Genomic DNA, 53,771 nt, shown 5'->3' on the forward strand with positions numbered 1-53,771 from the left:
AAGGAGCCCCAGCCCTGGACAGGGGTCTGCAGGCCTTGGCGCCAGGCTGCATGACCCTGAGGAAGGCCTCAGTTTCCCCACTTATGAAATGACATTTACATGCATACCTATCTCTTAGGGGCCTTACCTGGGGTGGGCCAGCAGAGCTCCAAGAGCTCAGTTGGCTAAACACTTAGTGAGCATTTGCCCCAGGGGAGGTCTGTGCCCCAATGTCAGAGAGCCCGGGGGTGGGGATGTGGGCAGCGACTGTGGCCTCTCCAGGGAGTCCTGACATATGGCCCGGGGCAGCCAGGAGCTAGGGCCAAGGCAGGCTGGTCACCACTGAGGCTGGACACCCAAGCATGCAGTGTACTATCTGCTGAAACCCCATGTCCTACTTAATGACAAGACTTGAAGACCAGGCAGTGGGTGTAAGGAAAGAGCATCCTTAACAGAGTCAGGCTGGGGCCTTCTCAGGTTCTAGCTGACCCTTTCCTACCGCAGACCCTGCTCCTTGATGTACAGTGGACACCAGCAGGGAAGAAATGAAGAGCCCAGGTATGTTCACATTCAGGTGTGAGTGGCTGCTTCCTGGCCCAGTGGTGCCAGCAGCCCGGCCTCCTAAAACAAGAGCAGGGGCAGGTAGGTCCCACTGGCGTCCCATGTGCCAGAGCCAGGCCATGCATCCACACCTGGGGCTTGTGTGTAAGTCGGGACGGCCCTGCCAGGAGGCATCCGTCCACCCTGCAGATGGGGACACCCTGAGAGGTTAGGACATGCCAAAGCCCCGCAGCTGGCCATTACAGTCTTAACACCAGAACCTAGGCCTGGCTCTGCAGCACGCATGTAAGTCAGGGCCTTTGTCACTTCAGGTGTGTCAAATTGAGCACAACCCAAGGATGTGTGGAAAGCAAAGTAGTCTTTATTACTTATTACAGGTATGGAGCCAGGGAGGTGGCTCTAAGCTCCATCTCCTGTGGGGTCAGTGCAGGAAGCTTCTATTGGGGAATTAGGGGCGGGGGCGGGGAGCGTGGGGTCAGTGCAGGCAGATTCTATTCTGGGTGTTGTAGGGGGCTGGGAGTTGCCCAAGCGCTTGGGTTCAGTCATCTACGTGCCTGTGCACACACACTGTGGGTTTGAATGAACAATGGTACAAAGCTCTACCCGAAGCAGGAGCTCGCAGTATGATAATGTGCTAAAGGTAACTCCAAGACAACGCAGGGGGTTTGCAGGGTCCGTAGCTCCAATGAGGCTCAGACCCAGTCACGTGAGGGGCTGTCAGGAGACACCTAGTTGGGCTTCTCCTTGGCTGGAGCTGTGGGTTCTGCAAAAGCAAACACATTCCTTCCCTGTGTCGGTCCCTTCCCATCCTCTCTTCTGTAGATGGTTTTCAGCCTTCTGACGGGAGTAACTTCCAGACGCACCCCAACTATCAGGGAGGGATTGCCAAGCTGTGGGTAGGAGCTCAAAGGAGGCTGCCCTTCCCCATGGGGCAAGTGTTGGCTTGGGCTGGGAGGCCCAGTGACAGAGCTCAGTGCAGGGTATAGTCGCAGCTAAATGGATTGTTGCTCTTTCCTGTAATGCTGCCCAATTCTTCTTCCAAATGAGAATCTGATGCCTTGACCTGGTAGGACTTCGGGAGATCCATTCTTTATGGACATCTCCCTGGGGCAGAATGCAGTCAGACCTGGAGCCCCCAACCCCTGAGAAGACTGGGTGAAGCCCCAGGGGGGGACCGGGGCCTCTGGGGTCAGCTTCCATCAGCCCTTTGTGAGGACCTGGGTCACAGAGGAGCCAAGTCAGCCTCAGGAGCCTTCTCAACATCATAACTGTTTCCCCTTGGGCTTTGCCACCATTTGGAAGGAGGAGCATTCACACCCAGGGCCATGGGAGGCTGAAGAGGTGATGGAAAGGTGCAGAAAGTGGGGAAGGCTGCCTCCCACAGTCACCTCCTCTGGGAAGCCTTCCCAGATATCTCTGTATTCTCCAACCTTTTCAGGTACATTCCTTGGAGACTTCCTCCCTGCCACCAACAGCTACCCTGTCACCTCTGCTCCATCTGGGGCTTGGAGCCAGGTTTCCTGGTGGCCCTGAGGTCAGACCACAAAGGCACAGAGCTGAGGGCACTGTTTGCTACACAGAGTTTCAGCCCGGCTAGGAAGGGGGTAACGATGGAAACAGGACCATTGTTTTTTTTTTTTTTTTTTTTTTAATTTATTTATGATAGTCATACAGAGAGAGAGAGAGAGAGGCAGAAACACAGGCAGAGGGAGAAGCTGGCTCCATGCACCGGGAGCCTGACGTGGGATTCGATCCCGGGTCTCCAGGATCGCGCCCTGGGCCAAAGGCAGGCGCCAAACCACTGCGCCACCCAGGGATCCCAGGACCATTGTTTGAATCAAGCTGTTGTTTACTGGGCTCCATCCTAAAGCATTTTATGTACATTCTCTTATTTAATCCTCATACCTTATAAAACTGCCATTACCATTATTATTTTATAGAAAAGGACAGGACAGCAAGACACATAGCATGTGACAGAGCCAGACTGAGCCCTAGCGTGCCACCTGCCAGAGCCTTCTTCCAGGTGTGCAGCTCAGGGCTGGCAGCCTTGGGAGGCGGCTTCCAGGGGATCAGAGCGCTGAGTTTTGGGGGTGAGGGTTCTGGGAGCCAAGCTGTGTGAGTAGAGAAGTGGAGGTCGTGGAGGAATGAGGGCCTTGTGCCGGTGTGGGTGTGGCCAAGCAGGCAGCTCCTGGGTTTCTGGCCCTGACTGTGGGCTGAGGGTGTGGGGCTGAGTCACGGCCTCCGAGGATGCCTACATCCTCACACAACCTGCGAATACGTCAATGTCCATGTCAGAAGGGACTTGGACTTCAAGATGGGAGCCTACCCTGGATTATCCAGGTGGTCCCAATGTAGTCCCAAGGCTGCTTGTAAGAGAGAGGTGGCACCTGGGTGGTTCAGTGGTTGAGCATTTGCCTTTGGCTCAGGTCGTGATCCCTGGGGTCCTGGGATCAAGTCCCACATCAGTGCCTCTCCCTCTGCCTATGTCTCTGCCTCTCTCTGTGTGTCTCTCATGAATAAGTAAATAAAAAAAATTTTTTTTCAAGAGGGAGGTGGGAGGACTGGGTGAGGGGGATGCAGCCAATAACACAGTAGGAGGAGAATGGAAGCTGCTGGCTTAGATGATGAGGTGGGGGCCCGGGGGGTGAGCCCAGGCCTGGGAACTCAAGGCCACGGGTCCTTTTCCAGAGCCTCAGGAGAAACCAGCCCTGCTCACACCTTGATTTTGGTGCAGTTGGAGTTGGTGTGGATTTCCGTCCTCCAGAAGAGAAGCAACATGTGCTTCATGAGTCCCTCGGTTTGTGGCTGCATGTTATAGGAACCACGGGCACACATGGGGGCTCAGGCCACAGTCTGCACGGTGCTTCTAGCAGTGTTGCCCTGCCTGCAGTTTAGAAAGCTAAATTCAACCCCACGAGCACTTCCCAGGCACAATCCAGACACCAGGCAGTGCACTGCCCCCCGCCCCCCACACACACTGTGGCCAGGGAGCCGCCCCAGCCCTGTGAGAGGAGGCAGGAGGCAGGTTATCTCTGACCCTCAGGCTGATCAGAACCAGTCGGACTTGCCCCTGTGGGGCCTTTGTTTATCCCAATGAGGTTACCTGAACCTGAATGGTTCTGAGGCCAGCGCTTCCCGCTGAAGCTGGCACGCAGTGCCAGCGATGTGTGTCCGCGGCTGCCCACCTGCCCGTTCTCACCCGCCCCACAGGTGCTTTCTCCAGGCACTGAGCTGGGGGCTCCACTTGGGGGGGGATGCACGAGCACCCGATCCATGCAGCGGCTCCTGGGCTGTGCGCTCTTGACGTGTGAACACACGTGGGCCGGGAAACAGGTGCTGGCATGTCCTCGTTACATGAACCCCGACCTGGAACGACCCAAATGCCCCTCAGTGGCAGAATGGCCCACTTGTGACATATGCATGCCATGGGGCAGCAAGCAGCACTGGGTGACTCCTGGGTCATCGCCAGACCCAGGAACTGATAATTCTCGAGTCACTCTGAGCAAGGGCCGCAGGACCCACGAGATCAGCTACTACAGGACCCCATGGAGAGGGAACGAGGCTCCACGTGTTAGAAGTCAGGACGGGGGCGGGGGGCAGCCTGAGTGGCTCAGTGGTTTAAGCGCCTGCCTTCCGCCCAGGGTGTGATCTTGGAGACCCAGGATCCAGTCCCATGTCAGACTCCCTGCATGGAGCCTGCTCCTCCCTCTGCCTGTGTCTCTGCCTCTCTGTGTCTATCATGAATAAATAAATAAAAATCTTAAAAAAAAAAAAAAAGAAAGCTCTATTTAAAAAAAATAGAAGTCAGGACAGGGTGGGGGGCTCCCCAGGCAGGGCTGGGGGGGTTGTAGGAGGAGGGTACAGGACGGTGCTGCACTGCGGGGAGGGCTGGGGGCTTCTGGAGGGGGCTGGTTGCTCCAAGTCTGGGCAGGGGTTAAACAGGACAGTTCACTCGAGCTGTATACTTATGACTACTGTATTTTTAGTGAGTATGTTTTATCTCAATAAGAAGTTATTTTTGAGATCATTGAGTAGGCAATCGTCTTGAACCCTGGATAATGGTGTATGTTAACTGTACTGAAATTTAAAATAAAATAAAATTGGGGATCCCTGGGTGGCTCAGCGGTTTAGCACCTGCCTTCGGCCCAGGGTGTGATCCTGGAGACCCGGGATCGAGTCCCACGCCGGGCTCCCTGCATGGAGTCTGCTTCTCCCTCTGCCTATGTCTCTGCCCCTCTCTCTGTGTGTCTCTCATGAATAAATAAATAAAACCTTTAAAAAATAAAAAATAAAATAAAATAAAATAAAATAAAATAAAATTACTGAGCATGCAGCAAAGATTGCCGGTGATACGGTGGAGAGGTCATTGTCTGGGCTCGAGGAGGTTCAGATTTTAACGCTAAACTGTCTGGCCTGAGGGGCTGCATGGCCCTGGGCACACCGGGGCCCATCTTGGGATCTTGGATTCCTCATCCAAAAACTGGAAGGGTGTGTTATGTGGATTATATGACTTTTGCAGAAATTGAGCAAGATGTTTGCACTGTAGCTAACCTGCCTCCTCATGTAAAAGAAGAAAGAAGCCAAAGTGTTGGAGCCGGACAGGTTTTCCTGTATCCTTGTCGTGCTGGCCACATGGGGATTTGCCTGCATTGCTCACGGCCCAGCTCTCTGACCTTGGCTACAGAGGCAGGCATGTGGTGGACGGGAGAGAGCGTGGTGGGCGTTGGGAACATGACGACAGGGCTGTGGGTCTGGCAGGGTCCCCATTTTTGCAGCGTGTGACCTGGGGGAAGCCCTGAGTCTATGTCCTCACCGGTGAAATGAAGCTGATGGTGCCCACTGTGCTGGGCAGCTGTGACACTCAGTGACAAGGGCCCAGCCACAGATAGATGCGGTGCTTTCCCAACACCTGGTGAGGTTCCTAAATTAGGTGGGTCTCTTGCTGGGACCGGTTCAAAGATGACATCTGATCATCCTGACAATTTGTGGATCCAAACTAAGCCAAGACATAGAGGTAGCCAGGGAGCCCTTGTCACACAGAGACCAGGGCATGAGGGCCTCCCTTGCCAGCCTACGAGCCCTGGGAGGGTCAGACACCATGCTGGTGTCCCATTTCCCATGGGTCCTTCCCATGGCCTCGGGGACATGCTGACCCCAGGACCAGAGACACCTCACCGGATGCTGGTCCAGCCTCTCATTCTGAGCTCAGCTCCAGACCCGGCTTGTGAAGCAAACAGGATTCCAGGGAGGGGTTATGATGCAGGAGGGATAGCCACAGCGGCTGCTGGGCTGGGTGCTGCAGCTCAGAGAGGATTCCAGGGGCCTCGGGTCACCACTTCTGCAAGTCCAGGCCTTCTGGGTGGAGACTGGTGCTCCAGCCCCATCTCAGAGAATCCAAACCTGCTTATTTTTAATGACTTTTTCCTCATTATATTTTATATAAATGCTTATGCAAAAAAGGGGGGGCACAGAAAAGCAGAATAAGAAAAAAAAATCACCCATAACTTCAACATCTGGAGATAGCAGTTGATGGCATTTTGTGTACTTCCTTCAGATTTGGATGCCTAGTGACCAAATAGATTTCGTGGGTCAGAGTTCTTGGTTCCAGGCAACAGAAACTGTTCTGGCTAGCTCTATGAATTAAGGTGTACTTAGGTGATGCATTAGGAAAATCCCTATGATAGCTCTACGAAGCACAGATTTATTTTTTGCCCTTGTAAAGCTCCAGACAGCTGTTCCTGACAGGTGTAGGGTGTGGGGGCTGCTCTGCTTCATGCAGCCACCCAGATACTCAGGCCGCAGGTGGCTCTGCCGCTCAACACATGGACGCCGTTCCGGCTCCTCGGGCCTCCCCCGCCAGCCTGGAGGCCAATAAGGAAAGTCAGAGCCAATCTGGTCCATGAAATTGCCTGGAAACCTCATGGAAAGTAGCCATGTGGGGCCCAAGGTGGCCTAATGCAGGCCACATCTCACCATGGTTTCCATGTTAAGCCCCCAAATACATGGGAACGACTTCCTCAGTCCTCTCGTCGCCAAAACCACTGCCAGCCCACAGGCAACAGCGAGAGGGTGAGGGAAAGGACAGCAGATATACCCCCTATTTGGACGTGAGCTGTCTTTGGGGGACCTCCCTGCATGATTCCCTACGCCTTCGACACACCCCATTGGCATCCGAAACAATAAGCACATAAACAGATGATCAACAAGGTGGGTCCTGAGGGCTGAGCCCATGAGAGCCTTCTGACCACATTCACAGACACGGCTGCGGCGGACAAGGTCGAGGAGATCCGCTGTGGACGAGGCCGCAGGGCCGCGGGGACTCGCACGCGCGGCTGGAGGGTGCACACAGTGGCACCTGGTGACTCCACGAGCAGCGTGGATGTGATCTCCTCTTGGCCAGGGTCCACTCCTGGTGGTTACCGATCAGGACTGAAGCCCTGTGGTCACATGAAGATTTGCCCTGCAGCTTTGTTCAGGATGGCTTGGAGCAGGGCACAAGGCAAATGTCCGTCTGCAGGGTAAAGGGTGAACAAATGGTGTTCTCTTCATGCAACAGAATGCTTCCCATCCATGCCCATGCACCGACACGCACAGAGTTGTGGACACAATGAGCCAGAGTAGCCAGACGGAAGGAACACATCCATGATTGTCCCATGGACGTGCGCCCCATGGGGACAGAGCTCAGAATAAGGAGGAGACTCTCTGGGGTGATGGAGATGTTCTCTCTCGTGCCCAGGGCAGTGGTCACATGGGCAAACACACCTAAGGAGTCATTGGGCAGTCCTCTGGGGCTGTGCCTTTCCTTAAGTGTCATTTACACTTTACTGTGAAAATCTAAAAATTCACAAGGCTGGTTTTCAGGGTTCTCTTTGGGGTTACTGTGCCCCTTGCAAATGAATGCTGGTCTGTCCTTGAGTTCTGGCCCTGCACCAGCTACTGGGGGTGCTGGGGTGGGCCTTGGAGTCAGGCGTGGGTGCCCATCTGTGGTCCAGGTCCTGCTGGCCTCCTCCGTGAGGCTTGCCACGGGTGAACGTGGGTGCACTCTGCTGCACAGTGACCTGTGGTTCGCTGTGGACTCGGCCTCTACTGGTCATGCTGCTGTTTTCAATTTGCATTTTTTTTTTATGTCATGAGAGGGAGCTTCTGAAATATTGTTATTGGGATCATTTCTTTGCTCTGGGCCTGACATTTCCTAGGGTCCTGTTCCACAAATGACTTGTTAGCCAACCAGCAAGGGAAGACCTATTTCTGCCAAGCAAGTTATTTCCAAAGGGATTTTTTTTCCCCACCAAGACCATGCTCGTCTTTCCTCTGTGCTTCTCCTAAGAGGGAGGCTCTTGAGCTGGCTGTTTTCTTGTAATAACCATGAGAGTAACAGTCACAGATAGAATCAGATTGTCATCAGAGTAGGTAAAATTGGTTCATATCCATCAGACCCAAGCTCTCTCATGATTTCTATGCCTTCCCAGAGTCGGAGAATCCTGTGAGCTCCTCTGAGGATCCTGAGGGTCCCCCCTGCAGATAGGCCCTGCCCTGCACACACATGTGCAAACACACACACTCACACATGCACACGCACTCACCCACACCCAGGTCTGTGCATTGGGTCAGCTGGAGGCGGGTAGGTGGTGGGGAGGACACGGGCAGGGGTGGGGGAAGCTATCAGCTCCAGCTCGGTGGGGCCACCTTCTTGCCACCTCTTCTCCATGTGCCTTCCTGGAGCAGAGGACCCTAGAGGTCCCCCCCTTAGCTGTCATCTGTGAGGACCTTGCCCTTAGAATCACAGCCTCCTCTCTAAACTGCATTTCAATTTGTCTTTTTGAGGGCAGTGCCCATTCTAAGAGCAACCTAAAGCTAGCTTCTCGGGGGCACATTTTATTTATTTGTGTTTTTTTTAAATATTTTATTTATTTATTCATGAGAGACACAGAGAGAAAGGCAGAGATGCAGGCAGAGGGAGAAGCAGGCCCCCTGTGAGGAGCCTGATGTGGGACTCAATCCCAGGACCCCGGGATCATGACTGGAGCCAAAGGCAGAGGCCCAACCACTGAGCCACCCAGGTACCCCCCCCAGGGGCACATTTTAAATCCCCCTTCACTGTCACCATAACTGAAGTGCACTATCTCTGCTTCTGAATCGACGACTCCAGGCTCGTTCTTGGACCTCCTAGCTGGCCAAGCACACTGCGCCATCCTGACAGTGCAGCGATGCATTCTGGCTGGACCCAGAGCCAAGCAGGGTGAGCTGGGTTCAGGCCATGGGGCAGCTGCCACACCAGGGACTGGAACTGATTGTTCCATACAGGGGCCCACCAGAACCAGGCTCCTGGGCATCTTGTGGCCGGGCTGCTGCACGAGTAGCTGGAGTGGTTCCAGGGGTTGGACGAGGGTGGTGAGGGTCTGGGTGACATCGCACAGCCGTTGGTGATGCAGGGAGCGACAGAGGAAGGGATGAGTCTCACCATCCAAGGGGGAAACCAAGTGCTCTGTCCTGGGCTGGAACAGTTTGTCATTTGCTGGGAACCATACTTGCCTTGGGCCTTACTGCTGTGATGGGACCAGCTGAGGCCACAGAAAGTTCTGAGGAAACGATTCAATACGTGTAGCATTACCCAGACACACAGCTGTGTCAAGGCGAGTGTCTTGGCTCCATTCCACTAGAAAAGGGAGGGATATTTCAGCTTTCCATCTTGTTGGGTTTTTTGTGTTCCCAAATGTGTTACTTCCAGCAGAGACATTGACAGGGCTCTTTGCATCGAGTGATAATGGTCAACACTGACTGCACATGGTGCCAAGTGCAGCCCTAGGGGTTATTGTATGACTTACGTAGACACGTATATGTGCGCGAGTGTGTGAGCACATATGTGATCTCATATACCCATATACTCCCGCAACCCTATGAGGTCAGTACTTCTACGGATGAGAAACTGACACGGAGGTAGAGTAGCAGGCCCAAGGTCACACGGCGAGGAAGACGGGGAGCCAGCATCACACCCAAGGGCACTGACAGGAGGAGTTCCAGGGAAAGAATCAAAGTAGGAGGCAGCAGAATTGGCCTCTGGCTCCAGCCCAGCAGCTGATCAGCACAAGCTGGACACACCATTTTTCATGTGCGCACTCCATCGGGGGGCTCTTGGGAGTGATGGGTGCGTTCACCACCTATTTAAGTGATGGTTTCGTGGTTTTGTACATATGTCAAGCCTTATCACATGGTACATTTTAAACACAGGCAATGTGTTGTAGGTGAATGACATCTCAATAGAACTGTGAAGAAAACTGATAGCAACTATATGGAATTAAAATATTTGTAATATTCTACAGTAACTCTTATTTACCTTACGTGACCCATTACAGTGTTTGAGCATGATGCCTAAAATTCATGATTCACTTCTGACTCTTAAGCATTGCTTTGGGTATTTGCTATGCCTCAGACCAAAGTGCCTGTAAAGCCAAGCTAAAAGCCGCAGTGGCTCTGGGAGCGTTCTGTGATCCCGCACCACCAAAACAGGAGACGGGAGTGTGCAAAAGTGCTGTTTATAACAAGATAGTGATCCTTCTGAAATAATGCGTAAAATGAAAATACGGAATATAAACGTTTACTAATTCTGTGCAGCCTGTGAGGCCTCCGGGACCACCCAGACGCCGCAGTAGAGCAAGGTTTCCCAGGGCACGCAGTCAGGTACCTACTAGGTATGCAGCAGCATTATGGATAAAGAATACAATGTACATACCTTGATTTAAAGACGCTCTGTGGCAGAGGAGAGCTAACCATCTTCTGAGCTTTCAGGCAATATTCTTGCAGGTGGAGGGTCTTGTGTCATGTTGAGGGCTGCTGAGGGTGGGTGTTGTGGCAATTTCCTTGTAAACTTTTTTTTTTGAAGGGGAAGGGGCCAAGGAAGAGGGAGAAAAGCTCAAGCAGACACCCTGCTGAATGTGCACAGCCCCACGAGGGGTTCAATCTCATGCCCCTGAGCCAAAACCAAGAGTTGGCCGCCAAACCGACTGCACCACCCAGGCACCCCTGGCAGCTTTTGAAAGTAAGATGATGGTGAAACCTGACGCATGGATTGATTCTTCCTTTCATGGATGATTTCTCTATAGGGGCAATACTATCTGATAGCATTTTACCCATGGGACTCCCAAAATGAGTCTGTCCTCCGACTGCTTTCTCAACTCAGTTTATGAAATGTTCTAAATCCTTCCTGTCATTCCCACGGTCTACACAGTGTGTCCACTGGGAGTAGCTTCCATCTCAGGAAACCACTTTCTTTGCTCATCCTAAGAAGCAACGTGTTCATTCAGGTTTTATCACGAGATTGTAGCTGTTCAGTCCTGTCTTCAGGCTGCACTTCCGACTTTCGTTCTCATCTGCAGTCTGGAGCCCCTCAAAGTCATCCACGAGGGACAAAACCTGCTTGGGATAAAACAAACTCCTGTTATTTTGTCCTCTTCCCATGAGTCACGAATGTTCTTAATGGCATCTAGAGTGTGAACCCCTTCCAGAAGGTTTTCCATTTACTTTGCCCAGATTCTCAGAGGAACCACTATCTAGAACAGCCACAGCCTTACAAAGGCTATTTCTTAAAGAGTCAGACGTGACAGTCAAAATAACTCCTTCATCCCCGGGCTGCGGCATGGACACTGTCAGCAGGCATGAGGACGTTAGCCTCATTGCCCATCTCCATCCAAGCTCCTGGGTGACCTGGCGCAGTGTCAGAGAGCAGCAGGTCTCCACAGGGTAATTAGGATACCCGGTAGGCCATGTTGTAAGCAGATGTGCTGTCATCCAGGCTTTGGGTTTTTGTTGTTGTTGTTGTTGTTGTTTTTAAAGGTAGTCTGGCTAGGTCGCATGACAATTTTTAAAAAATGTCATTTATTTATTCATGAGAGATACAGAGAGAAAGAGAGGTAGAGACACAGGCAGAGGGAGAAGCTCCATGCAGGGAGCCTGACGTGGGACTTGATCCTGAGTCTCCAGGACTGTGACCTGGGCCGAAGCCAGCGCTAAACCGCTGAGCCACCTGGGCTGCCCTATCCAGGCTTTGTTGCTCCATTTACAGAACACAGAGCAGGATTCTTAATGGCCCTGGGATTTTCCAAGTGGTACATGAGCATTAGTTCAACTTAAAGTCAGCAGCTGGGGTGCCTGGGGGCCTCCGTCAGTGAAACGTCTATACCTTTTGCTCAGGTCATGATCTTAGGGTCCTGGGATGGAGCCCCGTGTTGGGCTCCCTGCTCAGCAGAGTGTCTGCTTCTCCCTCTGCCATTTCCCCCCTGCTTGTGCACTCTGTCAAATAAATAAAATCTTAAAAGTCAGCAGCTGCGTGCACCCCTACAGAAGAGTCCCTCTGTCCAAGCCTTGAAAAATTGAAGCCAGGCACTGACTTCTCTCCAGCCATTAAAGTCCTAGCCAGGTCCTCTTCTGACGTAAGGCTGTTTCACCCACCCTGAAACTCTGTGTTGTCTCGAAGGGCCTCCTTGTGAATGGTCCTAGCTGGACCTTTTGGAGAACCTGCTGCTTCACCAGGCACTTCTGTTATGGAGACGGTGTCTTTCCCTAAACCTCATGAACCCATGCACCCACCTCTGTTGCCTTAGACTTGTCTTCTGCAGCTTTGTCCCCTCTCAACTCTCAGAGTGAGCACCCTGCTCTGGTTGGGGTTAGATTTAAGAACATCGTGGCTGTTGGATCTTCTGTCTAGACACAGTCTTTCTCCAGATCAGCAATAAGCCGGCTTCCCTGTCTTGTCATACATGTGTGCACTGGTTTGGTCTTCAATTTCCTTCAAGAACTTGTCCTTCGCTGGGATGCCTGGGTGGCTCAGTGGTTGAGCATCTGCCTTGGGCTCAGGTCATGATTCTGGGGTTCTGGGATTGAGTCCCACATCGGGCTCCCCGCACGGAGCCTGCTTCTCCCTCTGTCTGTGTCTCTGCCTTTCTGTGTCTCTGATGCATAAATAAAATAAAATAAAATAAAATAAAATAAAATAAAATAAAATAAAATAAAAAAAAAATAAAATAAAATAATAAAATAAAATAAAATAAAATAAAATAAAATAAAATAAAATAAAATAAAATAAAATAAACTTGTTTGCATGCACAGCTTGGCTAACAGATGCAAAAGGCTGAGCTTTTGGCCTGTTTTGGCTCCTGACATATCTTCCTCACAAAACCTAATCATTTCTAGATTTGGTTTAAAGTGAGATGCGTGTGACTCTTCCCCTTCACTTGCACACTCAAGAGGCCACTGTGGGCACTGTTCACGGTGCCTCCAACAGTGATGGCAGTAACATCAGACGTCAATAATCCCCATAACATGTATACGGAAAACATTTGAGATATTGGGAGAATTATCAAAATGTGCCACAAAAACACAGTGAGCAGCACTTTCAGAATCGCGGTGCCAGCATATGTGCCCCACACAGGGTCCCATACGCCTTCCATTTGCAAGAAATGCAGTAGGGCAAGCACAAGGTGTGCCCATGCTTTTCCTGCATGGCTCTCATTGAGTGGTTAAAGGCTGATTTCCCTGCCGGCCCATGTGAGCTCCACGCAGGCAAGGGTCTCTGCGTACACGGTCCAAGCCCCAGGGGCCCAAAGCCCTCCTGATGGGAAGACCTCAGTGTCTTGTGTGGGGCACGTCAGTGAGGTGTCTGCCTTTGACTCAGGTCATGACTCAGGGTTCTGGGATCAAGCCCCATGTTGGGCTCCCTGCTCAGCGGGGAGCCTGCTTCTCCCTCTCCCTCTGCCCCTCCCCCTGCTCACGCACTCTTTCTGTCAAATAAAATCTTTAAAAAAAAAAAAAGAACGTCGTGTGTGAACTACAAACATGCACCAGGAAGGCCACTCCCTCACTTTCTTTGTTCTTCTGAAACAGACCCCCCGCCCCCTTTCTGGTGGCAGCAGCTCTGGGTGAGGCCAGTGTCCCAGGAGGAAGTGGTTCTTGGAGATAACCCACAGAAACAGCAGCACCAGCTTGGGCTCTGCTGTTAAAGGTGGTGATGGTTATTTCACTAAGGGTCTTGGGGGTGTCATGCTGGCAACATGGCCTGGGCGAGGGATGACCCAGACTGGTTAGGTTCAGGGGCTCAGGCATGGCTGGTCTATGGGCTCCTAGGGGTGGGCACTGTGTCCACCCCGCTCTGTGCCGTTGCTCCCAGCACGGAGCCAGGCACACGGCAGGTGCACACCCACCGCCAGCGGTGATGAAATCAACACTCCACCTTGGGAGCACCGCCGTATTAGGCACCGCATGCACATGGTCTCCACTAATCTTTTTACAACCCTGTGAGGTTGGCATTCTTGCTCCCATTGTACAGAAGGGGAAACTGAGGCTGTGGTGACACCCAGACAGAGGTAGGGAAGCAGAAGTCCCTTGGGAAATTAAAACAATGGCCTGGATCGACAACTGCTATTTTGGGTGCCAACAAACAAATATCCCCTCCTTGGAAAAGCCCCGTGGCTGCTGCCCCTCAGAGCCCTGGCTCTCCTCTGTCTGCACCCCACCAATGTGGCCCCTGTGGGCTCCGCTCCTCCCCGCACTCTGGCTTCTTGTTGCCTTCCCAACGGCTGCTCTCCCTCCTCCCACATTCCCACCTTGGGGCTCTCTTCCTCCCTCTGCACCCCCCTCTCTTGGCCAGCTCGTCAACCCCCTGGCCTCTCAGATCTGCCCCTGCTGATGGTTGCTGGCTATTTCTTCCAGAACACAGCTCCTGCTCTAAGACCTTCAAGGGCTCCCGGTGTCTGTCAGAGGAGAAGCCAAGTCCTTCCAAGGCAGCCAGGACTCCAGGACCCCATCCCCACACTTCAGCTCAGAGCCTTCCTCACCCTCACACTTTGCTGCCCCTTCAGCACGCCCCCTCCCCTCTGTGCTCACTTCTGGGACACGGCACAAAGTCCTTCCTGAGCTCCCTGCCCAGTCTCCGTAGAGGACACCATGGGGAGGACAGTGCACCTCGATGTGTCCCGAAGTAGCTGGTGCTCCAGAGGGAGGATGGGGGCATGGGGCAAGGGGGGCTCGGGAGGCACGGGCCCTGACAAAGGGCCAGTGGAAATGCAGCTACACCGGCTGTCCTGGCGGGCTGGTACTGAGGTTAGGATTCCAGCCTCCCACAGACACAGCACACGGAGGCCCTGTCCTCAGGTGCTCGATAAGTCTCGGCAGCCCTGCTGATCCCATGCATGCGCTTTGGGGGTGGGGTTGGCGGTGGGGTGGGCGTCAGAGGCATCTCCAGGATGTGGCCTGGAGCTGCTGGAAACCGTGCCAGTGTTGATTCAAGTCTTGACAGGTCAAGGTTGAGGCCTCATGAGGAACGGGGCTCACAGGAGCCTGGGAAAAGTTTAATAAAGGAGAGAATCTTCATTAGCTCTTTTATCCCCATTGAAAAGTGAAGGACTCTAAGGCTCAGAAAGGTCCATCACCCACCCAGGGTCACACAGCCAGAAGCAACCGCACCAGAATCTGAATCCAGGTCTCCCTGGTCCCTGTGATCCTAACCCCTATCCTGTGCCTTGGATGCCCACATACGCCGCCGTGAGGATATCACTGGCCCAGAGCACAGGACCTGGTAGGTGCGTGGTGCTGGGCAGTGGTTCTCAGCTCTGGTTGGACACTGGAATCACCTAAGCAGCTTTAAAATACTGACTCTTGGGTTCCATCCCAGGGGTTCCGATGGCCCCGGTCTGCAGGGCGGCCTGGACACGGATTTGTCCAAGCTCCCATGGGATCCCTACAAGCTGCCAAGTTGGGGACCCACCGTGCCAGGTGCCTTCACAGTCATTCCCATCTGATCCAGAAAGAAGCCAGAAGGGCAGGCCCACAGGCAGGTGGCAGTGACCACGGCGCACCGATGAGCAGGCAAGCCCAGGCAGGCTGAGGCTCCGCGGCCACCAGCATCTGGCCACCAGCATCTGGCCGCGCAGTGCCGCTCCCTGACCTCCAGCTCCGCCCTCCGCCCAGACGTTACGGCCCGACGCCGGCCTGGGAGGAAGAAGGGATCTCTCCCAGACCAGAAATGGGCAGCTGAATGTCGCCTGCACGTTTAAAGTCCTTTCAGTCTCGCACTGAGCCCGTAGAGGGCAGTGTGCCAGCGACCCGTCCAGCGCGGGGCAGAGCGGGGCAGAGCGGGGGAGGGGGGCTGGAGCCGGCAGCCTGCAGCCTGCAGCGCCCCGATAACGCCTGCCGCGCCCGCGCTTCTGCGCCCGTGAGCTGCCAGCGGCCCGGGCAGGTCCGAGGCCTTGGCTGGACCCTCCCTGCCGGGCCAGCCACCCCACGGGCCTCACGCGGGCTCCCAACACCCTCGCGACACGCGAGCCGGGTCCAGCCTTCGAGGTCCGCGGGCTTCCCACCTGCAGACACGCGGGGCGCTGCCCACTCTCGGGAGGCCGGGGAGGCCGGGACACGTGGCCGCCCGCACCTGAGGGGCGCCACTGGCCACCTGCGCCGGACGTCACTGCTCCCCCGCGGGGGCTTCAGGGGGCCCCGGGGCTGCGCAGGAGGCCGGGCGGGGCCAGCACTGACCGCGCACCGCGCCTGCCGGCCCCCGGGACGCCCCTCCGCGGCTGCGCACCCCGCCCACCCCACGCCCTCGGGGCCGCGGTCCGCCGCCCCCGCCCCGCCCCCGCCGTGACCGCACAGAGCACGGCCACCCCCCCCCCCACCTCCCGGGCGCGGCTCCGCGGTCGCGGACGCAGCTCCCGGGCCCCAGCCCTCGGGGCAGGGTTCCCGCCCGCGCGCCCCCTCGGGCCGTCCGGCCGTCGGACCTGCGGCCCCCACGCACCCGGGGCGCACGCACCTGGGCGCAGGGCGGCCCCCTCGCCGAAGCCCCCTTCCCAGCTCCCCACCATGGCCCGGGGCGGCGGCCAGAGCTGGAGCTCCGGGGAGTCAGACGGGCAGCCGGAGGAGCCGCCGGCCGAGGAGCCGGGGTGAGCGGGCGGGTCGCGCGGGCGGGCGGGCGGGGCTGGGGGCTGGGGGCCGGGCAGTCGGCCGTCCGGGCGCGGGGGTCCTCGAGCGGGGAGGGTCCCGGGGTCCGGGGTCCGGGGGTCCCGGGGTCCGGGGCGGGGCTCTCGCGTCCAGGGACCAGGTTCGGGGTCCGGGGTCGGGTGTCCCGGGTCGGGGATCAGGCGTCCCGGGTCCAGGGTCTAGGGTACGGGGTCGGGGTCGTGGCTCGGGGGTCCCGGGACCGGGTGCAGGGGCGGGGTCCGCGGGTCGGGTGTCCGAGGCCCGGCGTCCTGGCTCGGGGTGCCCCCTCCCCCCTCCCCTCCCCCCTCCCCTCCCCTCCCCCCTCCTCTTCCCGCCCCCTCCCCCCACCCCTCCCGCCGCCCGCCGGGGCGCCGCCGGAACCTCCGCGAAGGTTCTGGGCGTCTGTGGCGTCACTGTCTCCTCGCGGAACCTTCCGCCGGCGCCGAATAAAACCCGCGGCGGAGGAGCCGGAGGCCGAGTGCGGCGGTGCCCGCGGCGGCGGCGGCGGCGGAGCGGGAGCCCGAGCGGGAGCGGGAGCGGGAGCGGGAGCGCGGGCGGGCGGCGGGTCGTCGGGGGCGCACTGACCGGCCTCGCCCGCCCCGCCCGCCCGCAGAGCCAAGATGGTGAAGGAGACGCAGTACTACGACATCCTGGGGGTGAAGCCCAGCGCGTCCCCCGAGGAGATCAAGAAGGCCTACCGGAAGCTGGCGCTCAAGTACCACCCGGACAAGAACCCGGATGAGGGCGAGAAGGTGCGGGGGCAGCAGACGAGGGGCTGGGGTCGGCTGGGGTTAGACTGCGGGTGTGGGGGGCTGCGGTCAGGATCACCGCGGGCCCTGGGACCCCTGGGGACCCCTGCATCGCGTCTCCCCCGGTGGGCAGGCCCCACGGCCCCTGCAGCGCGGGTGGGCACAGGCCGAGGGCGGCTCGGAGGAGGGGCAGCCCTCCCCCCACAAACGGAGGCGCGGCCGGCAGAAGTCATGCACTTGCTGTGCTGGGTGGAATTTTGTGTTCTTTCCTCCTGGATGCAGAAGCCCAGGGGACGAGCTGCTTGGACCTGGGCCAGTACCAGGGCAAGCCCGGGTCAGGCTCGGTGGCCGGACCCAATTCCGTTGGTGTGCCTAGGTCTTGCTGGGTCAAGGTCGTCAGGCCCTGAATGATCCTAGTTTTGAAACAGACACGCAGATCTCTACCCTGACACATCATTTTGCAGGATTATTCCACGTTTTCGGTGACAAATGACCCACAGTTGATTCTAAGGACCGAGTGCCTGGAAATACTCTGTCTAATGGGGACCTGAATGAAATGTTCCTTGCAGGGGGCAGAGCCAGCCTGAGTCGGTGACTGGCAGGACCTAAACTGAGTCTTGGGAAAGCTGCTGGCAGTCCCAGCCCTCTGTCCACTGTCTGCCACTTTCTCATGAAACTCTGGAAGTCTCAGTGGTGGTGGGGAGGCTCCTGGAACAGGGCCAGCACTGACACCCAGGCCGCTGGGGAAGCCGCCGTCCGGCGCCCAGACCCTTGGAGACCAGGCCAGCCTGCGTTCACTCTCCACGAGGAGCCGTCTGCTGCAGGAGGGGCGGCTGCTGGCTGCCATGATGGCATATTTATATTTAGCCACATGTGCCGAGCGTGGCTGTCACAAACGTAACATGCTCTCCTGTGAGACGTTTGTGCCTTGCTCACTCGCGTTCTCATCTATATTTAGAGGGCTTACTGTAGCTTTCACAGGCCCTGGCTTTCTGCGCACTGCTAGTGATTCAGGACGTGCTAGCAGGGTCGGTGGAGCCTGTTGGTGAGGATCTCCCGCGAGGGGAGCACATCCAGGCTTCTGGTGTGACACTCAGAAGGCCGCTTGAGCCTGTTCCGGGTCACATCTCCGAAGTTCAGGGCTGTGCATGTGCACGTGGAGTGGGTCTGTGCTCTAGAACTTGGGCTTGACCTCCACAGCATTTCTGTAGGTGTTGTCCTGTGCGGACCTGTGGCAGGGGCCATGTGGTTTGTTTTCAACCTTTTAGAGCCAGGCACCAAACCCTGTCACCTAAGTGAGGCTCTTGGTGAGTAGGCAGGGTTTTGTCATGTCCCCCCCATCTCGTGAAGCACGAAAGCCATCAGTGTGGGGGTTCCAGTGGGCTGCCCTAACCCCTGCCCAGAGCCTCTGGCCCCGTCCTCCCCTCCCTGGTGGCGGCCAGGGCCTGCTGTCCGGCTTTCGTAGTGCTGGCACTAGGATGTGTGCAGGCTGGCTGAGTGAGGGGCACTGTGCGGGAGGAGGAGCAGACCCTGTACCCAGACTGTTTGGGCAGGGAAGCTGGGAGCCCAGCGGCCATGGGGCTGGGGATGCAGTTCATAGAAACCTGACAGGAGACTCACTGACCCACCAGATCCCTACTTTCTGGTCCTGCTGTGTGCTGGGCGCACGGTGTAGACTGCTGCTTTCTCCTGTATTTGTCATGGGGAGAACTGGCACAACTTTTTTTTTTTTTTTTTCCCTCCTAAGGTTGTCACTGTATTATTAATGTCTCTTCAAAAATAGATTCACTACTTTCCTCTGTCGGGAGGCAAGTGAGCCAGCTCTGGGTGCTGGCTTTTGTTTTGTGCCCTGTTGTCCTGGGTTGCTAAGCATTGGGCAGCCCGTGCTTGCTGTCAGGTGCTCCGCGGAGTCTGTACTTACCCCCTCTACGCTGCTTTTCTGCAGGATTCCCGGGCAGGGGGTCAGGAGGCCAGTCCCCTTTGGGGGCCGTGCTGGGGGCATATTCTTGGCTGTTACCCTCATCAGCTTGAGATGAGTTTGGTTTTTTTGGCCAATTTCACTGTAACTTTTAGTCTGAATAATAAATTTTCAAGTTAAAAATCATTAAAAAAATCATAAAAGAGAGCATTACAGTACAGGAAATATGAGACTCTAGAGAAAACCCCCCCATGTACACATCTCCCAATGGCTTTTCCTGTGCCTCTCTGCAGGCAGCCTTTTCCAGGTGGTTGATCCTGCATGGTCATCCTGGTAGCTTTTCTTCTTACCACCTAATATTCTATCACAAACCCTCTTCCAAGTTACAACATCATCTCAAAGTCATTTTTTCCTGGCTGAACGGTGATCTCATTAAGGTCCCCTGGCAGATGATCACAGTCTGAAAGGTGAGCTGGTGTGGATTTTCAGCTTAGAGGACAGGGTACAGGCCGGAACCCAGATTAGACTCTGGAATTCTGGTGCCTCAGAGGTGGGCCAGACCTGCTCATGCTGGTGGGAGCCCTGACCCTGGGGGAGACGCTCCTCTGATGAATTTCCAAGTGACGCGGTGTTGCTTTGCTTCCTAGATTGACCAGAGTATTTGGGGAGTGTTTCTAGTGGAAATTCTCGAGAAGTGTATTTATCTGGTCCATGATGTGCGCCCCTACTGTCAGCAGGAAGTCGAAGGCATAGGGAGCAGGTGCAGGTCACGGACAAGAGTCTGATTCTGACATCCCTTGAGGACTTGTTTGTTAGGTCTTACTTATTATTGATGAATTACAGATTTCGATCTCTCTCAGGAGTCTGTAATACAAGAGAAAACCTAGCTTCTCTGTTGAATTTCCATATTTGCTTCCTCAGAGCACATTTTCCTGTTTTACGGAGCCAGTGGTGTTGTGGGCTATTCTCTCAGACTGCAGACGGCTCTGCAGGGCCAAGACCCTTCTGCCCATATTCCTCTAGAATTGAGCCATTCACCTGACAATATCTGCCACCTGCCTTTCGCACGCAAACGTTGTTCTAGGCCCTGGGACACAGCAGTGGACGAAGCTGAGCTCAAAGTAGACTCCGTGGGGCAGGGGGAGAGGGGGGTCTGACGGAAGCCTCAGGGAGCGTGAGGTGGTGTGGGCTGGCCACATGGCCCAGAGCGAGGCCCGGCTCGGACTCTGGTGCCACAGACCACCTTTGGGACCTGGGTCAGAGGACTGGTGGCCCACCATGGCAGCAGTGTGCTCAGCGGAGACGGGCTTGAGGAGGTGGGAGGCCGTTGGGATTATGGCTGTGATGTAGGTGCAAGCTGGTGGCCTCCATAGGCTGGGTAGGTGGAGTGGCAAGAAGGGGTGGATTAGGGATAGCGGACTGTGTTCTAATTTTACTTTAAAACCTTCATGTACCTGGAGGAGAGGTGGGCGTGGGGCAGTGAGCACCTCACGCTGTAACCAGGGGCAGCCTCTGCTTCACCAGCCTCTCGTTATGCTTGCAGGCCTCATAGCCTGTCCCCCGAAACACTTCAGTGTGTTTCTCCTGTGAAAACCCCATTGTACGTAACCGCAGTCCACTTAGCACGTTGGAGAAGTTGAACATCAAGGAATAAACTCACATTCTCTGGTCGTTGCAACGTCTCCTGTAGTGATTTTCCCTAGTCCTGGATCACACGCTGCACTTTGTTCTCTTTTAGTTTTGCAGAATGTCTTTCAATTTGGTTTTTCTGATACCTTTCTTACAATTGGATTCTGGTGACATACTAAGCGTGAGTGCAACATGTGGGGCATTTTGTGTGTCAGGGTGCTGGAGGTCAGCATTGGGAGGCAGTGCCAGAAGGATGTGTTGACAGATGAGAGGGACAGGAAATGAGGTGTTGGTGTTGGTGTTAACTGAGCTGGGGAGACCGGGTGGGGGTGTGCACGAGGCGTCTCACGCAGGTAAACTGGGGAAGTAGTCCTTGTGTCCCTAAGGCCTGCGGCCGTACCTGGGAGCCTGGGGTAAGCCCTGGCCTGGCCTGACTGCCTCTGGCTTCCTGTCCGGGGCAGCTGAGGTAGGGAGGAGTGTCCATTCCCCACCACCACGGCACACTCTCTCGTGTTCATTGGCTCCTTAGCAACGCTGGCCCTCGGTCCCTGTCCGTGAGGGGAGCACACGGGCTGGCCTGCTGGTCTGGGTGTCGGGGTACGGAGTACCTCCATCATTGCATTCCTTGCCGTGGGTTGCTTCAATGAAACTCAAATCTTCTTTCTTTTCTCTTTCTCTCTCTTTAAAGTTTAAGCTTATATCCCAGGCATATGAAGTGCTTTCAGATCCAAAGAAAAGGGACATTTATGACCAGGGTGGTGAACAGGCGATTAAGGAAGGAGGCTCAGGCAGCCCCAGCTTCTCTTCGCCCATGGACATCTTTGACATGTTCTTTGGTGGTGGGGGACGGATGGCTAGAGAGAGAAGAGGTAAGTGCTTTTTAAAGGCACTAAGCAAGTTTTATAGTTTTAAAATCCTACATGTTCCTGGAATCAGGGTGGACCTTCAGCTGTAAGTGGTTCCCCGTTCTGTGGTATCCAGGCTACCTGGAGCCTCCTAGCACCTGATGCACTCACCTGACACCTGCAGATGCCACCTGAGAGGCAGCAGATGGGGTGGCGAACAGAGAGGAGGAGGGGAGCTTGTCCTGTTTCTCCCTTATTGGGCTCAGGCCCTTGCGCATCCTATGGGACATCATGGCACCTCCTGCCCTGCGCCCGTGTAAGCTGTTTCTGGCTGGCACTCTGCAGTGTGTGTCATTTTCTGGGGCTGCTCAGATTTTCCAGAGAATGGAATTCAAGCCATTATGTGGGGACATCTTTGTAAGAGACCACCTGCCTGTGTCTTTGGAGGTGAGTCATGGTTGGCAGCATCACCCCCTGGGGTGAGGTGAGGGCCTTTGTTCTGGGGTTGGTTTCCCCACCTCTTCCCTCCTGCCGGCCCGGAGCCGCCCCTCTGGCTGTAGGCAGTGGTCTCTAGTCGCCGCTTCCCCCAGGTTACCAGGGACCTGGAAACTAGACAGCCAGCCAAGCTTATTAAAATCCTGGGGCCCTGGATGGATAAGGCGGTACTTGTTCTCACATTATAATCCATTCTGAGCTTCAGAAGCTTGGTCATCCAGTCTTGAACACAGGGTGCGGATAATCAGCTGATCACGAGGACAAGCCCTGGCCCCATGACCCCTGTGTCGCTGGCTCGGATAATTGACAGGGACACAGTTACAAGCTTGGGTCTTGAGGTGGACAGCTTCATACTGAGTCCAGTTGTCTTTCCAGGTTAACAGCAAATAAATGGGGACAGTGTGTCTCCACGACAGTGTGAGCCCCAGGGGCAGTTGTGGGCTGTCTGACCCTGGCCTGGAGCCCCAAGGTGCAGGGTCCACAGATCAGGTGTCAGCAGAGTTCCCACTTGACCACAGATTACAGAAAGGCTCAACCGTGCAGAGCTACAGAGCATGAGGCTCAGGGAAGAGTTTCGGTTAAAAGTTCCCAGACTGGTGGTCACACCATCTTCGAGGGAAGGAAGGGCTTTCCTGGGGAGGACCCATGGCCCTGCTGGGGGCCTCCCCTCCCCACCATCGCTCTCAGGTTTGTTCTGAGGAGATGGGAAGTCTTACTGTTGACTTCTATAAATGATCGAATAACCAGCTCTTCACTACAAAGGGCATTTGTTCTCGGCTGGGGGAGGCGGGTGGGGCTGAAGCAGCACCTCCAGTGGGAAGGGAGTGTGGGCGTGGCTCCGCAGCTAGGGCTCAGGCCTCAGGCAGGCGGGATTTTCCATGGCCCGTAGTGTCCACTGTGGTACTAACTGTGTCTCTCTCCTCCATAAGGCAAGAACGTCGTACATCAGTTGTCTGTAACTCTGGAAGATTTGTATAATGGAGTGACAAAGAAGTTGGCCCTCCAGAAAAATGTAATTTGTGAGAAATGTGAAGGTAAAAATTAATGTTTGAAGGAGTCCTATAGCTGATCCCTTAGATCTAGAAAGTTCTGATTGTTTTCTAATTCAGAGAAAAAGAATTGTGTATCTTTTCAAATGTAAGGGTCAAACAGTTGCAAACAGGTAGCCTAAGGGCTGAATCTTAGTTTGCCCTGTATGCTTTTTCTTTGGACTGACATTTAACATGTTGATCATTATTTTGAACATTAGAAACCTGAGATAGTTCACCCAACTTAGGGGCCAGATAGGAAGTGTTCCAGGTCCAGGGGCTACAGGGTCCCCAGCGGCTGTTGGCACAAATAAGCAGATGTGCCTGGGTGCCAGTAAAGCCTGATTCACAAAGCCAGGCAGCTGGCCATAGTTTACTGTTCCTGACTCAATGTAACTCCATGTAAATGTAACTAACACAGTTTTTAAAAATAGGAATTTTCAAGAAAAGTCGTGTCTGGTGATTTCAGACACACGTCCTGAGTTGGTTGAGCTGGGCTGCCCCACGCCAGGTCTCTCAGCCCAGCCCCCTCGGTTACCTGTAGGCAGGGGTGGGAGACAATATCGCTGGTGAAGCTCAAGGAATGCATTTGGCTGGGCATGGCCAAAGCTACAAACATTCGAGGTCATGTGTTAACATCTGGATGTTACTGCTTGGTTAGAATCATCCAGACTCTGTGCATTGCTTTCCACGCCTATAAATAGAGCTCCAACCCCGGGGTCCCATGTCAGGGCCCAAAACCCCTGCCCTGGCGCCCAGAGGGACGGGCTGTCTGCAGAGGAGCCTGGCTCTCACTCCTGCCGCACCTCCCTCCAGGTGTTGGCGGGAAGAAGGGGTCCGTGGAGAAGTGCCCTCTGTGCAAGGGCCGCGGGATGCAGATCCACATCCAGCAGATCGGGCCGGGCATGGTACAGCAGATCCAGACCGTGTGCATTGAATGCAAGGGCCAGGGCGAGCGTATCAACCCCAAGGACCGCTGTGAGAGCTGCAGCGGTGCCAAGGTGATCCGAGAGAAGAAGATTATCGAGGTACACGTCGAGAAAGGTGAGGCTACACAGCTTAGCACTCCACACCACTGGGAGTGCTTCCGGCAGCTGACTGTGGGGTGCACAGGTCAGGCTTCTGGGATGTGGGACGCAGGGCAAGACATCCGGACGGGGCCGAGTGTGCCCCAGCCCTCCTGTTCCCAGTTCCCCACCTGGCTTCACTGCCATCCCCATCACCAGCCCAGTCTGCCTGCTGCAGTCTGCTGCCTCCAGATCAAAAACGATCCATTTTGAAGGTTTTTCAGTGCCCTCAAAGGTGCTTGACCTTGATTTTGGTTAAGTGCCCTCCCGTCCTCCTCAAGCCATCCCCTTGGAGTCACGGGGCATCTTTTTCTTGACCACCTCGGCCGTTCACTGGCCGGAGAGCTCCTTCCTTTACACGTGACCCCCGACTGCCGAGATTCCCCCACGTACAGCCCTCCCCTGCTCTCCATCCTGCTGACACTGTCATTTTAAGGCCTCGCTCATTGTTAGTGGTTCTCCAGGTATTTCTGGATTATTTTGTGAGCTCCTAATCTGGTGAATATGTTCTACGTGAGAGATGAGACCAAAGTACACAAATCAATACCCAAACCAACACGGGCATCCTTAGAGGACTTCTGTTTAAGCATTCTGGTACACACCCCCAGAGCCTTGCACCATGCGTGCAGCATCAGTGGGTGGTGACCATGTGCGTGCAGTGGCGGGTGTGGCAGCCACCCAAGGGGCTGTGTGCCAGGGGAGGCGTGGCCTTCTTTCTCTTGGCGATCCAGCTATTGTTCTGGTCCCCGTGCCCATGAGGTTGGGAGGTTTGACGAGTAAAAACCCTCAGGGGACTGTGTGCCATCTTCATAGCTTTGTAGAAAGTATGGTTTTTTTAAGAGAGAGAAATGCTAATCAGAAAGGATGATGTCTCATAGGTATGAAAGATGGGCAAAAGATACTGTTTCATGGAGAAGGAGATCAGGAGCCTGAGCTGGAGCCTGGCGATGTCATAATTGTACTTGATCAGAAGGATCATAGTGTCTTTCAGAGGCGAGGCCACGACCTGATCATGAAAATGAAAATTCAGCTTTCTGAAGCCCTCTGTGGCTTCAAGAAGACGATAAAAACGCTGGACGACCGAATCCTCGTTATTACATCCAAGTCAGGTAATGTTTCAGGGGCGTGTCTGTGGCTGTCGTGCTGAAGGGCGGCTGTGTGTGACATGGCTGGCCGCTGGCCTGGCTTCGCACTGGACAGTAGTGAGACTTCGTCTTCTTTGAGTTGAGTCATCGCTAATGACTTGAGAAGTTTCTGAATGTTTTAAATATTCTAGAAAAAAGAATTCAGAGTCAGGGGAAAGAGCCTCCCACAGGAATCCTGGCATCCAGTGCTCTCACTGGAACCTGCCAATTTAACTCAAACTTTTAAAAATTAATTGGGTAAGACATGAGGGGTAACAGGTGGTGGCAGTGCCACCTTCCTCATGTGCCCCCCCAGCTCACGTGCTGCTGATTACCCATCAGGGATATTTTAAAGTAGAATTTTCCTCAGAAGACGTTGCCTGTCAACTCAGCCTTGGCTGCTCATGCAGACCCACTCACCTGCACACGCCCACGGGGGCCGGGAGGGGCCAGAGGAGGACGGCAGAAGGCGGGGGGGTGTGTGGACTGAACTTGAAGCAGTCTCCAGGTAGCACGGAGATGACTCATCCGTGTCAGCACGCATCTGGGCAGTGGTGGTGGTGGCTACATACCCAGGCTCCCTGACAGGGTCAGGAGCAGCTTGCTGAGGCATCTGAGGTTTAGGGTGGGTGGGGATGCCCGCTGCCTCTCCAGAGGCGGTAGTGGCTGGTAGCTTGAGCGGATCTTGAGCTGCCTGCTTGCCTGCTGGCTTCTTTCTGTGGCTTCGTTCCCTCTGCTGCTTCTCTCTGTTCTTTCCCTCCACTTTCTTCCTTTTCTGGACATAAAATGATACGGATTCTATATCCAAGCCTTGATCAGAGTTCTTTAATTTTTTATTTGGAAACCACTTCAAACCAGAAGTTGTAATGATAAACACAGTACGTGATCTGCCTGTTGTTAACATTTGACCTACTTTCTCATTTTGCCACGTGCGTCTACACTGATGTGAGGGGACATGGCAGGGTAACACGCCACTCTCATGAAAACATGAAATGCAGCCCTCACAAGGTCCCTGGTTCCTCCGCTTGCTCGAGTGGGGGCCTTGGGGGCCACGGGGGCCACAGCCTCCCTGAAGCCCCAGGCAGCAGTCATGAGTGTGAGGTCCAGGCCTGCTCCTGGGGCCCTATCCCTGACCGTGGTGCTGAGAGTGCAAGCAGGCTGGCGTCAGTGCAGCTTTAAGATGGCTCATCCTCCTTGGCCACAGTTGATGGGCAGCCTGGCTCTGGGTCAGTGATGGGGGGCAGAGGAGACCCCACCTCCTCACGTAGTGACAGGGAATGGCCAAGGCTTCAGAGAACCTTCCACTGGAGTAATCTCCTCCTCCTTCATTTATTGTCCTTTCCCTTCACCTTCTCATTTGGGCTTCTCGTTGCTTGGCTGCTGCTTCCTCCTCTGTCTGCTGCCGAGGGCTGAGACTCAGGGTTGGGGGGGGCAGGTACCTGGAACTGCTGGAGGGCCTCATGCGTGTATCTTCCCAGCCTCCTCTGAAGTAGAGGCAGAAGCATGAGGCGTAGGGACAGAGATGGGAGAACTTTCCAGCCCATAGGACGGCCATAGGCCCTGAGGCTGAAGGCCCCACACCGAGTAGGACCCTGCCGCTCATGACCCAGAGAGGGTCCTCGGCACCTTTCCCTTGGCAGGCTATGGAGCAACCATGCTGGGCGTCCCCTCCCCACCCTCATTCTGCATGGAGCTAGCTTCTGGCGACCGTTGCGCCCTTTCTTTTTCAGGGTGGTGGTGGGGAGACAATGTTTTTAGATGTGGGCCAGAACCCTGGAGCTCAGGGGCCTAAACCCCATGATGCCTTTAGAACGTGCATCGTGGGCAGTGCCGGAAGGCAGGCTGGACCACCTGCAGCTCCCAGGCTCCAGTCCTCTGGTCTGGTCGGCATTCAGAGTGGTTTACCTTGTGCTGGAGGGGCCAGCACGTTGCCCGGGGTGCTTCCCCTTGCCCTCCAGCAGGGTCTGTCACCAGGCCACTCCCGTCTTCTGCTCCATAACTGACCCTTCTCTGCGGCAGGCGAGGTGATAAAGCACGGGGACCTGAGGTGTGTGCGTAATGAAGGGATGCCCATCTACAAAGCGCCCCTGGAGAAGGGGACTCTGATCATCCAGTTTCTAGTAAGTTCCAGATGGTGGTCGTGGGCTGTGTTAGGCATGCCTCCCTGGGAGGGGCAGCTGCTACCTAGCTCCACCTCACCCTCCACAGGTCATCTTCCCTGAGAAACACTGGCTTCCTCAAGACAAGCTTCCTCAGCTGGAGGCCCTGCTGCCCCCACGGCAGAAGGTCAGGGTCACAGATGACATGGACCAGGTGGAGCTGAAGGAGTTCAACCCCAGCGAGCAGAACTGGCGTCAGCACAGGGAGGCCTACGAGGAGGATGAGGACGGGCCACGTGCTGGGGTGCAGTGCCAGACAGCGTGAGGGACCAGACAGCTGGACTAGCGTGCCCTGCGCATAAAGTTGGCACAATGAAAATGGCATCGCCTAGTGGGCTCGTGTCTGGGGTGTCCTGTGTGTGTGTTCAGCCTTCTCAGTTGCTGAGTCGTCTTGTTTTTTTTTTTTTCTTTTGGTTGTCACTTAAGTTACAGCTTTATATTTAAATGTTTCAAGTGTAAATCACCTCTAGTCTGCATATGGAATGTTTATTTACATTTTCAGGATACTTTTGAAGCGCCAGTGGCTTTGCCATAACCACCAGGGCAGCTGTTTGTAGACCCCTAGGCTCGGCCTCCGGCACGGATGGCTTCCCTGCCCCCCTCCCGGGGCTGCTGCTGGGATGGTCCTGAATCTAGATTCTTCATGAACCTCCCCCAAGACAAAAGCACAGCTGTGGCCTGCACTTGGTCCACATAAAATGGGGGGCGGGGGGGGGGGGGGAGTATGATCATCTGTCCTGGAAGCTTCCAGGCCTTGTGGGGGGAGGATAATCCAGTGTTGTCTACGAAGCGCTGACCCCACACCTTCTCCTCTGTGGTTGTGATGACTTTCTGTTGGCAGCCTTTGCACTGCTCTCCCACCAAAGTGCTTACCGTAAAGACAAGGACACCCCCAAGTGCTCCATAGCCTCAGGGCAGCAATGGAAGCCGCAGGAGCAGCCTGGTCTGGGAAGGCACCCCCTCCCAGATCTGGCTCCCTTTGACAGATGGTTCCTCTGGCTACATGGCCATGGAACAAAGGGCTTCTTGCTGAGGGGATGTGGTTCTGGTGAGCACACTGCCTAGCCAATGCTGTGCACTGTGGTACGGGCTGCCTGCCCAGATGGACGGTCCTCACCGCTTTACTCCCAGCAAGTGGCCACAGCTCATGTGTAGGGTCATCATAGCCCTTAGCCGTCACTGGTACCTTCCTTCCCACTGCAGTTGGGAGAAGCTGCTGGGCTACAGAAGGGGTCACTCGTCAGACCTGCCCTCTCTTGGTTCTGCAGAACCTGCAAGTTTGATGCAGACCAGGGCCACCCACAGTAGGGCTGAGGGGCCCCACAGGCCCACACTCAGGGTGAGCCAGCTCGCGGGACCAGGCTCCAGCAGGACTGTGTGGGCAGGCAGGCACCACTTGCTCAGAATAGGTAACCCCCAGTGCCTGCTGTTCAGGACAGCCCTAAAACCTACTCTTCCAACCAAGCCTGTGTGCAAACCCATTTACAAATGGGACCATAGCTCCAGGGTGTCCTGTCTATACCACAACTTCCTGATCACCGCCGCACAGCTACTGCTGACGGGGTGGCATTACCTTCAGCTCCTTCCTGGTGGCAGGAATGGGATTTGGAGGATGTTTCTTAAAACTGACTCCACCTGTATCTTTGTCACCTCAGAATTAAAATTGAGCTGGTCTGAGAAGAATGGCTCTGGCTGTTGACATTTTCTTGAGATCCAATGAGGGTGTTAAGTGCCAGCCTGCCTCATGCTGCTGGACAGGCGCTCCTACCTGGGGTGAAGGTATGTGCAGACATCAGGCATACAGGCAGCTGTAGAGAGAAGGGGTGGTGTCTGGTGGCAGCTGTGGTGCAGGCTTTATTTGGGGATGGCACAGGCTTTATCTGGGGATGACAGGGGCTTGGGGGACAAGCATATAACCTCACAGGCATATGGAGTCAGTAATAAAAAGCAACTAGCTTCAGAGTGTGAGCCATTTCCATGCAGACCCCGTTGAAGGGACACCAGCTTCTGGGGTATGGAGGTGGGGCTGGCACGTACGGACACCACAGGCAATACCCCCCTAAAGTCTAGGGTGCCATGTGGCAGGTGACATTCAGGGTACCAAACATGCCCAAATAGCAGAACTCCAGGACATTTCCCCCCCGGGCAAATACCCTGCTCCCTTCAGGCCTCCATTCAGAAGCTTCTGCAGGACAGATACCCCGAGGAGAAGCCTGCAGCCATCTCAGCTGGGAGGTTTGGGAGGTGCCCGGATCTCTGCATCTCTGGGGCAGATCCTCCTCCCACTCTCCTACCTGCAACAGGGCAGGTCAAAGAGCCCAGAACGCAGTGTTTGTGTTATGAACACTTTATGTTAAAGTATGAACAGATACCATATCTACAAAATTTAAGCTTCTGTTCCAATAAACACTCTGTTTTGTTAAAGCTAGAGAGGTACGGAATGTCATGACCTGCACACCAGCCTGCGAGACTGGTGTTTACACGGGGCAATCATAGACGTGGATTTCCTGGTCATCGCCCACGGACACAATCTTTGAGCCATTTCCATTGTATTTTACTCCCCAGACCTGTACATCAAAGAAAAAGAGAAAGCAAAGTTCTCATGCTTTCATTCTTCACGAGCAAACATCCTTCTCTATTCTCACTATACTGAATCTAGAAAAACAGTGAGATGGGGATGTTCTGGTGCTTTCTGAGCCAGTACACTCCAGGGCTTTCCCTTAACCAGGCACCTTGCATTGCTAGGATTTATCATCCCTCCCCTCCCATATTCCACAGTGTCATTTCTAAACCCAAATCAGGATATCTACAAACCTTTCCAGAGTTTCAGGATCTGGGGAGTGACCTTATGCCATGAAGCTGGTACCCATAGGACTGGTGCGGGCTCTCATTTGTGTTTCCAGAAAGAAGGCCCACAACTGCCCTGGGGGTACTGCCTACGGGGAAAAACTGCTCCTCACCTCACTCCTGTGCCCCCATGCCCAGCCCACGAGTCTCTGTTATCAGAGCCTCTGGAGCCTGTCTGTTCTCACAGCTGGACCAGTAGGCATCAAGGAGCCCTGGTTTTACTTGCTATGTTAAGTCAACGGTCATATCTCTTTCCTGACAAAACTGACTCTGAGTGGGGGTTCCAGCCCTGAGTCCAGTGCTTGCACCTGTTAGGCCGACAGCCTTACTTCCACCCAAACACTCCTGAGACCGCATCATACTCTGAGCCACGTGCAGCCAGATTTACTCGCATATGAAATGTTGAAGTCCAGAGGTGAAATATCAAGATTAAATCCCCTCGACTTCATTAGCAGTCATTATTTCACATTAGATGTAAAGAAGCATAAACAATTATATTCACTTCAAGCTGCATTCCAAAGAGGTCATCGGGGCTGCTGGTTGGCTCAGTTGGTAGAACATATGACTCCTAATCTTGGGGTCATGAGTTTGAGCCCCAATATTGGGTGTACATATACATTACTTGAAAAACAAAAATACGATAAAAAACCTGGGATCTTCATAAAAACATTAAAAATATATTAAAAGTCAACTTTTTACTGCCATGGGCATTTTTAAAAGTGACTAGCTTCCTGAAACTTGCTACTCAAAGTGGTTGGGACCAGCAGCATGTGCCCCTCCTGGTGCTGGTTACACATGCAGAAGCCCAGGCCCCGTGCCAGACCTAATGAATGGAAGAGCCCCAGGGATTCCTGATGCAGAGGCACTACATCAGACCACCTTTTCCTTTCACATCCACACGGGCAAAGACAAAAAGTACCCTGGGAGAACAGAGTCACCGCCTCATTTAAAAAGTGAAGCAAAGGGATGCTGGGTGGCTCAGTGGTTGAGTGTCTGCCTTTGACTCAGGGTGTGATCCTGGAGTCCTGGGATCGAGTCCCACATCGGGCTCCCTGCATGGAGCCTGCTTCTCTCTCTGCCTGTGTCTCTGTCTCTCTCTGTCTCTCTCATGAATAAATAAAATCTTAAAAAAAAAAAAAGCGAAGTAAAAAGTTATTAATGTCACTAAAGCCAAACAACCTGTTAAGAATTTATGGCTTTAAGTATGTTGAAAAAAAACACTTCTATGGCCAGCTCCAAAAATGACAAGAGCTGTGTGTGTGAGAAATGGGCACTTCTAAGGAAGGCCCTTCCTGGGCCAGCGGTGGCACACATGCAGTGGCTGCACATGGAGAAGTGCTCCCGGCATGCCCTGGGCACCCTGCACTTTCCAAAGGCACCAAACGGCTGCGTGGCTGGTGCCGTGTTCCCTGGCCCTCAAAGGGACATCACGTCTCATGGCCTACCTAGCCGCCAGCCCATTCAATGTGTGCAGGACACTGGCTGATGGACACTCAAGCAGGTCAAGCAGCAGGTCAGGAGAGGGGACAGGTGTCAGCAGTAGTCAGGTAAGGCTAGCACATCTGCAGGTCTAACCAAAGATAAAGGAACGTGAATGTGAAGTTTGCTGTACCTGATCCTGGTGATCGAAGAAGGTGTGAACACAGGTTCTTGTTCCAACATCCCAAACTTTCACACTTTTATCAGATGAACTGTGTAAAAAAGGGAATATCAGTTTCAAAACAGTTTGTATTCTGGGTTTAGGTTGGAATGAATGTGACCAGAAACCCCACCATCCTTCGCTCCCCTATTCTGCCTAGCTGTGTGCACCGTGGCTGGCCTGAGCCCCACAGGAGCCTCAGACACGTGTGCCTGTTCCAGGTTGGAGGGGGCCTGTGAAAGCTTCCCAACAAAGAGGCTGCCGTAACCTCTGTGCAATGCTAGTAAGCCGGCCATCTCCTTTCTTTACCGTGTGGGCTGCCCTGGCCCTGAAACACCACTTGTACACCGATTTATGTATTTTGAGTTACTGTTGGAACACAGGTATCCCTACAGCAACTGCATGTGGAAGCCTAGATTTATAAGGAAAAACTAAAAATTGAACTATTCTAAGAATCCACCTTTGTTCCAGCTAGGACAATTACCTTCACAACTCAGGCAACCACTCACAAAATCAATGTAGAAAACAGTCTACCTGAATGAAAAAGGGTCGGACCATCTTCAAATTTTAAGGCAACTCACAAAGGACAGTCTTCATTTCCCCAGCATTTAAGAAATGGCTAAGAATCATAAGTACCTGGACACAAAGTGGGTGTCGTCAGGACAAAATGCAACATTCAGCACCCATGATGCATGGCCACTCAGCGTGCCAGCCAAATTGGCATGTTGTCTGAAATGGGAAAGTTTCAAACAAAATGGAAATGATACAAATTTTTACAGGAGCATTAGCACAAAATGTCTGAATTTCCCCCCATAACAGAGTAGGACCCACAGCAAGCTGAGAGCTTCACAGCCCAAAATCAAGAAGGAGAAGAACCACAGGAGAAGAAACTAGCAGGGGGGCTGGCTGCCTGAGGACAGTAGCAGGGTGTCCCTGCCCGCACAGCCGGCACCCCTTCCACCAGGGAGCCAGTGCCTCCTGTCCAACGGAGCTGCTCATATTCACGCTTTAGGACAGATGTGGCATGGACAGACCATTTTAATCAAACCAAGAACAAGACAGGTCTAATTACAAAAGCCATTTTTCACTTTCAGAAAAGTGAAATGCAATCAGCAAAGGCAGGAGAACAATCCTGAGGCCTGACTGCAGCGTGGCGAGGTCCTACATGGGAGAACAGGCTGCAGCCGCACAGAACAGACCTTGGGGGGGGAGGGGCGGGGTCCAAGGAGAGGCTCCTGCTCTGCACTTAGGGGAGACTAGTCACTAGTCCCTCTGGAGCCTGAACTCCCTCTCCAGCTCTTGTTCAGAACCTGCACTTCTGCCACCTTGCTGACATTTTGTCCTCCGTGTTCCTCCACCCCGGTGCAAACCCCCCAGAAAACCCTCACGAGCCCACATGAGGGCACACAGGTGGTCAGGGTTGTGGCACCCACTCACTGCTGGGGCACGGACCAGTATGTCCTGTGCACCCATGGCACCAGACTACTATATTCGGAGGCCATGAGCCAGAGGCACATAGACCACATTGCTGAGTCCAAGCATCAAGGACACAAACACCCTTCAAGGGATGCCTGAGGGTGGAAAAGAACAGTGGGGAACCCTGAAGATATGGGCAGCGCACAGGCTTACAAGAGAGCTGTGACCTGAGGAGAATGATCACTCAACTCACTCCTACACCTGCAGTCAAACCACTAACAGTCCCGGGAGAGGCAGAAGAGTGCAGACTGGATGTTTGTGGTTCTGCCATAACTCTGCACCAGTGACCACCAGTGGTTCCACCTCCTTATCTGTACACACCTTACTTACCTGAAGGAAGTGAAAATCCATGAGCTCCACAAGAGACAGGATAGCTGGAAACAGGCAGGAAGTGCCTGATCCTAGCAGGCAGCCTGTGACATTCTAAGTTCAAGGTCAGGAGTACTGACCTGGGAGCAAAGCCCAGGGCCCTGCACACAAGCCCCCCCTGGGCCCAGGACTCCTTCAAGCAGTGGGATACAGGAAGGGCACTGATACTGGGTGAGAAGCCTCGAGTCTCCATGATAACTTACACATCATAGATCTTGATGTAGCCATCATCTGATGCAGTGACCAGGAGCTGAGAATCCGGGGAGAATGTCAGGGAACGGATAGGCATAGCATGGCCTGAAATTCACAAAGGCCCCTGTCAATCTGGCAAATCACAGGTTCCCCACTGACAGTGAGTGTCCCTTTTAATGACCACAGTCACTGAGCCGCACTGCTTCTGTCAGAGGGTGGGGAGGGACTGCACAGGCTCTCCTGCTAGTGTTCCAGAAACATCCACATAACACAGGCCCCTCCTCCTGGAGCCATTTCTCCTGGGTTCCTTCCCTCATCAGCTTGACCTCAGCATACATGGCTGGTCTGCTATCGACACGGACAAACGAGGAAATATACATGCTGATCCATACGGATGGGCTACAGGATGCTGTCTCCTACTGCATCCCGTATTGTATGGTAAATGGTAAACTAAGCAGGCCCCGTATTTGCTTGGTCAGAATTGCAACTAGTAGGAAGAGCAGAGTAGAAGCCTCCCTCCCAACCATGCTGTGAAGCTGCAGGGCAGGGCACAGGTACTGTGCATTCATCCACCTTCAGGTTTTTGACAAAAAGTCGTTCTTAATCACAACGTTCTGCAGAACCAAACAGGACAGAAAGGAAACACTCACATGACTGAGATACACGGACACATAAACAAGTGAGTGTTCACCAGAACAAGCACGTCCAGGTTCTACTGGACGACCAAACTAGGACCTGGAGGCATTTCAGATTTCCAACCGAGATCACTCTTTTGCAAATGTAAAACTCATTTGTCATTTAGTAGCATTTTAATAAAAGACTAATTCCTCCTTGGTGATCTGATAACCCACTTTACACAAAACAAAATGAGCCATACCTTCCAGCGTGTGCAGAAGTTTTCCAGTTGCAATATCAAAAATATTGATAATCCCATCTATGGCTCCACTGGCCAGATACTTCCCATCAGGGCTCTGTGCAGAGAACATTCGGAGGACATCTGAGACTCTGCGGGGCTAAGCCGTCCCCACCAAACACAAGCAGAGCTGCTACTACAGGCTGTGCCAGCCAGACAGCGGCGGTCACAAGCTGCAAGCGCATAAAGTAGAGTTGGGGAGAGAAGAGAGAGCAAGGGTTCCTTACATATGCAATACTAAGAATGAATTTTCCTCTCGTGTCCAGAGAATATTCCTTTTTCCCACTTTCCACACCAAAAATGTTCACTTTCCCCACATGAGTTCCTGTGGCCAGATACTGGGAATCAGGAGAAAAGGCCAAAGTCCAGGCATCCACTGAACAGAAAAAAAGAAGGAAAAAAATACGGTGAGAAAAAGTGTGACCTTAAGTTTTAAAACTTTTACAATTTTGCCAAAAGATACAGTTTTTAAAAATTAGAAACAATGTCCTGATTCAAAAACCTATGCGTGAAGTTGCTAATTCTTTACCAATTTAGTTTATGGGCTTTTAAAATTTTTGATAAAAATAGGATAATACCAACTGTTAACAAGGATGTGAAGAAACCAAAATCCTCATGTACTGGTGGAAACATAAAATGGTGCAGCCATTCTGAAGAACAGTTAAACAGTTTTCTTTTTAAAAATGTTAATCACCGGGACACCTGGGTGGCTCAGCGGTTGAGCGCACCTTTGGCTCAGGGTGTGATCCCAGGGTCCCAGGATCAAGTCCCACATCAGGCTCCCTGCATGGAGCCTGCTTCTCCCTCTGTTTCTCTGTCTCTCATGAATAAATAAATAAGATCTTTAAAAAAATGTTAATCATTTGGCACTCATCAGGATACGTAGCCTCCTTTACCCCTATCACCTGTGCACAGAGGTGCCCCCACCACACCCCCACACCCCCGCTGGTGACCAGCAGTGTGTCCTCTGCGGTTCAGTTTGTTTCTTGGTTTGTGTTTCTTTTTCTCTTCTTGTTCGTTTGCTTTGTTTCTTAAATTCCACATGAGTGAAACCATATGGTAATTGTCTTTCTCTGACTGACTCATTTCACTCAGCATAATACCCTCCAGTTCCATCCACAACAATGTAAATGGTAGATGTTCATCCTTTCTGATGGCTGAGTAATATTCCATTGTATATATAGACCACATCTTCTTTATTAATTCCATCTGTCGAAGAACATCTTGGCTCCTTCCACAGTTTGGCTATTGTGGACATTGCTGCTATGAACATTGGGGTGCAGTTGTCCCGGCATTTCACTACATCTGTATCTTTGGGGTAAATACCCAGTAATGCAATTGCTGAGCCATTGGGTATCGCTGTTTTTAACTTCTTGAGGAACTTCCACACTGTTTTCCAGAGTGGCTGCACCAGGTTGCAGTCCCACTAATAGTGTAAGAGGGTTCGTTCCCCTTTCTGCACATCCTTGACAACATGTTTCCTGTCTTGTTAATTTTAGCTATTCTCTCTGGTGTATAGTGGTACCTCATGGTGGTTTTGATTTGTGTTTCCCTGATAGCAAGTGATGTGGAGCATTTTTTCATGTGTCTGTTGGCCATTTGTATGTCTTTGGAGAAATACCTGTTCATGTCTTCTGCCCATTTTGTAACTGGATTGTTTTTTGGGTATTGAGTTTTATTTTTTATTTTTTTAATTTTTATTTATTTACTTATGATAGTCACAGAGAGAGAGAGAGGCAGAGACACAGGCAGAGGGAGAAGCAGGCTCCATGCACCGGGAGCCTGATATGGGATTCGATCCGGGGTCTCCAGGATCGCGCCCTGGGCCAAAGGCAGGCGCCAAACCGCTGCGCCACCCAGGGATCCCGAGTTTTAGAAGTTCTTTATAGATCTGGGATACTAGCCCTTTATCTGAGATGTCATTTGCATGTATCTTCTCCCATTCTGTAGGTTGTCTTTTAGTTTTGGTGACGGTTTCCTTTGCTGTGCAAACCTTTTTATCTTCATGAAGTCCCAAGAGTTCAATTTTGCTTCTGTTTCCTTTACATTCATAAATGTGTCTAGTAAGAAGGTGCTACTGCCAATGTCACAAAGGTTGTTGCCTGTGTTCTCTAGGATTTTTGTCTCACATTTAGGTCTTTCAACCATTTTGAGTTTATCTTTGTGGTGTAAGAAAATGGTCCGGTTTCATTTTTCTACATGTGGCTGTCCAATTTTCCCACACCATTTACTGAAGAGACTTTTTTCCATTGGATATTCTTTCCTGCTTTGTCGAATATTGATCAAAGAGTTGAGGGTCCATTTCTCTATTCTGTTCCATTGATCTATGTGTCTGTTTTTGTGCCAGGACCATATAGTCTTGATGATTACAGCTTTGTAATATGGCTTGAAGTTTAGAATCGTGAGGACTCTGGTTTTGCTTTGCTTTTTCAAGGTTGCTTTGGCTTTTTGGGGTCTTTTGTGTTTCCAAACAAATTTTACAATTTTAGGATTGTTTGTTCTAAATCTGTGAAAAATGCTGTTCGTATTTTGATAGGGATTGCATTGAATGTGTAGATTCTCTGGGTATCACAGACATTTTAACAATTTTATTCTTCCAATTCATGAGCATGGGATGTTTTTCCATTTCTTTGCATCCTCTCAATTTCTTTCATCAGTGTTTTATAGTTTTCAGAGTACAGATCCTTTACCTTTTTGGTTAGGAAAATTCATAGGTATCTTACTGGTTATGATGCAATTGTAAATGGGACTGTTTTAACAGTCTGACAGTTTCTTAAATGAAAACAAACTTACCAGAATATCCTGCAATTCCACTCCTGGGTATCTAACCCAGGAGAAATGAAAACACATATTCACACAAAGACTTGTGCACAGATGTTCATAGCACTATAGTTTTTACATAGTAAAAATTTGGAAAGCATCCACATGTCCATCAAGTGGTTGGTGCAAGAACAAAATAAGGAACTGCTGATACATGCTACAATGTGGAGGAACCTTGCAAATGTGATGCTACAGAAAGAACGAAGATGTAGAAGACAATACAATTCCACCTACACAACATTTTTCAGAAAGGCAAAACTACAGAAATGAGGAGCAGATCAGTGGCTGCCTGAGGCTGAAGGTGGAGGAGACTGACTCTACATGGACACAAGGGTATTCTCTAAGGCCTGGAACTGCAGTGGTGACCATACAACCCCAGAGATTTACTAAGACTCACAGAACCAAACACAGAGGGCTACCTTTACATTGCAATTATACAAGTGAGAGCTTATCTCAATAAAGCTATAACTAGGGACGCCTGGGTGGCTTGGCGGTTGAGCATCTGCCTTTGGCTCAGGGCATGATACAGGGTCTCAGGATCGAGTCCCACATCGGGCTTCCTGCATGGAGCCTGCTTCTGCCTCTGCCTATGTCTCTGCCTCTCTCTCTGAGTCTCTCATGGATTAAATAAATAAAATCTTAAAAAAAAAAAAAAAGCTATAACTAAATCAAGATGTCCTACCACAAATACTCTTCTGTTAAACTAGAATATGACAAAGTATTTACCACAAATTAACAAGGACTGGAAAGAGGCACTGCTGCTTTTAGAAAAACCACCTAGTTTCTAAGTTACACCATTCAGCTTAGTTCATTTCAAGAGCTCTATTCCAGTGTGATTTGTGCATCACACTACTTCCTCAGCTGGATTTGGGGGGGGGAGGGTCATCCTCTGGACTCCCCTGGGGTAGGGGCAAGTGATGATTTCTATCTGGGAACATGCCACTGGTGGTAGTCTAGCATTTATTTTCTGAGCTACTCAGAACCACTTCAGAGGCCATCCCAAAGACCTCTAGGGGCCTTTGGGGTCAGGGGATGGAGGCCAGTTGCTATCTAGTTGCTCACTGTCTGCCTGTCCCTTTATCCACATGCACTCTTGTAGAGGAACACACCCCAAGTCTTGCCACCCTGCCCTGACACAACAGTGCTTGTCAGATCAAAGGGAAAGCAGAGAAAGGCTCCCTCCCAAGTCTCTGTCCTCATTCCTGGGAAGAGCTCACATACAGCAGGCCCTTCCCAGCCCACAGGACTGAGAAGAGGCTGCTGTGAGCTGACACATGGCAGATGGCAGGTCCCAGCACAGAGGGCTCAGCACCATCTCCCATGGTTTTGTTTTCTTTTTTTAAGAGTTTATTTATTTACTCGAGAGAGAGAGACAGAGAGAGCGCGAGCGAGTGAGACAGAGAGGCAGGCAGAGACACAGGCAGAGGGAGAAGCAGGCTTCATGCAGGGAGTCTAATGTGGGACTGGATCCCGGTACTCTAGGATCACGCCCTGGGCCAAAGGCAGGCGCTAAATCGCCGAGCCACCCAAGGATCCCCTATCCCCAAGGTTTTTTAAAACAAAAATCTCGGGTAGCCCTGGTGGCGCAGTGGTTTAGGGCCGCCTGCAGCCTAGGGTGTGATCCTGAGGACCTGGGATCAAGTCCCACGTCAGGCTCCCTGCATGGAGCCTGCTTCTCCCTCTGCCTGTGTCTCTGCCCGCCCACCCCCCCCCCCGAATAAATAAATAAATATTAAATAAATAAATAAAACAAAAATCTCTTGCAAATTTCAACACACATATTCAAAGGGGTAATAATTTAGTTCTATCACTTTTCTCACGAAATGTTCATTTTTAAAAGGAAATTAACTTCAAGAATGCTCAATTTTTAAAAAAAAAATTTATTTATTCATGAAAGACACAGACAGAAAGGCAGAGGCATAGACAGAGGCAGAAGCCCCATGCAGGGAGCCCGATGCAGGACTCGATCCCGGGACTGCAGGATCACGCCCTGAGCCAAAGGCAGGTGCTCAACTGCTAAGCCACCCAGGCATCCCATGAGAATGCCCAATTAACCAAGATCTGAAAAAGCTTTTATAATCAATCTCTCAAATAGCTGTTTTTAATCTCTTTACTAATAAATAACTAGAATTTATTCTAACAAGATTATGCTTACTTATTCCTATTGTAATTTAGCTGTTTATTTATTTATTTATTAAGGGTTTATTTATTTATTCATGATAGACAGAGAGAGAGAGAGAGAGAGAGAGAGAGAGAGGGAGGCAGAGACACAGGCAGAGGAAGAAGCAGGCTCCATGCCAGGAACCCAATGTGGGACCCGATCCTGTGTCTCCAGGATCGTGCCCTGGGCCAAAGGCAGGCGCTAAACCGCTGAGCAACCCAGGGATCCCCATAATTTAGCTGTTTACAGAAATAATGGTTACTAGAAAATCTGCTTTGAATTCCTTTCAGTTTAATAAAATATTTCTAAATATTTTTATATTTCCCTGTTAGCTGGTTTACGATATAAAATTTTTAGCATCAAATATCCTGATGCTCAAAATTGAAGGGATTTTTGTTCCCACATTCTAAGCCTATAATTTCTGCACAAAAGGTATCTATCATAATCACTAAGCTCCACCTCGTCACTGGGAGCAGCTCCTTACTCATGGGGGTCCTGCCTGTCTGAGGGCGCGGATGCCTATCCCAAGTGTCCAGTGCAGGGAGCACAGCTGCCTTGTTCATGAGGCCCTCGCCTATGTCCTCACTGCCGTCCACATCCTTACATTCCCCGGGATCAGGGATTTTCTCTTTCCCTTTTCCCTGTTATTTGTGGTGGTCCACATCCTCCATGTATTTTCAAGACAGGCACAACGTATGTGTTGTTGTCCCCACACTCATGAGCAGTGTGAGCCTTTGCATGGCTCAGTTGCTCTTTAGCTATTAACAGCAGCACCTGCTTTTACTACCCAAGTACCTGCTGTGCCACAACCAGATTCCTGTCCAAAGAGAAAGTAAATCTAACCCCTTGACGAATCTCTGGACCTTGTTTCTTTCCCAACAGGAACCTTTCCACAAGCACTTGACACACACAGAACCGACACCCAATTGTTTAGGGCACTGGGTGTCAGGGAAGGCAAGCTGCGTACAGACTCATCCTCTCCCTTGAAACCAAGCCAGTACTCATCTCTCCAAGTGCAGCGCACCCAGGACCACAAGATCAGCTCACTGCCCTCAGCATCACAGGTCTGGGGAAGGCTTTGGTGCCCAAGGTAAAAAGGCAGTGACAGATCTGCCTCCTCCTCCTCTCCGGGGCTCTTTGTCTTCATAGGCTTTGGGGGCTGGTCTGGGGCCTCAAGTCCTCCATGAGCGATGTCAGCAGGTAAGAATACAGGCAAAGACAATCACCTGGGAAGTCAGTGTCTGAGTAGCTTTTTCCAAATACATATCCAGCCCACACACCCTGATGATTGCTCAGGGTCTGGGCATGCATATTCTTTAGAAAAGCTCCAGCGGTAAGTACCATAAACATGAACTATTGCTTCTGAGGGGAAATGCACTCAGTCCCCAAATAATCTAGCTTCCCTATAAACTGTGGGACTATTATTCTTTACAATATAAAGACAGCCTGTATTGGCTACTGAGCATAACCACTGGGAGGCAAGTCCACCTGGGGCTCCAATCAAGGGAATTATGTTCAGGAAACACTGAAGTAACTTTTCTGTAGCCAACCCTCGAAGGGTGTACCAGAGAGGCAAGTAGCTCTATGCTCTCTGGGGGTCATGACCCATTCTGGCCAGATAGCCTCTGGTCGTGAATGCTATGCAGTCATTTACAAGCAGACTGAAGGCTACAAGGAATTCTGAGATGTCGTGTGGTTGTTCCAAGTTAAACCATCCACTGAAACCATTAATTCCTTTCCCCCAGATATTTATCAATGCTGATGGACAAGATTATGCTGTCCTATGGTATTTTAAAAAAAGAAATGTTATTCTAGCAGTTTCATGTCAAATGCTGGGAATCGGGCACTGTAATCATAATTCATAGAGGTTACCATGATACAGATTTAAGACAACACAATACTTTATACTGAAGACTTCTATTAGCCATTGCATGTCAAATCAGACTATGGCAAACCCAGAACCTCCGGACCATCCAAATCCACAGCCCCAAATCGACAATTCTAAAATCTAAAACCTCTGAAAACTCTGAGGTTTTTAATAGGCTTAGCACTAAAATTTACTTGGCAGTAAAACCTGACCTAACGGATGTAGAAACACTGTTTAGTTGCTGAGACATTAATGCTTGGAGGGCACTCCTCCCAAAGCTATTACATAGTTCATGCACCCATGTTAATTAGCCCCTCAAATCCAAAAACTTCTGAACTACAGGTGTGGAAAGGGGTTGTGTCTATTATCTTCCTGGCAAGTAAAGCTCTTACCTGGTCCTGCATCTATAGATTTTATCTGTTTGCCATTATCCAAGTCCCAGAGACGAATATGAGCGTCAAGAGAACTGGATGCAGCGATGGGCAGCGTATGGCTGATGTCCACAGACACCACGCCCAGTTGATGTCCCTCTAGACTCCACTGTAGGTCCAGCCTCTCATCACACCTGCAGTGGGGGACAGAAAAATGGGTTTTTGCACAACAGGCTGTACCAGCGCCTAAAATTCTAGGCTCCCATGACCTGCCCCCTCCCATTACCAATAGTCTGTAAAATGCAGACTTGGAGTGGAACCCATGGGCATGAAACACCAAGGGAAGCCAAGTTTTAACTGTGGGACTTTTTTTTTTCTTAAAGTATAGGCCTTAACATTGAATAAGGGGAAAACGTAGGCTGCCTTTTTATACCATCAGACTGCTACTGCTTTCTTGCCTAGGAAACACGACTCTCCTGATTGCACCTTGGGAGTCCAGAAGCAAAACTGTGAACCCTAATTTCCAAAGCCATAAGGGGAGAGGGCACTCACCACTTCCAGACTTTCACCAGGTCATCCAGGGACCCCGTAACCACCGTCTCAGAGTTTTCTTTCTTGTTTGTCCCCCAGGCAACCGACCAAATGGCATCATCATGGGCTAGAATTAGAAAGCACTTCATTTAAGTCTTCCTGCAATGTCTAAACCGCACAGGCTGAAAGGAAGCAGAAATGCTGCTCCGACAACTCTAAGCTCACAGCCACCTGCTTTAACTGTCTTGCCAAGTGCTTTCCCATCAGTTTCTGTCAGAACTGCAGAGGGACACACGAACACTGGACATTCTGAAAAAGCCTCTTGTCCCAAATCACAGGTTTACCTGGTAGGAAGGGAGTACCAGAGCCATCTATGTCCTTTCCACTTTAGCATACTGCCTGCCTGTGTCACCTGGTTAGAACCAGGGAAACCAGTGGGAAGCCCCTCACCCTCCAAAGACCTAAACTTGGTAAGACTGGTGCCTCAAGGATCCTTGGCAACCAGTAGGCAGTTCAAGTGCAAATAATACAGGTCTGAGAACAAATATCAAGATGCTTGAGCTCTCCAACACAAATGTCTCTTATGCTTCATCAATCAGTAACTACGTTAATTTTATATAATATTATCTCAATTAACCACAACAACCCTATGAAGGGTTAATATCCTCATCCTACAGACAAGGAATCAGAGGCTTAGGGAAGCACAGTAACTCACTCAAAGTCAAAAGCTAAGAAGCATCAGAACTGGGATTTAAACTCAAGCTCTGCTGACTAAAGTCCAGCTTAAATTCCAAGTCCACCAACTGCATATCTGGTGGCCTTCCCTGTCAGGTCTGCAGACCTGGCGCAGGTCCAGGGATGTGGCAAGTGCACACAGAGGCTTTATTCATGCCTTGTAGCAATGATCGAGGAATACCTTCCCAATACGTATCAGGGCCATGAACGGCTGTGGCCTCAGTGAGAATGCCCACCTGAGTCTAGCCTGCTAGCTCGCCACCTGGAAGGCATTAGCAGCATGCCAGGTAGTTGAAGGTAGTTGATGGCATGCCTGACTAGTTAGTTACCCATCTGAGCTAACTTGAAGAATGCGTTTGGCTTTAACTTCAGCCTATCTAAACATCAGTTACCTAGAGTGGAAGAGCTTTTACAATGCCTTTCCACAGGTTCCTCCCGGCTTTGCCCAGCTCTTCCAGGTGTGGTGAAGAAACGGGGCACATGAGAAGCCCAGCGTCCTGGCAAGCTGTGTCCCAGACTACACTGACTGTTCCCCATTCCCATCCCACCTCAGCTACTGCTGCACAGCACCCAGCCCATCCTCCACTTCTACTAAGGGTCACGGTCTGAAGGGGGGAACCATCGTAAAGGCGCCAAGACATGTTCAGAGGCTCTAAGGTTCCCCTTCATCACCCTGGCTACTGAGAAGCTCAGAGCTTCATCTTTCTCAGGTGGGAAAGCTTCCCTCAGACTGCAGCTTCCCAGTCTATTCTGTGACCCCTGCTTTTTCTTTCTAGTTAGTTGTTTGGGGGCTTCTGTTGCTGTTTGCTTGTAAATATGTGTTTTCAGCTGCCCCTGCCATCTCTTGTGCATGTCAGTTCAGCCTTCCAAACACCAGGGACAACAATTCTCACAGATGAGGCTGCTTACCTTGTTCTTGTTTGAAGAGAATACTGTACTAAAAAAGAAGAGATGTCACATTAAACCAACAGTCAGACTTCAGAGGTATCCCCTCCCTCCCTAAAACACCCCCCCGGACCCAGTTTACCACACATTCCCCACTGTAAGCTACTCCGCCATCCTCACCCTGCCCATCCTTGCAAGCTCCCTGATTCCTGCTCATGCCAGATATGCAGACTCAACTACTACACCAGAAAGAAATCAGTTCTTGCAGAAACTGTCCTCTCCTCACCCACTGCTAGGAGACTGATAAATCCTGTGCATTCCCAGCTATGATCACCAGGAGACTCTGCATCCGGGTTCCAGCATAATTTTTGCAGTTGTACAAAACCACATAGTCTGCCTAACCTGTTATCATTGTCCCTAATCTTATGATAAAAATTTCCCCATTTCTGATTTTTGTTTCTTGTTTTTGAAGACATTTTTTTTTTTTTTTAATTAAGGACGCTCTACGCCCAACATGGGGCTTGAACTCACAACCCTGAGATCAAGAGTCGCAGGCTCTAGTGACCGAGCCAGCTGGGTGCCCCTGAGTATGAATTCTCCCCAATCCCTCTGGAAACTGTGGAAATATTTCGATAGGTGAAATCCTCCTCCTGCTGGTGTTGTGCAGCTTATAGTGCCCCCAACTGTCTGGTGATTTGGGCTCAGGGTCACCCAGCACTTTATTTTTTCCACCCAGGACTTTAAAAGCAGAGCAGGAGCAGATGCTAGTTTCCTGACTACATACCCAGACCACATCCTGGGCTTCCACCTGCCAAAGGAACCAAGTGTTATTCTTCCGAACGTCCCCATAGGCCTTACCTGGTTGGTCATTTCCTCAACCAAGGAGGAAGGCTACAGGCCAGACAGTTCTGTGGAGACATGAGGGCTTCAGTATGGGGGTGTCATCAGGACAGAGGCGGATACGGGATAGGGCAACCCTCTGTCAGAGCGGCCCTGACATTCTTCAGTGGATCAGCCCCAAGGACCCCTCCACAAGCCCAGCTGGGTGCTACCACCTTCCTTCCCCCTTGGAGCCCAGGGACTCCACTCACATATGCCCCATGCCAAGTCTGACTAGAGAGGGACTGGTCTCCACTGCTTGCTGCTCTTCAGATAAAACCATAGATCCTGCCCACTCGAGCCAACAGGCATGTGAATGAGGTCCACAGCTGCAGACACACATCTCCCAAAATCTTAAAGGACTCAGCTAAGCACAGACTCACTCTAAAAATAGACTTATTTATTTTCTCAGGCTGCAAGGACTCTTGGACTCTTTGTATTCTGTGTGTATGGACCCTCTAGCAGCCTGGTGAAGCCTAAAGCCCCTTCTCAGAGCTTTTAGATGCACGGGGACTACAAAGGGAACCAAGTACACTCAATGCTTGTTGCTTGAGACTCTCCCATTCTCGGAAGGACTAGGAACACCAAACTAGTGAATACTGACCCCACTGCTTCTAGAAGAAATACTGGGTAGGGTCCTGCAAGCTGATTGTAACATTTCTGTCAACCGATCGATACATAAGTTCCTATGCTAACCCCTCAGTAGTGAACTCACTGCCAACAGCACCCTAATTCAAACCTCACAGAAGCTTACTGAACACACGCATCTTCTCTGTACACACCTCACAGCCTGGCACTGAGGAACCTACCACTTTGCACTGTGTTGGAGGCTATTTTAATGGTGATGTCACCAACAAAAAGCACAAAAATGCAAAAATCATGACACTGAATAGACTGAAAAAAGGACCTTTGTCAATGCAAGAAGGCAGCGTCACCTTGTTCAGCCATAGCTGAAATCATGGCAGGCGACTCAAATTTTTCACCACCCTGCACATGTCCACAAAAGACCACAAAAGCTCTCCAAGTATGGATTCTGGGATGACAAATCAAGTATAGCGGGTAGGCAAACTTGCAAACACAGAATCTGAGAATAACCAAGATGAACTGCACACCTAAAAAAGTTTTATCAAAATATGAAAATTAAAGTTGTGATAGCGCAGCACATGTGACTCTTCATCAGCCGGTCAGGCAACAAGGTCCAGCAGCACTTCTGGTAACGCCGTCCTTTCAGAGTCTGATGAGCTTTCACAACATCCGAGGATTGGGGAGTATCTATGATTTACTACTGCGGACAAAGTCACGCTGTTGCTACTGGGGTTTGTTGCCTACCTTCAAACTTGGAGGAAATGCTAAATTTCCATCAAAATGCAGGTTTTCTTCTCATCCACACTCGTGCCCCCTTGATTCCATCCAGGGACAGAGGAGACGGAACCACTAAGGCCACTAGGAAGGTTTCCCAAGGCTAATAGGTAAAGGCTTTCTAACTAACCCTCCTCTGTGTCGTGTGAAGTCCGTTGTGGCCCAAGTGCAGGGTCCTGCCCGGGGCGGGGAGGCAAGGCGAGCGGGCGCGGGCTCTCCGCGGTCCCGTTACCACGTCCACCCCGTGACCGCCCCAGAGGGCTCACGGAAGCCCCCCGCCCCAGCACCGGCAGCAGATGAGTGCACACCTCGCGGCCCGGGGCCGTCTCTGCCCCCTCCCCGGGTCCATGCCGGCTCCGTCCCTCAGGTCGCTGACCCCGCGCTCCACGGGGCCGGCAGTGAGCAGAGGCCGGCCGCTGCCTGCAGCCGCCCGGGGACGGGAGGCTCGCTCGCGGGAGGACTCCGCGGCCCGAGCCCCGGAGCACGGCCCTCTGCCACCCCTCCCGCAGAGGCACAAGCGCCCCTTCCAGCCGGCACAGAACGTTCCAGGACGTCCTCCCGGGCCCCGCGCACCCACACGCTGCCGGGGCGGAGGCATCGCAGGAGCCCCCGGCGCACCCTCGCTTCCCCGCTGCCGGCCCCGCTGCCCCGGAGACCCCCCACCCCAGCCCCAACCGCCGGGCACGTCCACTCACCGCCGCCCTGCCGGCTGCACAGCCGCCACACTTGTGACGTGCGGCTCGCGGCGACCGCGTCGCGCAGCTATGAGCCGGGGGGCGGGGCACCTGGCAGCCCCGCCCCCGCCCCAGGGCGCAGGCGCGCGCCGCAGCGCCCCCTACCGCCGCGCGGCCGCGCTGCCCCCAGCGCCCGCCCTGGGCTCCGGGCTCCCGGCTCCCGCCTCCCGCATCCTGGGCGTCCGCGGAGCTTCTCCTCCGCCTGACCACTTCCGAGGCCCAGTTGCTGAAGGAAACGGCCGTGACCGTGACGTAGTTTTGTTTTTCAAACTGAAGGTCACAGCCGGTGTGTGCGACAGCTCTAGATTTCCTAGGTTGTGACCAGCATTTCCCCCGCCCCCAGGTCACTCCGGGACCCCAAGCGAGGGCCTCTCGGGCTCAACACTTCTCACCTAGCAAATGGGGTGGAGAGCAGGACCCGCGCTGACCTGGTCCTCGCAGCACCTGATCCTCTCCCGGGGTCACCTGACCCCGCAGCATTGTACCCCCCACGGAGGGAGATGGGGGCCACCTTGACCCCACCTCAGTGGGTGCAAGGAGATGGGGGCTGCCGGTCCCTGCAGCAGTGTCCCCCCTGGGAGAGGGAGACAGGCGGGGTGAGGGGCACTGGTCTCCACAGCAGTATCCCCTCCAGGGGTAGAGGGAGATGCAGGGCCTCGGGCTGTCTGGGGGGCAGCCCCTGAACGGCCAGCCCTGCGTCAGTCAGCCCCAGGGACAGATTGCCATCTCTCCTGATTAAAACTGGGGTAGAAGGTGATGAAAGTGAAGTGTGGTCACTGTGGATGCGAGCCCCAAAGTCTCCCCGAGTCTTTTTCTCCCTGGAAGTTAGAGCTTCATAGGGTCTAGTTCATTAGGACCATCTGCAGGTATACCATCGATTCCAGGAAACTGTTAGGCCATACAACAGTTTATTCATACAACAACATAAAGTTCACCTTTGGAGGCTTTTTGAGGAGGGTGTGTGGCCCAGAACTTGGCTGGAAACACACACTGTTCCCCCAGGGTCGGTTGTCTGGTCCTCAGGAATTCCTTGCATGACTCCTGGGCCACAGAAATTTCATCCGGCCCCAGTGGATCCTCTGCATGTCACTAGTTTAGGAAGTTTGGGTCAAAGTGAGCAGGCTTCAAGACATCCCAAATTACCAAAATCTTATGTGGTGCCTCTTAAGAATCAGGCTATTGCTGTAACCATTCTGGATATATTTGACCACAGGATGTTTGCTCCTAAAGCCAAGAAAGAATGTACAAATCATACCTTTAGGCCAGGTGAGCTCGTCTTCAAACTGGGGACAGTTCTCATCACGTTGACCCACATGCTGAGTGGACCCTGTTCAGGTACACCCCACAGAGTCAAAGCCACAGAAATCCCCCCTGCAGTCATGGGAACCAGTTCCTAACGTGCAGAAAGGTCACAACAGTCTGCAAAGCACTGGCTTTTAGCGGAGAAATCATGAAGAATCCCCCACCCTTCTGCACAACCAGTGCCTTAGTTTGGTCCAATCTGGCCCCCCCTTTTTTTATTGGCAAAGTTTGTGGGTTTCTCTGGTTTTTGAAAATAGACTGATTATATATATATATATAAAAAGACTGATTATTATGTGGCCACTCCCAAACCAAGATAATTGGACCATCTTTACTTTGACTTGTAGTTTTGAACATAAAGAAGCATTTTTGAAGTCTCCCACTCAAGAATGCTAAAACTGAGGTCATCAAATTGCCTCCAAAGATATAAGTAAGTGAATTTTAGTTTTTATGATTTGAACTTATGTGGATACTTTTTCCTTTTCTGCACATTAACTGGAAATCCCCCACCTCTAGATTATTCTTTTTTCTTTTAAGGATTTTATTTATTTATTCATGAGAAACACAGAGGGAGAGGCAGAGAGAGAAGCAGGCTCCATGCAGGGAGCCCGATGTGGGACTTGATCCCGGGACCCCAGGATCACGCCCTGGACCAAAGGCAGGCGCCAAACCGCTGAGCCACCCAGGTATTCCCACCTCTAGGTTATTCTAAAAGCACACTGATCACTTGAATGTCTTTTCCCTGTTGTCAGAATACTAAGGCTTTCACCCTTCTGTTTGCTTGCTTCTAAATCTGCTACTATTAAAAAAATAAAATAAAACAAATCTGCTACTATTCATTTCCAATTGATGCAAGCTGGGTACTAACTCAGTTTATGTCAGGCATTATGGTTGTGAAAAAAATCAATTAATCATTTCCCAAAAATCACATAGAATAGATCAAGAAAAAATAGCACAGAATATGTAAGAGTGCATCATGTATGGTAAAACTACGTTGAATAAACAACCCATTTCGTGTACGCAGTCAATGCACTGCAAAGGAAAATCTATTTCTTGCTGTGAGTTGTGCCAAGAAGTTTGGAAATCATTGAAATAAAGGCTTTCTAAAGACTTTCCAGCTGTGTGATTTTATAATTGTGTTGGAACTCCATTCATTTAAAAAAGATGTGTTGTGGCCGTTTTCACCCCTGTGCTGCCAGAGCATCACCCATGGGGTCACTGGCACAGCCTAAGCAATGGTACTGTGACACAGGGTGGGTGGCATTTGTGGGGCCGTGGACACCTTTGGCATCTCATGAAGTCCCAGAATCCTTTCTCAACATAACGTATATAAATGTATAAAATAAGGTGCATAGGTTTACAAAAGAAATGGGTTGTATCAGAAAAGATCTGGAAATATTTGTTGAACAGTATAAGTGCTGCTTTATTCCTGAAGCAAGTGGAAGAACTGTGACTGAGGAGTAGCAAGGAGCGTACACTCTCTCACATTATCTGCAGCGGCTCTAAAGTGATGGGAAGTATCTATGGTTTGTGCGGGACAAAGTCGCAGGAACTGCTAGCACTTCTGGGGCTCATTGCTTCCACTCATAACATCAGAAGCGTTGCATCCTAGGTGGAGGGCAAAGAAAGTAAAGGTGTAGTTATCATCCACCAGTGCTCCCAGCTCGCCTGAACGCCTGTGGCAGAGCAGGGGCAGGTTGGGCAGGACTGCTGTGGCCAGTGGCAGGACCCTGTCGCTCCTTCTCCAGCTGGTCCAGGGAGGCTAAGCTGGGAAGTCCCTGGACAGGGCTTTCCACCCTGCAACTAGATCCTTGGGCCACCGTCTTGGGGTCAGAGGTGCAGGCAGGGGAGCCGGCAGCCTGGGGCTTGACTGCTGCTGACCAGAGGGTGGCAGTCACTGCCTGCTCACAGTCACTTGGCTGATCACTGCTCAGCTCTCCAGACCCCAGAGGCAGGAATGCCCCCCTCCCTCCGGTCATTCCGGGACCCCAAGTGAGGGCCTCTCAAGCCTAACACCTCTCACCTAGCAAATGGGGTCAAATACCATCACCGTAACTGCTGGTGGTTTCAGTGTGGTTCCCAGCGTCACCTGGAAGCTTGTTCAAATGAAAAGTTCTTGGGCTCCACTGCAGACCTGGGGGTGGGCCCAGCAACCTGGTCTTAACGTGCCTGGTGATTGTGATGGGGGGCAAGGGTGAGAACCACAGCTGTTCCCCAACCCCCCTCCCCTCCCGGCGAGGAGACAGAGGCAAGACAGGCACCACCTGGCAGTGTAGCAGCTCCACCATGCCTATAGCGCGGAGGATGGAGCCCCCTGGCCTGTGGGTGCCCCACCATGAGCCTTGCAGGTGCTAACAAAGAGACCCCCCCCAAGGGGGTGAGGGCAGGACCAGGGCAGCTGAGGTCTCCCCATGCTCTACACACCCCTGGCTAGAGGGCTGGAGCCCCTTCCTTGCATTGAACAGTGATTCAGGGCAGATCCCGCTGTGCTTTGTTGGATTTGATTCACCAGCTGCTGGCCTGTCCCCTGCCACAAGCTGCCACTGTCCCCTGCATGGGGATTCACATGGGAATCCCATGGAGCCTCTGCTCCCAAGGAGTTCCCGGAGACTCCTGCCAGGACTCTGGACCCCCTTACCCAAGGGTCAGTCTTCTGGTCAGAGATGCCCCCTTGACCCCCGAACATCAGAGGCCTGGCAGTTCTGTAGCCCCACGTGGAAGAGAGAAGTTGGCACAGAGAGAGCAGCTAGTAGGGCTGAGGCAGAGTGGGGCCTAGCAGCCAGGCCGCGTGTCCCTGTGCAGGGTGCCTTGCTGCCCCGGAGGGCTGGAGCCCCGCCACCAGCACCTGCAGTGCCTACACTCCTCGGCAACAGGAATAAGGCAGTAGTGGACTCTCCCACCCTGGGGCCGGAGTCATGGGCCCAGTGGGCGCCCACCTGTTCTGGGGAAGTACAGAAGTCCTGCTGTGCCATCTGCACTGTGACTCTCTGGGCATTGCTGGCAAAGTCAGGCCAGGAGAACAGGCCACCTGAGGGAGGGTGAGGACAAAGAGCCCCCAGATGTGCCTGCCAAGGAGGCTGGGCCCCAGGGTGGTGGGAACTTAAGTGAGGGGCAGTGAGCCAGTGGCATAGCTGGGGCTGGGAGCAGAGATGGCCAGGTGGGCGTGCTGAGTGGGTGGAGAGGGTCCACCTGGTGCTGAGAGGCTCAAAGGAGAAGCAGGGCCCCCTCTGTGTGCTGGTAAGTGTTCAGTAACAGGGGAAAGGCCAGACCTGGTTGACAGCATATACCAGTTTCTGTGGCATGGGTGCAGCTCCTGGGGACAGCTTCAGGTTTCTGCCCTGCTGTCGCAGACTACATGGTCGCCAAGACCTTCAGAGTCTGGTTGTGTGCCTGCGCCAACCCCCCCAGCGGTTCCAGCACATTCTGGAGCTGTCAGCCTCAGCCCTGCATGCATTGGGTGAACACACCCTGCAAGGTCCACCCCAGAGGCTGCCAGGAAGCAGTGTCCTCTGGGGAGAGCTGGGGATGGTGACAGCAGGGTGGGCGTGAGGGACCGTGAAAGCACTGGGAAGGCAGGGGCTTCCATTGGCAGAGTTGGGGGCAGTCAGAGGATTGAGAGCAGCACTGCAGGGAAAACTGACCAGATGGCCTCACCTGGGGGCTTGGGGAGGAGAAGTCACCACCAGAGCTTTCCAGCGGAAGCTGCCACCCCTTCCTGCCGCTGCTCAGGCTTCACCTCCCGCCAGGACAAGCAGGTGCTGGTGCCAGGCCCTAAGCTCCAGGAATCCTGCCTCGGACGCCATGGTGAAGGGCATCAGGGACAGCCTGGCTGCCCAGCACCACTCCCTCCCACACCCTGATCTCAGGGACGAGGACTGAGCCAGGGTCTCCAGCCAGAGGTCTGGCTTTCCTCCTGGCACGGCTCCCCAAACTGCCCCACCAAACCGTTAGAGATTCTGAGCCGGAGGGGCCCTGTCCTGTCCTGGGGGGCCCTCCCCTGGCCCTGGTCTCCTCGTCGGCTTGTCCAGCGAGGACCCACCTCAGCTGCTCCGGCCCGGACCGCCTCATGTGCCCCATGTTGCTCAGGACGGTCTGTGTGCATCACATCATGTACTATTGGCCTCACCTCTTAGCCTGGCCCCACCCGAGGTCCCTGTATGGGTTTCAGCCAGCTTGGCCCATGCGATAGCCACCCCACCGCGAACCTCTGCCAGTCTTCCTACCTGGAAATCCACTGCACACTCACCCACACGACCCCGGGGTGGCCTCGGCCAAGGGGGGATAGAAGTCATGGGGACTGTTCCCCCTGGGTCCCTGAGGGGCAGTTCTGGGACCCCCATCACAGGGCTCTGGGGAAAGTCTGGCAGCACTGGGCCTAGCTCAGCCCTGGCGAGGGGGTGTTAGAAGAAGGGCTGGGAGGTCAGTGGGCAGGCAGTACAGGGTGGGTGAGGGTGCCCTGAAACTCATCAATGCGAGTTGGGGGGCTGGTTGCTACTGGGGGTGTCCCGCGCCTACAGATATGAGCTTTGCTCACTCAGCCCTGACGTGGGGTCAGCCTGGTTCAGACCTGCAGAGGAGAGGCAGCATTGGGCTCGGGTTGAGGGGACCACGCCCGGGCCACAGCTCACAGATGAAAGCGTCTCTGACCCAGGCAGTCAGGGCTGGGCCAGGGTAGGTGCTGAGCCTTCTCCACAGACTTCTGCAGGGCAGTGCAGGCCAGAGGGGCAGCTGTGGGCTCTGGCCTCAGGATGGGCTCGTACACAGGTGTTTGGGTGATAGCAGGGTTGGGGGGGGCAGCACTGGTCCATAGGACAGGGGCCATGCCAGCAGAAGGGGACAGCCAAATGCAGGGACAGAGCAGCCTCCGACCACAGCGCACCCTAGGATACAGGCTGTTGTCCTCTCCCCAGCGTGCATTCTGGCCCCGGCACCTGGTGTGGCCCCACCTGCCTGGCCTCAGGTTCTCCCTACACCAGGCCCATCTCCCTTACGTACCACCTGAAAATCCCAGTATCACTGTGTGCCCCGCTGGTCCATGGGGCAATCCGGAGGCCCAGCTCATTCAACGGCTCCCTTTGCAGCTTTCCCACAGGTCCTGCAATGGAGACAGACAGCCAGTCTGCAGGGCAGGAGGCAGAGTGCTGTGCTAGAGTGAGACATTTCCCGTCATGAACCAG

The 53,771-nt window shown here is 52.7% G+C and overlaps 2 protein-coding genes and 1 long non-coding RNA gene across 8 annotated transcripts; 1 reads left to right on the plus strand and 2 right to left on the minus strand.

Annotated features, from left to right (window-relative positions):
- Positions 1-997: 997 nt before the first annotated feature.
- LOC112653672 (uncharacterized) lies at positions 998-16,200 on the minus strand. 5 transcript variants are annotated; one of them, XR_007409620.1, is made up of 3 exons: positions 15,888-16,112; positions 10,271-10,950; positions 998-1,303 (listed from the first exon to the last, which is right to left on the minus strand). It is a non-coding gene; the product is annotated as an uncharacterized LOC112653672 (long non-coding RNA). The 5 variants fall into 5 exon arrangements; XR_007409618.1 differs by lacking the exon at positions 998-1,303 and adding an exon at positions 5,960-6,401; XR_007409619.1 differs by lacking the exon at positions 998-1,303 and adding an exon at positions 6,422-7,051.
- Positions 16,201-16,307: 107 nt separating this feature from the next.
- On the plus strand, positions 16,308-29,197 carry DNAJA4 (DnaJ heat shock protein family (Hsp40) member A4). Of its 2 annotated transcripts, none has more exons than XM_025438649.3 (8): positions 16,308-16,463; positions 17,114-17,252; positions 21,485-21,665; positions 23,066-23,170; positions 23,981-24,208; positions 25,110-25,340; positions 27,375-27,475; positions 27,564-29,197. In XM_025438649.3, the coding sequence occupies exons 1-8, from the start codon at positions 16,384-16,386 to the stop codon at positions 27,777-27,779; spliced, it is 1,281 nt and encodes a 426-aa protein (XP_025294434.1). In that variant the 5' UTR covers positions 16,308-16,383; the 3' UTR covers positions 27,780-29,197. The 2 variants fall into 2 exon arrangements, with proteins under 2 accessions (XP_025294434.1, XP_048963984.1); XM_049108027.1 differs by lacking the exon at positions 16,308-16,463 and adding an exon at positions 16,968-16,986.
- Positions 29,198-29,845: 648 nt separating this feature from the next.
- SKIC8 (SKI8 subunit of superkiller complex) lies at positions 29,846-47,314 on the minus strand. Its single transcript, XM_025438650.3, has 11 exons — positions 47,254-47,314; positions 45,179-45,228; positions 44,345-44,372; positions 42,722-42,827; positions 42,191-42,363; positions 35,178-35,326; positions 34,915-35,008; positions 34,049-34,142; positions 32,637-32,729; positions 31,974-32,052; positions 29,846-30,081 (listed from the first exon to the last, which is right to left on the minus strand). The coding sequence occupies exons 2-11, from the start codon at positions 45,188-45,190 to the stop codon at positions 29,992-29,994; spliced, it is 918 nt and encodes a 305-aa protein (XP_025294435.1). The 5' UTR covers positions 45,191-45,228; positions 47,254-47,314; the 3' UTR covers positions 29,846-29,991.
- Positions 47,315-53,771: the final 6,457 nt, after the last annotated feature.

The sequence above is a fragment of the Canis lupus genome, chromosome 3 (assembly GCF_003254725.2).
Source record: "Canis lupus dingo isolate Sandy chromosome 3, ASM325472v2, whole genome shotgun sequence".
In the NCBI taxonomy this organism is placed as follows: domain Eukaryota; kingdom Metazoa; phylum Chordata; class Mammalia; order Carnivora; family Canidae; genus Canis; species Canis lupus.

Bases quoted from the DNA above. Each gene is read 5' to 3' on its own strand.
- SKIC8 (XM_025438650.3), bottom strand. The intron at 42,364-42,721 runs GTGAGTGCCCTC...CCCCCACTGCAG, and splicing joins CTGGTGAAAGTCTGGAAGTG to GTGTGATGAGAGGCTGGACC. The intron at 32,730-34,048 runs GTAAGTTATCAT...TTCCCATTTCAG, and splicing joins TACATCAAGATCTATGATGT to ACAACATGCCAATTTGGCTG.
- DNAJA4 (XM_025438649.3), top strand. From the start codon at position 16,384: ATGGCCCGGGGCGGCGGCCAGAGCTGGAGCTCCGGGGAGTCAGACGGG. The intron at 17,253-21,484 runs GTGCGGGGGCAG...CTCTCTTTAAAG, and splicing joins ACCCGGATGAGGGCGAGAAG to TTTAAGCTTATATCCCAGGC. The intron at 24,209-25,109 runs GTGAGGCTACAC...GATGTCTCATAG, and splicing joins CGAGGTACACGTCGAGAAAG to GTATGAAAGATGGGCAAAAG.